The sequence below is a fragment of the Buteo buteo genome, chromosome 26, assembly GCF_964188355.1.
Source record: "Buteo buteo chromosome 26, bButBut1.hap1.1, whole genome shotgun sequence".
NCBI classification, from domain to species: Eukaryota; Metazoa; Chordata; class Aves; order Accipitriformes; family Accipitridae; genus Buteo; species Buteo buteo.
In genome coordinates, this window is record NC_134196.1 from 14,788,106 (window position 1) to 14,860,194 (window position 72,089).

At 39.3% G+C, this 72,089-nt stretch overlaps 2 protein-coding genes across 5 annotated transcripts in view; both read right to left on the reverse strand.

The window, feature by feature from the left end:
• Window positions 1-312: 312 nt before the first annotated feature.
• MYRFL (myelin regulatory factor like) lies at window positions 313-45,910 on the reverse strand. The gene is given in 27 exon segments (XM_075057920.1): window positions 313-399; window positions 493-567; window positions 2,589-2,697; window positions 4,766-4,840; window positions 5,053-5,140; window positions 7,143-7,217; window positions 11,859-12,023; window positions 12,147-12,193; window positions 12,307-12,378; window positions 13,186-13,271; window positions 14,413-14,476; window positions 15,072-15,235; window positions 18,675-18,784; window positions 19,265-19,373; window positions 19,775-19,975; window positions 23,276-23,366; window positions 23,936-24,046; window positions 25,304-25,380; window positions 26,504-26,699; window positions 29,885-30,032; window positions 30,452-30,483; window positions 30,485-30,539; window positions 31,792-31,883; window positions 33,367-33,625; window positions 33,720-33,787; window positions 39,114-39,204; window positions 45,865-45,910. Coding segments are annotated over 27 exon segments (2,793 nt in total).
• Window positions 45,911-48,477: 2,567 nt separating this feature from the next.
• The window catches only part of RAB3IP (RAB3A interacting protein), a 34,363-nt gene continuing 10,751 nt past the window's right edge, over window positions 48,478-72,089 (reverse strand). The window contains exons 4-11 of one of the 4 annotated variants that reach the window (XM_075057941.1): window positions 66,338-66,433; window positions 63,708-63,785; window positions 63,133-63,336; window positions 57,797-57,925; window positions 55,379-55,491; window positions 51,863-51,962; window positions 51,685-51,754; window positions 48,481-48,920 (exon numbers count right to left, since the gene is read on the reverse strand). In XM_075057941.1, the coding sequence (XP_074914042.1) occupies window positions 48,838-48,920; window positions 51,685-51,754; window positions 51,863-51,962; window positions 55,379-55,491; window positions 57,797-57,925; window positions 63,133-63,336; window positions 63,708-63,785; window positions 66,338-66,433 (873 nt within the window). In that variant the 3' untranslated portion in view covers window positions 48,481-48,837. Of the gene's footprint in view, window positions 48,921-51,684; window positions 51,755-51,862; window positions 51,963-55,378; window positions 55,492-57,796; window positions 57,926-63,132; window positions 63,337-63,707; window positions 63,786-66,337; window positions 66,434-72,089 lie in introns of all 4 variants that reach the window. The other 3 variants (XM_075057944.1, XM_075057942.1, XM_075057945.1) reach the window with 3 other exon arrangements.

A 72,089-nucleotide genomic window follows, 5' to 3' on the forward strand; every position in this document is an offset into this window, starting at 1 on the left:
CGTTTGTTCTTGTCTGCTATATGTACAATATCATATAACTTCACTATGATCAATGGAATTATTTATTTACACATCATATACTCCATTGCCTCACATCCTTTTAGAAACAGTTCCTGGAAATGCAGAGCTATGGTTGTTGTCAAACACTTCATTTTTCTCCTTTTCTTTTTAATTTAAAAGTGAAACAAAAAAGAAAGTGCCATACAACTCAGCAAGAGGGCTAAAAAAATATCCAGGGCCATTCACAAGTCTCTTTTTCACATCGAGAGCTTCCTTGTCTTTTCCCCAAAGAACAGAATGATCAGCGACATTTTAGTTACACTGCCGATAAAAATAGAAGTAGTAATCGGTAAAAAACATCCCAGCAAAATAAGGATCTGTCGAGCAGCCTGCAAAACCCTGCAGAAGAAAAATAAAGGAGATTCATATCGGATCTTCCCTCAGTTCAAACGCTATTTGTCTTTTGCTGTGTTGCCATTTGAAGAGGCTTACCGGTACAGCTACACGGAAATAGTACGCGCTGTCGTACAGTTTAGCTACGGGGAGAGTCCAAATATGCTGACGTCCCTAGATGATAAATGAGAGGGAGAGATTAGACAACCTTATTTCACGTTAAATGGGAGAGAAGGATAGGCTCTGGAAACATTTCACTGACAAACGCAGCGCGAAGTAATTACGGTAACAAGACTTGATAGCTCTAGTCAGGGTATTTAAAGACTCGAAACCCTGCGAACGTGGGTTTGCTCCGATCGGCTCCGCTCAGGCACCTGCCTCCAGCGACACTCAGCTGGCTCTGGGTAACCACAGTCCCTCTCGTTTTCCAAGCAAATCCCACAATATAGAGGGATTGTTCCTGACGTGCCAGGTGGCCCGAGAGCTTTAAGGTGTAATAGTAGCAAATGGCAATTCTGCTGATTTTGAAACGGCAACTTCAGTAGCCCTCAGAAGGCAGTGAAAGGTCCTCTCTCTATTCCAAAGATAGAGGTAGCATCTCCACTCAGTATTTCAAAAACAGATGCAGGCAAGATTTCATGCTATTTTTGATCGCGGTGTCCCGCCACGTACAAAGGAAATTAATATACGTTGCATCTGAAATGTTTATGCTACATTGAATAAAATAAAATTCAATCTTCACCTCTTTTTAGCCTAATGATCCATGGTAACTTTTATTTCATCAGTTTCTAGTGTCTCAACTCCTTCATCTTTCCCTCCCCCCTTCGCTTTCTGACACGTTCTCTCTGTTGGAGATGATACGTTCGCGTGATACAACTTATGGGAGACCGCTGAGTCCAAATGATTGCTGTCCTGCCCTTTGGTAGGGAATAAGCCTTCCAGTCCCTGGGAAAATCCTCTTGGGAAAAAAACCCCTCTTCAACGAGGCAGCATTTCTATTCCAAGTCACATCAAACCTGAATGCTCCCTGCTGCTGGAGGCTAGTTAGCTTTAGTCTTTTGATGTGGATTTCGGGTTGACGCAGGAAATCTCTTTGACCAGTTTTGGCAGTAAGCTTCAAGGATATTTCTGCATTGTGAAACTCTCTTAATTTCAGTTCTGTTGGATTATGGTAGACAGGTCAAAACTTGGGCAATTTTGGCTTTCTGATGGCTTTACAGCAGTAGCAGAGAAGCCCGTAACTTTTTGCAAAGACATTTGAAAAGTTGATCAGAAAGTCATGTTAAGGGTCGGGGCAGCTCAAATTTGACAAAGCACCAAAAAAAAGTAATTTCAACTCAATTAAGAACATATCACGTATGGCAGTATACATCAGAAATCTAAAGACGACTCTGAAATGACTTCCAACTTCAGGGAGGTTTCTCCTACAATGTGTTCAGAAACACTACTATCCTTGCTTCTGCCTTTCCTACCGTTTCAGCCAGAATAAGCATTTTCAAGCAATGTGGACAAATCAAGGCCCTGAAAGAGTCTTATATTTCCAGAGAATCTGAAAGGAGTTTAAGGCCTTCATCAGTTTACTGGAGATAATCAAAAGTTCGCAAGATCCAGTCTCCAAATATTTTTTTACTGGGAAAAGCTAACGTGTTTTACCAGCATTTATTCCCACTGAGGCAATCCAGAGAATGACATGTAAACACCTCTTGCTTTTACAATGAAGAATTTTCCCTAGAGAGATTTATTGGTAAACTCCTGTTCACACAGAAATAAAGGGGAATACTACCATTGTTTCCAGTGAATTCAAGACTTAAAAACTGGAATTCATTACCCATAAGACAATAATGGAAACAGTAGAGTAGATGAGAGTTTGGAGGACTCTGTCTCCTAAGGCCCTGGGTGAGAAGTACCCCCATTTCTTAAGTATCTCTGGAGATACAAGTTACAGTGGTGAGTTAGGCTGAAGCAGACTCAAAACTGTCCTTGCAGAGTGTCACTGGATTTTTATAAAAGTCAGCAGAAAATTGACTCCTACAAAAGGGTTGCATCTCATTGTGGTCATGCCAAAGCCAGCTACGACCAGCAGACTCAAAGTACCGTTTGGATTTCTACTACCCATAATCAAGATCAGAATTTTGCAGCCATTAATTTTATAAAAATGATCCCCACAAGCCAGAGTATTGCTGCAAAAATCTTACCTGTGTGGTTTCTAGGAAATCCTTCCTACTGTTTTGGCTTGAAGAATAATAGGAGCAATAATTTCCCAATGTGACTTTGCAGAGAAATATAATTAATGGTTCTGTGGTGCTTCAAGAAACAGAGAAAAATAAGGATCTATCCCATTGCTCTTAAATAGAATAATCATATATATAAATACAATATACATATGGGGGAAAAAATCCAAAGAATTGAATTGTGGAGAAATAAAGCAGAGGAGCTTACTTCACTGGCTGATACGAAGGAGATAAACCTAAGCCACCAACCTCTGATCTGGTCCCATTCCCTCCCATGAATGGAGGATGTTTTGCATTGGGAAATCTGGGTGATCTTTACAGTTGTTAAGATAAATCTAGAACTGTACACTATACTTCCTCAAACCTTAAGAACATTCATATTAGAAGCTATTGTATATCACTTTTTATACAAAGTAATGGTCACGACACGCTTGAGTTGCATGGCTTACATCAAGGATTGGCATAATATACCTGTGCCAGAGGGTACCTGGGCATCTAACACAACCTCAGTTTTATGGAATACCACCCCATAATAAGCCTTAAAACAGGGACCTATATAAGTAACTCCCATTTGCCACTGTACACATGCAAATATATCATTAAAAAGAAGTACAAATATCCCAGACTTTCTCTTGGAAAGCAGCGGTAAACAGAATTTCATTCAGAATTCTTCAACAGCAAGGACGTTGTGGTCATATCTTCTCCAAACTATCCCTAGAGAGAGTTTCCAGCACTTCCTAGCCTACCAGATGGCTTTTCTGAGAAGAGCATAAACAAACAAAAATGCCTTGGAGATCCAAAGGAACTTGGATATGGCAATGGCTAGCAGAAAAAATGAAAGCAGAAGGTGGGGAAAAGGTGACACGAACATTTCTAGTTTATGCTGTGGGGAACAATGAAACACCCCCCAACAAAATGTGCTTTCACAACATTAACAAGGTGTTATAAGAAACAGCAATTTTCATGCATGTAATTCATATATGGCAGATTCTCTGTCCTAGACAGGCTATTAGTGATGCGTGTTGGTTGAATTTGATTTTATTCAGCAGGCATAAAGGTTTTCCAAATTTTTGAAGTATTTACAGTATCTTGCAGTATTTGGACACAGCAGTAATCCAAATATGTTTGGGCTTTGTTAAATATTTTGATTTTTTTAATTTTGTGGTTTGTTATGTGAAAGTATATAGAAAAGGCATATATTGAAAATCCCCCTCCCCTCAAATCACAAACCAATATCCAAAATAAATTCAGTAACTGCTTCAGTGAAACTCTGAGTATGATATATTAATCCCTACATGGGAGGGCTGTATTATTAGATTATAATGGTGTACACCTAAAAGACAAATTTGCAGTGGCTGTAGAAACAAGCAGGCACTTCAGGAGTACTGTTATATTTCCTCTTATCTGAAAAAGGCAGATGTTTACGAGGATAACATTCAAGATGAAAAGACTGGACCCAAAGACCATCCATAACTTCACCAAGTCCTTTCTTGGAGAGACTGGAGTCATGAAGTGTCATCAAGCAGAGTGTTTGGCAGCTCTCCTGGCTATCATCGGACTTTCTCCGGGAAGAACCCCAAAAGAAAGGACTTGTTATTTCTGGGAGAACAGAGTAGAGCTAGGCTTTTATTTGAGGAGAAAATATCTGCTGAGAGCAGTAAGTCTGCTGCAAGTCACAATTTTATGCACTACCAGAAGTTCCTGTACAAGAATTCCCTTTTACAGGGCTTGGCACAACAGACCAAAAAAAGGTGTTCTCTGGAGTTATTTATGTATGTTCCTAATAACACTTCTCTACACCAAAAAAAAGAAAAAAAATCAAATCCCTAGGCCAAAGGCCACAATCCTGCTAATATATGCATACATGTCTGCTCAAATGATTATTAGACTGAACCTTAAGACCACTGGATTTTAATATCTGCATCAATGGGTGAAATCGTTATTGGGTGGAGAGCGGTATTGGGCCTACACTACAGCAAAGGATCTACCCAAAGGTCTACACTAAGAACTTAGTTGTGCATAGATTTGTCCCACTCCTCTGAATAGGGACAAATTTGTGTCACAATAGAAATCAGGCAAAAATTACGATCCAAAAAACAAACCACTGTTATTATGTATGTATTATCTTTAATTGTACTTACTTTATTTCCAGTGAGATTTCTACATCCATGGGTGTGTATTTGTTAACAGGAATAATATAGCTGTAATTTCCAGACCTGAAAAAGGCAGTATTAATACACACAGGATTTCAAGATAGACGGTATCTTTGCAAAAACATGGAAATTGCATTTAAATTTTAAAAGAAAAAAATTACGAAAATTTAGAAAAAAGCTTCTGCAAGCTAAAGTAAACGATTGTGAGGAGGAGCCAGCCAAATCAATGGTATTTTATTCCACCATAACAAAGCATAATGAAACAATTTACCTACCTGCACTGTAGATTTTTACTGCAATAGCGATTGTCAATGCTTTGCTGAGTTTCCAAAATCTGTATAGAACTGATTGTTGTATCAATCCCTAAAAACATGAAGAATACTGTTTTATTCTTGATTATGTCAGAAATTTTAGAGAAGAGCATAATAAAATTGCAGTTAATACAGTGGCATCTACTCCCTTGCTTGCCATTACAGGAGCTGCTGCAGGTCTAAATTAGTGCTCAGTAAAAAGCCTCTGGTTGATTACCTTCATTCTGCCATTACAGGGGAAATAAGATCCTTGGTTGATTTACAAGGACAAATATCCTGGGCACCTAACGTTGTAACATTTTCTTTGGGGCAGACATTGAAGGCTATTTTGACGGCAGTCCAAGTAGAATACAAATGTGCCAATGTTCATTTTAATATACTGGAAGCCATGCTCATGAAAGTAAACGTTAATTTGAAAAACATTATCTTTGCTGAGAGAAATAATTTGGAATGCAGCAAAAATTGTTTCTAATCCTATGTGCGGGAGAATGACCTAACTCTAATGAGTATTACAATTTCTTCATAAAACGTTGCCTTGAACTTGCGGGAACTTGAGAGTTTTGTATTATTCTACACAGAGGATGACGAGTATAGCCACGATGGTGTGGCTCTTCCCCGAGGCAGATTAACCCCGCGGAGAGTTAGGCGGCAAGAACCTGTGTGCCAACACAGCACCACAGCTCCTGCTTTCACAGCTGGCCTAGGAACCACCACATCCCAAAAAGCTTATTTCTCCTGGATACCTCCGGAGCATCCCATCAGCGGCAGGTCCTAAACCAGCCCACTCCAGTCTGAACTGCGTCGCGCTGTGAACGCTGGTTTTGTGTTTCTGCTCTACAGCAGCAGTTCCCTGCTTTGCAGAGAAACTGCATGATTGTAGGCTGACCTGCGCTCTGATTATAAAACATCTGCCTGGCAGTATATACTTAACTTTCAGCATACAAATATCCACACATATGCTCAAGTGGCAGAGGGAAATTGAGCATGCTCATCTCAAAGAACTAGCACAGAAGAACATTTCCCTGTGACACAGCATCTCGTTAAAACGTGCATCATAGTAATGCCACAGAGGCCCTTTTCTGAGGTGTGTAGCCATGTGGAAAAAAAAAAAAAAAATCCAAAGGGGAATGATTTTTCCCAGATCATCCCACTGGGGCATACCCAGGCAACAAGCAGAGCCTGTGTTCTATTCCTCACGTGGCCCTGGGTAGCAAACTGCTCTAAGCGCGTGCCAGCGTACGGGTGTTTTATCATCCCAATGTTGCCTAATCTTTAATCAAATCTTTATAAAAAAAACCAAACCTTAAAACAGAGCATCCACATAAACAGAAAAGAGAAGGCATAATCCTGCTCGTACTGAATGAATGCCAGAGCTATGCCATTATAACATATGTAATCAGCAGATACTCATCTTCACGGGAAAGAATCAATATTTTCAGCCCAGACTGGCTCTGACAGCAGTGCGCAGTCACTAAAAGGGCAGCCTGAAATCAACCCAAAAGTCTTGTGTCGAAGAACTTCATTTCATCTCCACTGATGCAGGCAGCGTCAGCATCCTAAGGCAGAGATGGCCCCTTTCAGCAGCTGATGTTTTTAATCCACTAGGTCAACGGAGCCAAACCCCAAACTCTTCCTTAACACTGTATCGTGCATTGCCTGCACACAAATACTGCACTTACACTACACTCACATCCTTACGTATTTTGCTGTATAAGGGTTTGCCGTGTTGAGCACCTCCCAAGATTTTAGTCCCTGTCAAGGAAAATATCACTTGTCGTTTTATTGCATCTGAAGCCAAGTCTAAGAACTCTCTAGAGAGGGCAGCCAGAATGTCTATAAAAACCTAATGAAGACATAAGAATAAATTGGAATGACAAGAAAATTATAGCAAATCACAGGTATTTAATAGATTCCTAAGTGCTAATTCTCTATAAAGACCAGTTATAAATGAAACTTCTCTAAATTCCAGCAGCAGAATTCCAAGCCTAAAAGTAACTCTTCGAAGTTACACAAGTATACAATCCAACAGTATTTTAAAAAAATATGGGACTTACAGTCATTTCCAAGATCAGGTCTTCCATTAGATTTTTTGACTGGATCTCGTTCAGGTAACATGTCACTTGGGTTTCCTGTGAAAGGATGTACGTACAAATGTCCCCAGGTTAGCCTTGCACACTTGTAACAGCAAAATATGAATACAATACCAGAAGATGTTTTCTTAATTCTCTCTTGGATAAAGGCATGCATAACCACAAGAGAAACCTTTAAAATACAAAGCACCTCTTTTCAGAAGCAGATATATACAGTCAAAAGAAATTTGGAGGTGACAAGAAACAAGCTTTTGAAATTCTACAGGATATCTAAAACATTTCAAAAAATAACCTAAAAGAAAAGATTTCATCCCGCACACAGAATATCACCAATTGTTATAACAGAGAGCCAAAGTGAACATCAAGATCCAGTCAGGCACTTCAGCACAAATCTGATCATAAAGCCACATCTCTCTCATCAGTGAGAAAATAGTCTTAGTAAGAATAAGCATCTGCCACGCAAACCGAGGCCAGGGGAGTAACCTCGCTCTTTGAATGTGAGACGCAAGACACTGAGGACAGACCCAAGTGAGACACGGTACTTCACAGAGAGAAGGGTGAGTCACCAAATTAAAGAGAGTAATACACAGCTCTAACAACATCATCGCCACGTTCACAGATTGTCACCTCTGTAATTCCAGACATTGAACCAGGCTGGGAAATATAAGCCGATTTCTTAATTTTTTTAATCCTATTAATTTTCATAGCACTTCTCTAGAAAAATGAACTTTAAAAGATCTTTTGAATAATCATCACATAGTACAACCTGGGGGGAGGCAGAAGGCCCTTCAAGCCCAGGGGAAATGGTTTAAAGCTATTCCTGTGCTTTTACACTAATTGCCAGCCAAGACTCTGTCCAGAGATATGCTACCAATAAGCTGGCACGGAGAAATGTTGATCTTGCCTAAACTAACATGCTTCATCAAATACCATTTAATCTGTGGAGGCAAAAAAAAAAAAAAACAAACACACCACAACCCAGAAACACATATTTCTAGAATACCAAGGTGCTCCATTCCTGCATTTTCCCAAGGAAACATTCTGATTTCAAAATGACTGTTTAGAACAGAAGTTACTGTTTCATTATATAAAAATTAATTTTACAAAAGAAAGGATCAAAATGCATTATTTCACTGAGATTGAAACAAGACAGCTGCATTGACCTTACCGTTTCCTTATTCATTCCAGATTTTGATTTTCATTTCAGTATTGGGAAATAAGAAAATCCAGACTTTTCTCACGCTAGTAGGTGACCAAGAGCATGGAACAACATGAACAACTGGAATCCAAGGGCCCAGAAGCAATGCAATACAAAATCATCCTTGGGATTTCCATCATTTTTGTGTTTTGTTCTGAATCTGTGATACTGCTGCCAGCTATTCCTTGAATCTATTTTCTATTTAATTGCTCACCATACAGATCTACCAGTTCTGCCAACTCAGGTAGTAACTCTTGCACTTAGTAGTCATCTGCTGTCCCATTTTTTATACTGTTCGACACGCCTAGACAAAATGGCCACTGAACCCATGCGATCAGTTATACAAGCACAGTAGGTCTTGAGGCAGATCTAAAAAAAAACCTATTTGTTCTCTCATACTCCCTTTTAATTTACAAACTAGTTGTCACATCTTCCTTCCGGTTTCTTCTGTTTTCCCTTAATAGTCCAGATACGTTAGCAATGCATTAAACGTTCCCTGCCATTTTGCATTTTCATTAACAGAGAACTATTCTGTAAGAAAATCTGTATCCCCTGGTAAAGGCAAAAGATTGCTCACTGAAAGAAAAATGTTCTCCCTGTAGATAAAATAGTTCAGCTGTGCAAGTGTTGGCAGGAATATTTATTAAATACTCTGAATTACCAAACATTCAATACTGTGATGCTTTTGCAGATGATGGAAGAAAGCACTAAGTGGTTATCAGAATTTTGTATAAAAACTAGGATGAAGACAGATTTACTTCACTAAGATTTCAACTATTTAAACTAAGTCAGTAACCAGTACAGAAATTCATTTTTACTTGGTTTTTTTACTTGTCATAAAATTACGATTTCATTGTCCTTTAAGCTGATGCAATCCAAATGAAATGTAGAAAACTGAACCCTGATGTTTTTTTTATTTGGAGCTCAAGTTGCCAACTGGGAACACCAAGAACCCCCAAAAAACACCGTAGAAGCCTTCAATACATTGTGGTAAACTTCCACTCTGTCACATACAGTACCTCTTTCTCAAAGGCCACCCTTTCTCAAAGTACCACCCTTTCTCAAAGGCCCGTGTGGGGTGTGAAGATCCAATGCAATAACAAATATAAAAGCACGAGCATGACCAGAATATAATGAGGACAACTATTATCTCCAGATAAGATTCAGATAAACTCATCCAATAAATGTGGTATCCTTTTTTTTTTCCCCCCTCAAGCACTTTCTAGTTTTAATTCACATGAGTTGTAATATTCTATAAGCAGTGTGGAAAAAACCTGCTGATGATTTATTCTGGTGGTGGTACCTTGCTATGAATCCATTAATTACCATCCGAAGGCAATAAACGCAAATGCATTAAGTTGACCAATATCCAGCAACTTTGACCAAAATCCTCACCAAGCTTTTATTGCGAGGGGAGAGCCAGCAGCGAGAAACAACACGCAGATAAAGGCCAGTCCCTGGTTATCAGTGATGCTTAATGCAAAGGGGCGAGCAATGAGCACTAATGGCATGGAAGCAGAGAGAAGAAAAAGCCCAGATGCTGAAGGGTATTCACGCTGCTCAGTTGAACGTCTAAATCCTTCAGAGAAACCAGTTCTTAAGATAAATGAACTATGAGGAAAAAAGGCCACATCAAACTAGACTACATAAAGACATGCTGAATTTTTGTTTAATAAACTTTGTCTTGCTTACGAATGCTTTTTTTTCTACTTGAACACTCCTAACAGGCTTCTCCTCAACAAATCTGAGGTGCAAGGGATTAGGAGTTACAATGGATGCACTCAGCAGTAGCCTGCACCCGCAGAATTCGGGTACCGCGTAGCGGAACAGTAAAAGGTCTGTTAAAGATGAACTCCTAAATTAGCATTTAATTCAACTTTGATTTCAAATAGTTTCATCTTTCCGTGAATCAGGCTAGTCAGCTGATTCTAAAATATTCACTGTTTATCTTAATTATTCCCCATATTTAACTCTTAGCTTTTTGTTCTGAAAACATTTTCCTTCTCATTTATCTTGGCTACAGCTACATTAAGCAGCTTGTTGGTTTTCCTTCTGTTTGGATTTCGTATTGACATTGTTACCTTCCATCTGGGGATACATTCAGCTTCATTAAACTTGTGCAGATCTGAAATCTTTCAGTAGCTTGTGTACTGTGCTGATTTTTCACTCTTGGATCCACATTTAATGCTATTTGGAGCATAAGACCTTGAGAAGGTAATGCTTTGTGTTTATTCTTATCTTCCCTTTCCACCTAATATCAAAAGCAGCCAGCTGGGGATAGAAGGTTTTCATATTTCATTTTCACCCGTCTACAGCTCCCTCATTTGTAAATGAGATTAACGTCTTTTTAATTAATCAACACTCTTTCAGGCTTCAGAGCAATACAAATCACTTAGGTACGACCTCTTGAAAGCGCTGTATTGAGCTGTATCTGCCACGGGGCTTACTGCAGCACTAATCACAAGAATCGCAAGGACCGCTTACCCGCAGCTTGTCTGGGGACAACAGCACGTTCCAGTATAAAGAAAGGCCAGTGGGTGAATCCCACTGGAACAGCTGATGTGATAGATAAGAGTGTCACAGCGATCGGCAATGCTGGCCCTGGCAGACATTTGTGTTTCAGAGGCTGAACTGCATCCGTCCCCAATTTCACCTCAACTTGCTAACTGTGGTTGGTGCAAGAATTGTTCCCAAAGCCAAGAAAGGAAGAGTATGACTGCTGGGTTTAGTAATATTAACGCTTGCTTCCAGACATTGCCAATGTTAAGGTCTGGGAAAGAGGAATACAGGTTCCAACAACTTGTGCATACCTTTATATTTAAACTCTTTCTTATAAATATCATAAAAGTTGTAAACAATACACCTACTCATATATTACACACATAACATCTGGCAGACAATAGCTGAAAGAGAATTCATTCCAGTAAAAGTAATTTATTTCACAGAGCTCTGCCTTCAAATAACATTACTCTACTCAAAAACCCTGCCTGAGTGAGCAGAGTTTTAATTCTCAGTTTTATGTTTTGTGGCAGTTGAATTTCTGGCTCTGCCCACAGAAAAGATGTAGTATCACCACCTGTGACACCATTAAGTGCTTTGTGTTTTGGGGTTTTTTTTTTTACATCTGTTAATTCACCCTCCACTACCCGCAATCAACTCCTGTCCAACTACAGACAAAGGTTAATTAAAGGGATTAGTGACTTTCTGGTTCACATGAAATCATTTACCATGAATGGCCAGGCAGAACAGTGACACCTGACAAAACATCTTAGGACCCAAAATTCTTAAAGGTAACCAGGCCAGATTTTCCAAAAACATATTGACTGCAGTGATGATTAGTTATATCAGGATTTTTTAAGTCCTCTGGACTAGGCTTTTCTGTAGGAAGCTAACTACCTTTCAAGATTCTCGCCCCTTCCCCCACACTCTTCATATAGTCTTTACTTAAATGGTAAATAACAGAAATTAATGCTTCAACTTACGTTTCTCCTTTGCATTGGTTTTCTCATAACTTAGAGATCTGACTTTTGGTTCATGAATTGGACAACAATAGACCTTGTCACAAGGCAAAATGTCACAGAAATTCACTTCAGGGATCCTGCTGATAGGTTGCGTGCTCTGAGAAATTGTGCTTTCCCCCTGCAATGCTAAAGGCAAAAAAAAAAAAAATAGACACAATTCTCACTAGTGCTGTGTGTCTATTGGCATTTTATAATAGCACAGAAACTGAAAGCCTGTTACGTGTACGCAGACCAACAGAGATACCGTACCTGCTGTAGTGGCAGAGGGAGAGAGTAGAACAGAACTTGAGGTACTGCTGATGAAGAAAAACAATTTAGTAAGAAATGGACATCAGAGTTGTGGACCAAAACAGGTTGGTCCACAATCTATTACTAATTCTAATTCACTAACGCAAATTTAACTACTTGCCTGTAAATCGGATGATTTTCAAAACGTCTGTCATGAATGCTAAGTAAATATAGGGTTGATATTGTCAAAGCACTGTAGAAAGAGAATTATTCTGTAGATTTACATCCATCTTCTTATGTAACATAATATGAATAACACCTTGACAGCACCTTGTCCAAATGCAGTAATATAAGAGTTATCTGATCACTTTCCCTTTAGTGGGAAAAATTCCAACTGAATTTAATGGGGTTTAGATCAGATACTTGTATACAGTATTGTATTTGTATACCTGTATATATGTATATATACATATACTTGTATTCAACACAAAATATGTTCAGTTTTCCATTGTAAATAGAATCACAACACCTGTTCAAAGTACTCAGTTCACAGAGAGATTGTAATCTGTGGGTTTTGGGACTGGAAACAGAAAATGGCAATCTCTCCAGAGCATACTTTCCTTTCCACAAGTCCAATGACACAAGTAAAACTTTCAGAGTCACAGGACTGCCCACCACACTGGGAACAAGTCCAGCTTCGTTTCACCCAACAGAATCACTCTGTACATCAGAAATTGTACTTCGGCACAGAATGATTGCATAAAACATGCAGGGTCTCACGAGTCCAGCTTTGCCCCTGTAGCACGAGCCACTGAGATACATTCAAGGTGCACCATACACTGTGACATGGACAGAGATTACCTGTGCGTGCACCACATCAGTATCTCACTTTTCTAAAATGATTTCAACTTTACAATACTACCAGGCATATTCACTGTTAATTTAAATACATTGTGTTCTTTGAGTAGGAAGGGTGAGAAGAAGAAAAAAATTGCAATCTTTCTGGTGAGTAGAAAGGGGAAGGGAGAAACAAGTCAACTTGTTGATAATTAACTGTTACCATAGTGCCATAATAGCAATCAAAGTTATTATGGTCATCCGGAACATCTTCACGGAGCAAGACTCTTTCGTCTTTGACAAACAAACCTAGAAAAAAAAAATACATGTTTGGTTCATTTAAGTGGCACATAACTAAGCTACTACTAGTAGATTAAGAAATACTACACTAGTCTGACTTTAAGTTAACCTTGTTTCTTTCGGAGGAACCACACAAGTCATCCTTATATAGGGGTCAACGTCTAAAGAGAAAAACTTAAGTAATGAAAGGCTCCCTGAAACTGTGAGTGTACTGCACACTGCTGATAGTCTGGGGACACAAACATTACACAGCTCCTTCTCTTTTCTTCCTGCCATTTTTCATACTCTTGAGGTATTTAAAAATCAAATTAAGAACTCAGTAAGCAGTGGCCAGAACTAAAAGAGGAGCAGCTTTCAGTATACGCTCAGGCCATGTTAAACCAGGCCTGGTGGAAATACAGAAAGGCACTTTCCAAACAAGCATGATGATCTTAGATGATGGAGCATTTGATTGTCATCATGGAATAAGAACATCTGACCTATTATTTTCTCTTGCTCTTTGGCACTGGCAAAAGCAAGGTAGGCAAATGAGCATTGGTTCGTCTTGAAGAACAGGACTTAGCAGCTTAGAAAGACTGTCTTGAACAAGGTCAACATATATTTCCCCAACTCATTCAATCCCTGTGAAAAGGGGTCTCCTCTTTCTATACCAGGGTATGGGCAAGAGGAAGTCATTCGGCAATAGCAACGACATCCTATCCAGGTCTTAACCACCTGAAAGACAGCACTACCCAGTACAAAACAGGAGATGCTAACTTCAAACCACGGTCAAAGACTCATCCAAGGAAGAAAGCCAAGGAAGAATTATCACTGTGCCGACTCCCAGATCGCAGTGAGCATTTCTGTGTAAGGCTGCACTGCACCACGGGAGCACACCTACGGGCTCAACAGCTCTGTCCTGTTGGTCTCCTCCTTCACACCATTAGACAGCGTGGATCTACTCGCACACCCACAATGTATAGGCAAGAAGTAGAAGTGCCTCATACATATTTTCTATCTCAGTGCAGCTAGTTTTTAAGCTTCTAGCATGACACTAAATTCTGGCTAAGGAATTTGATTCTATATTTAGAAACACGAAAGCTTTCACCGATATCTCAGCACTTACAAAAACCCTCTCATAGGCACATTTCATATATTTAATTTCACTCACCTTGCTGGATTTCAGCGGGACTGATTTTTTTGATGGCAAAAGACTAGTAGCTCGACTATAACTGCTGTAAGAGACAAGATCTCTTTAACATTCAAATGCTTCGGCAACTAACAAATGAAAAAGAGACATTTTCAATAGGGTGTTAATGTCACTTGCTTTTGCAATTTTAACATTTAAAAAGAGAAAGGCAGAAGTGTCATCAGATTCATTTTCAAGAACAAAGGCCTCCCGTTAACTTATTCAGGTGAATGCTATTAAATGCTACATTTGATTTCAAAGAAAACTTGGGGAAATGGTTTAGAAATAGGAAACACTCATCACTTCCACTGAAGCACTAATGAAGATTCTTTCTTGCAGAAGCAGCTCTGCAGATTTCTCTTAGCAGCAATTTCCAAGCTCCAGGGCTGTAACTGGACATAATCTACCCTTGCTTTATGCAACTGAAGCAATTACAAAAATGACTGCAATTTAACAGCCATTTCAAATATTAATTTTGTCAGTGAGTTAAAAATTATGAGAAATTTGAAATTTTTGCACAACTTAAATGCTGGAAATGAGCTGAACGCCACTGTCGAGCAAAATTGGTTTTCACTTCTACCACAGAGACCGCTTTACCAGTTTCTGTGACAACTATCAGAGAACATCCCAGACAGACGTACCTGACTTTGCTCTCTTCACTGACTGTTGACTTTAAACTGCTCATCCGTTTCAGCCTGGCCAGTTTCCTGTTCCACTGTTCCAATTCTTCTATTCTGACTTCGAGATTGTTGGTTAGTTTACAAAGCTGCTTTACAGCACCAACGTTCTCCATAAAGATCTGATCCTGAGAAGCAAAACAATGACAAAAGTAGATACAGTATATTCATCAATCAGATGTAACAAGCAGTAATGAGTACAGAATTCACCTGTATAAGGATACATTGAATATTTAAAATGCAAACACAAGTTATCTCACTGTAAATGGGATGCACTTACGACTCTAAAACCCTTTTGCTAGATTGTAAAAATTGCTTTTGTTCAATTTGCAGTAAATTGAAAATGAGGACTTGCAGAAAAATTTGAAGAAGCTAAAGGGCTTTGTAGACCAAGAATTTTAACTATATCTTACCTTCATATTGCATTGAATTTTAAACCTTAACACTGTCACAACAGGCATCTACTATTTGATTTGTAGTGCTGCAGCTGAACATAGATTTCAGAATCCCTTAGCAAAATGTACATCCAACCATCTGCCTACGGGATTGACTAACCTGGCTCAGACAAGCTAGAGCTTCCACCCATGTTGTACACATAACATGAATCACACAGGAGTCCCTGAGACAGGGAAAGATCCAAACCAGAGGTCAAGCTGTGATGGTGTAATATTTTGTTCTCCCCTTCAACCCCTCCAGCCTCTTACAGGAGTCCTATAAGTTCCAATACCGTGATCAGCTCTGCAACTACCGCAGTTCAGACACCCTCCATTTACTCCTTCTGACTATTTTACCCAGGAAAAGCCTTGTATTCTTCTACCTCCTGCTTATCACCTAGGTATCAATCTGCTGCCAGAGAAGCCCAAGCATCCAAGCAGTATTTTATCCATTTCTGAGCCAAAAATGGTTACTGATCCACTGCAGGAGCATGGTAACAGCGTACTTTCTCCACTCCGTTTGCAAGAACGGCTTTCTCATCCTAATGTACAACCAGACTGATGCCATTAAACCTTGGATGAAGCTATTACTGCAGTTAGTGTTGCTAAGTGTTCCAGTCTAGGCAAGTCATGCAGAAGTAAGGCAAAAGCAGAGTTTCGCCTTTCACGTTGTAAATGCCACGCACACCTTTCTTTTAAAGGTGACTGCGTTCCACAAAACCAGACAGTATTTTGTATAAACAGAACCTGAGCACAGGTATCGGTGGCAAGTTGCAAACTTCTCTACCGCCAGAAGACCAACAGCCTGTTTAACTAAAAAGTGACTTCAAAATAACCTCCTGCATCTAGAACTGTGAAATCATTTATACGGTCACTTGTCCTCATATCAATGATATGTAGCAGCTGCCCTTTCCATTCTCCTCAAATCATGCATGAATCTCTTCTAGGTGACTTCAACCAGCTGAGAAAATGACTCATCTGGCAAAATGAAGGAACACTTTCTTTGAGAAAAAAAGGACTGACTAGAGTTTTACTGCCCCGCTGATGACAAAGTACTGACCACAGTGTGACTGAGAACAGCAGAAAGAGTCTTGTTCCAAAATAGCAAATTTCCACACAGTTGAGACATTTCTCTAGAAAGTAGCAGAGCCTGGTTCAAATGTGTAATGCAAACAATTAATTTTACAGGGTTCGACAGCTCCAAACAGGCAACTGACAAAGAGAAACAGCCAAACCAGCCAATATCCTGCTGATCTGGAACTAAACGTGGAATGTGAGATAACAAAGTTCAGGGCCCCATCACCTGCCCTACTGAACGCAAAGATATGAAGCACTGTCCATTTACTACTCAAGGTGTGGGGCTGCTCTGGAGCTGGGAACTCCAGACATTGAAAGCAGATGTTCTGCCTGGACATCAGATGTTCCAAATCTCTGAATTCAATATACATCTTAAACTGTTGGACACAGATCTCCCCTGCCCCCGTCACCCCAAAGGTCACAGAACTGACATTCACAACCTCTGCCACAGGTGTTAGGAGGAAGAGGAGAAAGCACGGATTTACCTAACCACATTAAAACGATGTCAAAGTGTTTGCGAAGCGATCCCAGACCTAGCCAAGTAGTCAAGAAAACTCTAAGCAGCAAAAAAAAAGCCATTTTTGTAACAACTCAGTCCTGCTCGGGCCACATCGGCGGCAGAATCAGGCCCCACCGGGTGCTGTAGGCTTTCTCCGTTTGCCAGGTCACATCCCTGGAAAACATCCTGGCAATGCTGTCCGGAGACCCGAGCTACAGAGGAGAAAGGGAACATTATGGGCCCAAATTTGCGTCATACTTCAGCAAAGGGAGAGGTAAATCAAAAGCTCAATCTGGCTACCCCAAAGCAGTTTTGGGGGGGGCTCAGAAATGCAAAGGATGCTGCAGCTGTCACACAGCGTAACGGGAAGGGCTGACGGACAAAACGAACCTCGTGTCACTATCTAACACCACTGCTCTTCTGTGAGCACCTAGAGATCAGCTACAGGCTGGAACCCTGACCAAATACAGCAAATTTTCTAAGTCTCCTTTTCAACAGTATCTCTAGAAAGGGCTCTTTCCACAGCTTTATTCAAGGTGTCTCATTCGTGCTTCCTTTATATGGAATACAGCCTAGCAGATTTAACCTATGAATTAAACTTATTTGTAGCCTATCAAAAGATGACAAGTGAAACGCAGTATTTTTATAGATATTTTCTCCAAGTTTAGTGGTATAAACTTTGTGTTTTCTATAGAATAACGAAAGAATGCATGGTTATAATGAATACAGGATCGCGTTCATGGCATCATCCAGACAGGACAAGGTTCCCAATCTGTAAAACCTCCCTCTTCGCACTCTCAGCTGTAAGTGGGAAGAAGCTGGGACATGGTCCTTGACCTGCAGCGAACCAGCGCACAACAGAGGGGCTGCTCCGAGCAAAGCTCCGGCCGAGCGCTGTCTGCCCTCAGGTGTGACCCTCGGTCCCTTCCCGTCCTATTTCTACAGGGAAAGGAGGGGGAGAGAGCACAGGACAATAGACTGAGGCATCATTTCCAACCTCCGAGCATGGTAATTACTTTGTGTGCCATAAACATTTTGTAGTGTGTGATTTTAAAGCTATAATAAGGATTTCAGATGGCCAAAGAAACCTTCCCACAGAGCGTGCGGAGCTAGCATTTGTATTTGGCATGAAAAAATAGAGTAAAGAAGTTTTTATTTAGCAAATAGAATGCCATCAGTGCTTAATTCAATTCTGTAACAATTAACTTAAACAATTAAACCCAAAAGAATATTTTGGAGTCCCACTTGTTGGACCAATGCTGTGAAATTGCTACCCACCTTCATTCAGCAAAGTTAGGTTTTTTCCTTCTCTCTTTTACTGTATGCTTCTTTGTTATTATAATGAGATTTTAATGTAAATACTTTTTGTCATTAAAGGATTCAGCCATTTACCAACATCTGGCGGTTCAGTTTTTCCTCAATGATTTGCCAAACACTATTTTTGTAAATGCACGTGGAGGTCTACACCTTTCTATAAAGCATAGCGTGTGCTTACAGCTCCACATACAAAAGGAACAATCTAAACACACATTTCCCCTTTCTCTCGCAAGACCATACCTTGTCAACCATGAGGAAGTTTTCTATTTTTTCTCCGTCATTACAGGCAACATCTCCGACTTCTCTAACAGCTTGAGGTAAAAGCTCCTTCACTTCCTGGGCTATTATTCCTGTTCAAAATAACAAACTGAAGTCAGGAAACACACTGGCATACCGTTGACCATAGTTATGTGCATTGAGTTGATCATCCTAAAAGCTACAGGTAGGGCCAAACGTGATCTAGAATTTCTCTGTGGTAAGAAAATCCAGGATTTCAGGGGGTTTTTTTTCCCATCCCACAGAAAACAAACAGAAACCTTTAGAATTCCCACTTCTCTGCAATAAAAACAAAATTGTTTGTGATCGCATACTTCATTCTCCTTAAACCTCTGGAAAAACAACCTCCTATCTTTAAAAATTGAAACAGAAGTTGGAAAATTACCAGAAATACTTAATTTTTGGCATTTTTCTACCACAGGAGATAGACGGCAAAGTGTGCAATTGTAGTATCCCAAGAAACGAGGATGAAAGAGCAGGGTGTTAAAAGGCACTATGGCACAATGAACAACAGTGGAAGTTAATGAAAAATGGGAACCGAGCTGACTGAATACCTGTTTCATGGGTATTTTTTATTCCCATAACAGATGCAAATTCAGGCTTGTAGTCATACTCCACCAGCCTCATTTGTGTTATTCTTCTCAACTGCTCATTCGTATCAACCTAGTTGGACAAACACCAAGATTCACATGTTACACCACCACGAACGTCACGGCATCGAGGACATCGCCGAGAGCGCGACAAGCCTGGCGCGGCCACGTGGGCCATCCGCGCATCCAAAAATACGGACCATCTTCCCGCTCCCCATCGGCAGAGCGCTATTTGTATTTGCGCTGCCAGCGACCCTGCAGTCTGACAACCCCCATTTACGCAGATATCCCAGCTTCCACGGCCAGCCCCTTCCAAAATCCATAGGCTCCGCTGAGCAGAGCGCTGCAGCTGGTTTCTTTAGGCCAGCCTTTCCGCACACCCACGATAAAGCAGCTGCTTCATGTGTCAGAACGATGACCCACACGTGTGCTGTGGTGCAAACATAAATGCCCTAAATACTCCGCAGCCCTCACCTCCCGGATATTCTGTTTTGCTCGGCTGTCAGATGGATGCATGACTCTGCCCATAACTTTTGCATTTCCGCAGACAACCAGTGCTTCGTCTGGTGCATCTGTGTTAATTCCTACTCGACCATGATAGACTATTGTCTCTGGAACATGTCCTCGCTGCCACAGTACATCACTGTCATTCTCAAACTGCCCTGGGTTAGATGCCTGGAAGAAAAAATTACGTTTAAAGGTATAGCATAGCATAGATGTACTATTGCTTATTCCATTAGAAATTCAGGGAAAATGGAAGGCTAAATCTTTAAATTGTATTCAAGAGCTTTTCTAACACACCAACAGGAAAAAAAAAAAAAAAAGAAAAAAAAAGAGTGGAGTCACTTCCAAGCGTTTCTGCTCACACAGCATTGGCCTCATTGCTTTTTCACTTGAATTCTACTTTATTATCACCTTAAGCTAAATTGTCAATGTCCAAAGCTTTCCAAATTCTAACTTCAACGTTATGCCACATAACCATTCTTTATTTACCAGCAAATTTTAGCTGAGGCTGGAAATTGGAAAAGACCAAACAAAGTAGAGATGAAACACATGTGGTTCACCAAATCCTCTGTAATATTCTAAATTAACTCAGATCAGAAATTTCATGTCAAGGAAACAGGGTCTTTCAAAGAACACCAATAAAACAAGGAAGTGTGTATAGTTAGAAAAGGCATTTGATTTCAATAATAAATTTTGTTAATTTTTTTTTTTTTAAACTTTGAATTCAGGCTTTAAAATTTGAGTCTGAACGAAAAGTATGATAACAATAAAAAGTTCACACGCATTTAAAGAAGCCAGGCTTTTACAGGGCCTTACCATCTACAAGGCATGGTGCTCTGCACTTACCAGTGTTTGTCACAATTAGAGCATGATCTGATATGCCTGATAACAAAACTACCAGCCGAGCAGTGGTTATGTTATGTTTGAGTGTATAAAGGGCCAGAACGCGAGCTGCTTTCTCTCACAGTGCATTTGGAAAGCTTTGCCACTTTAAGGTAACCAGTGGCTGGCTCACTGTACACCCTGCCACTGAAGCCCTCTCAGACATCTGGAAAATGACTTTTCTTTTTTTCTTTTTCAGCTTTCCTGTTGATGTTTTCACCACTTCAAATCACAGCCTCTTGATCCTTCTGCTTTTCTGCCTTCTTTTTTCTTTGTCTGGAATAGTGGCCAGGTTTGCAAAATCTCATTCCCTGGGTTCCTATTAAAAAACTATCTCAGACACATTGAAGGAGCTCTCCTCATCGAAATTTCAAAAGAATCTAAGTTTAAAAATGGTAGAAAAATGTAAATTTCTAAATCATACATAAAAATACATATCTTATAAGGTAACAATGATCCCAAGGATGAGTCAAATGTGAAAATTCAACAGCTTTCCCAAATTAGTAAAGACATGATATTTGTAACACTGCTAGACGCAGAAAAATTCAGATGACAGCAGTATTGTGGAAATTAACAGACAAAAAAGGAAAAGAGCTAAATACGCAGGAATAACACAAACATAATGCTTCAGTGTCCTGAAATAAAAGAACCCACAGCAACAGCCAGGATGATAAAACTTCTCGGCAGGGCAGAAAACTGCTGAAATCCAAACATTGCTTTCAAAGCCCTTTCGCAGCTCCACCCAGCAAGGAGCTCTCGGCCACGCTGCCCTCCAAAAACCTAACCGTACCCGCGGGAAGAGGGCTTGTGGCACAAGGGGACACAAAGTTATGGCCCGGATGAAAAAGGACCCAGGACTGAAACCATCTGAAAGCCCTCATCTTCCTCGGGAAACCCCTGTGCGACACCACACATACTGGGGACTGGCACTTTTGCTCTCTCCAAACCCAAATGCTAAGCCAGGCTGTAATCATAAGCCTAGGCAGATGACGTGCTGCCAAAAAGGACCCAAGCAATCGCCTACTGTCGTGGTTTAACCCCAGCCGGCAACTAAGGACCATGCAGATGCTCGCTTGCTCCCCCGCACCTGGTGAGATGGGGAGAGAATTGGGGGGGGAAAAAAAAAACCAAACAAAAAACTTCTGGGTTGATATAAAGACAGTTTAACAGGACAGAAAAGGAAGGAGGAAAAAAAAAAAGGAAAATAGTAATAATAATAAAAAAAAATAAAAACATACAAAACAAGTGATGCACAATGCAGTTGCTCACTTCTCGCCGACCGATGCCCAGTTAGTTCCCAAGCAGTGATCCACCCCCAGCCCCACTCCCCCCAGTTTATATACTGGACATGACGTCACACGGTATGGAATACCCCTGTGGCCAGTTGGGGTCAGCTGCCCTGGCTGTGTCCCCTCCCAACTCCTTGTGCCCCTCCAGCCGTCTTGCTGGCTGGGCATGAGAAGCTGAAAAATCCTTGACTTGGTATAAACCCTACTGAGCAACATCTGAAAATATCAGTGTGTTATCAACATTCTCCTCCTACTGAACCCAAAACATAACACTGTACCAGCCACTGGGAAGAAAATGAGCTTCGTTTTGGCTGGAAGCCTACTCCTCATGATAAGCCAAGGACTAGGAAGACCCCAGGCAAACAAGAAGCAATTCCTCGATTGTCCCACGCGAGAAAGTTCACTCGACCGCATCTCCCGGAGTCCCTCCCCATCCTGGGCAGCCCCACCGCACGGCACCTAGCCATCCCCTATCTCCCTAAGCCCTCACCATAATCTTCGCCCTAGAAATAACCATAACCCGAGACCATGCCCAGTTCAAACGTTACCCAACGGTGATCGGTCACACGCAGAAGGGGCCAGGACTGAAGGAAAGCTTTCGGCAGCCCCCACGCGACCCCGCTGACGCTGCGGCTCTGCGCCTTCCCTCTCTCCTAACCCTCACCCCCAGAGCTCCTCTTCCAACAGAGCTCTCTTCTGAGACTAACTCTCACTGTAGGCTAAAGCTGAGGACTAAAAGGAAAAAATTATGTCAATCAGGGGACTGAAAAGTAATGGTTGTGAGGAAGAGAGACCAATCCTTCCTTTTTCTCTTTTGAAATCTATATTACATCCACCAAATTAAGAGCTGGGACACTCTGGAAACACACCAGAAAGGGGCAGCTAGGGGTTTTAAATCCTCCTAGAGCTGCTTGACCTTCTTTCCTTGCATTTTTTTCCTTCTCATCCTCCTTTGAAAATGAAGCATCTAGCCAACGAAAGCATTTACCAAATTCCTGGCAAGTGCAGGAAATTGTTTCACCTCAAAGAAAAAACAATCTGGAAAAATCAGTGTATTTTGTATTGGAATTCACAACAAGCTTTCTTTTTAAATTCTGCTATAGCTCTGCTTTTAATGTCTTAAAATCCTGATAATTAAAAGATAACAACATACTCATACAATATGCAACTGTAATTTTTTTCGCAATCTTTTTGAGTCAATGGTAATTTGTGTGCCCAAGAATCACTCTCCCCACAGTCTCCTGTGAATATCAAAACAGTAAAAACTTTTAACATGAAAGCAATATAAATTTCTACCTACCCTCACAATGATCTTTTCAGAGACATTTGCAGACAGCAAGTAGAATTGGTCCTGAGAGACAGCATACAGTCCGACTACCAGCATGAAGTATCTGATTTGAAATCGATTTAATCAAGACAATAATTGAAGTAATGTCTTCTCACAGAAAAAAATAAAATGTTTTAAGTACAGCTGCTATTAGTGATGCATCAAAAGATAGCCAGAACATTATTTTAGATGTATTTATGTTACAATATGAAAGCAAAAGTACTTCATTCTCAAGCAACATGTTCTTTCAATCCCCACAATCACTGAAAATGAACAAAGATTACAGTAATTTTGAGAAATTTAAGTAAGAAAGACTCAAGATGAAGAGCATTCCTTCCTCAGAAGGAAATTATCATGATTTGGGGTTTTGGCTTCCTAATTTCGTCAGCCGTCATTCTGGCTATGATTTCCTGAAGTTATCTCTACCCATGAGGATGAGGTCTTTTCTTTTATTCTCGTATCATTCTGTGACTCTAGAAGAGAGGCCTTTTTAGGAGATACCAAATATCACAGAATTTGAAATAAAATCACAGATTTGACAACACTGAGATTTTTCACAAACATCAGCTCCATTCTAAAGTAGATTTTCTCTTTTCCACTTCATACATGCAGGCCAACTAGCTACAGCAATACCTCTGGTCAGGATTAGGTCTCCCCTTTTTTCTCATATTATTTGCTGTTGTTTCACTGAAATGCAACCTTCCCAGTGTTACTTTAGTTATCTGGTCCCCTGGCAGATCAACTCTAAAATAGAAAAGGAAACAAGATCAGGGAAATAAGCATTTGGAGATCTTCCCAGCTCAAGCCAGATTTCCTCAAACTCATTAAAGCAGTTCTGAGAAAAACTGACAAATGAAAAAAAACAGGGGGACCCCAGCAAAAGCACAGTAACCCTGGTTTATAAAAACGCGTTAAAAAGATAGTGACTACGTCAAAGAGATAAACAGGATAAAGCACCAGCAGTGGGAAACTGTTCTTAGTAATAGGACTCTTGTTTTTCTTAGTCTGTTTGTACAGTCTTGAACATAATAAAACCGCATGTGTTCTATGGGATGGGTATTTGTTGCTTGCCAAGGTTGACATTGCTTATTATTGGATCTGAATTTCCACATTAAAATAAATAAATGTTACTGCTTGTCCTTTTTTTCACCTGCACCTAATTTGTATGTCTAGAAGTATAAAACATACAGCTGTGTCTCAAATACATAGTGGCATTACTCCTGTAAGTGATAAACAACATGAATAAAGGGTTTGCATGGAAAAAAAACAGTCTGCCGAACGGTCACCCATGAAACAATTTACACACACCCAGAATCTATTTGTTGGTATGCAAAAGGAAGAAAAATGACATGATAGAGATAATTTAGTGAAAATGAGCTCTCCTCCCAAGCTCAAAGTTCATTTTTGCAGATTATATATTGCAGCCTTTATCCCAGCACTGTCCTGTCGGAGTTGATGCTGTCTTATCTTTTCCTGTTTTAAGGCTTATTTAATTATTTATAGAGAACAGAACAGCTCCAACAGAAGACACTCATGCCAGAAGAACAAACATTGATTCTGCCAGTGACTAAAGACACAGAAGAATGGCAGAGAGCTGTGGGGAGAAGCCGCACAGATGTTTCTAGCAGAGGCACTCCCCCTGAAAAGCACTGCAAATACATCCCATGCCCGTGTAGAACAGGAACATTACTGCCATTTTTCAAGATGGGAAATGCATCCGCCATACAGCTCTGAACACCATACAGCAGTGCTGCTAGCTGAATATAAATATTTTGGACAGGCATTCTTCACACACTTGTAAAGCTGCTGAAAATTTTCCTTAATGAAGGGAGACCGGGCACTTATTACTATGGTGATTCTATGTGCGCACCCAGAATGGAATTTGGATACAGATCAGAAAACTGGCTTAGAATTACTGTAAGTTTCCAAGAAACTACTACTACACATTTCAAACCAATCACATACTGAAATCAAATGGAATAATTTTCTCAAAATTCTTACTTAACAGGATGGAAAGTTTTTTTGCTTCGATCTGACTGAGACTGTTCAATAGCAATTATTTGATTTGGAGCTTCCACCTATGAAGAAAAAAAAAATTCAAAAGTGACAGGAATATTAAATTTTAAAACACATAAAAACTGAAAGAGAAGTTAACAGGCAAATTGTCTGAAAGAGTGAAATGTCTCTCATTTCTCATGGAACTACACAGAAAGTAACACAGGAATTGACTTCTGATCAATTGACACCTGACAGCTAGTCTGAAGCCCCAAATCATTCTGAGGACATAATTTGAAAGAGAAAAAAAGAAAGAAAAAGTCATGCATTAATTTGCAAAAGAAAAATTGCTTTCTGAATCTAGACCGTTCTTGGCGCATTTTATCCCAAAGCATAAATGCAGATATTTAATGTGAGAACTGAACCTGTGCAAGGTAGTTCCATAAGTTATTTTAATCTAAACTTCTGTACCTTTCTGGAATGGTACTAAGCAGCACTTTGCTTCAGATGGGAACAGATGACAGTAATATTCACTAATTTCTTCCGCATTAGAATACATTAAGCAAATCTGGTAGTAGCTGCCTTGTAAAACAGCTACATGGATTTTTTTAAATGACTGAATTTTGGTAGTAAGTAAAAAAATGTGGTAAAATCTTTCAGAAAGATTAAAATTTCTTACTACTTCTGTATATGCAAGCTTGTGGACCCATATTGGCTGGGAAGAATTTGGTTCTTAAAATGAAAATGGAAACCCTGGCAAGAAGAAATGGGGAAATTTTGTTGGTTTTCTACATGTGAACTGTTCAGGAAAACCAGATTTTATTTTTTTTTCTTTGCTTTGTGAATTGGGTTTTTTTTGAGAACTCTTTTTGACCAATGGGTAGACTGGCCACCTACACACCAGCTGACACCCCTGCACTGCCCACAGAGGGAACAAAATTTCAGTCAAAGAGAGGGAATTCAGTGAAACCACAGCAAACAGGCAAACATGTCATCTTTCGGCATGTATCAGCCCAAGCATCCACAAAACATCACTTTTTTGCAAAAGAGTTCCACACAGAAGTCACTAGTAACTTAAAAGTGTTCTCTTTTGTCTTGGTCAAAAATGACTAAGAAAAGAGTTCATTTCAATTATTTACCTTATTCTATGGATAATCACATACTAACTTATTAAAAGTAATAATCACAAAGAGGAGAAATACTTGCCTTTATTCCAAAAGCTTTCAAGTAAAACTTTTCTATTGGTTTCCCCCCCAGCTGAGTTTTGACATATTTTGGATGTCCAGTGATTCTAATATGGACTGTGATTTGGAAGTGATTCTTCTTCTGGCACACAAAGGCATCATCTGTTGTTGAAAAATTAAATCCTTTATCTGTGACAATGTGATATCCTACAGCAGGTCTACAAAAACAAGAAGAAAGAATAGCAACTTTGAGGCATATTTGAGTGACATCTTGAGTTCCTATTTTTTTACGTGGTCTGAAAATCCATCTGATTTTTAATGACAAAATGGGAGCTGAAATACATCTTTACAATCACCCGTTCTACCAGTATTTTCTTCTCAGCCTCTCAGAGGTGTAAAAATGAAAATGCATATAAAATGTACTCTAATTCTAGACTGACACTTGAAATGTTTGGAAACCAGAGGTGGAGAAGCTTACATAATCCTCACTTACAAATCTGGTACAAAGGGACTCTGTGCACCTAAAAGCACAATAAAACCTTTTAGTGTGTTCAAGCGTTCATTATAACGTTGCTATAAAAAAACAGAGCTGAACGAGTGCTGCAGACAACAACGTGCTAATGAGCCAGCAAGACTCCCTGGTTTGCTCCTGAATTCCCACACCAAGTGCTTCTGCAGAAGCTGCTGGGATTCAAACACGGCTTTACTCAAGCTAGAAGAAAAGCTATCGACACCGACCCTCTGGCCAGATGACTACAAAACTCTCCTCTATAATGTTGTCCATCCTACCCCAACTAAGGAAACCCTATTCTGTCTATTCAAAGGGCTAATTTGTCACCCAAAGAGAAAGAGTATTCTGTCCTTACGATTCATAGCAAACAAGGAAAGGTATCAAAAGAACTTTCTAAAAGAGCCAGTGAACTCACCATCCCAACAATGTTTTTAGTCCTCTGATTTAAGTGATACATAATTCTGAAACAACAGGACTACATGGCAAGGTTCTCTTATATGGGCGTTGGCTTTTCTTGCTAATGAAAGTTTGATAATGATCTCGTCTGATGCTACCGAGAACCTCTCATTAACACAATTACTAAAGATGGCTTTTCAGAACTCATCCATTTGTTTGCACACTATTAGTTGGAAAAAATCAAAATGTACAGACTTCACAAGAAATGTACAGACTTTATTATCTTTTTATAAATTACGAACAAAAGGCCCCTTTCAGACAATCACTGATTATCTAGGACAGAGAATAAAGAGAAAACTACTTTGTAACTACTCCAAAACTACTAAGTCATATGTTAATTAATATTAAAAATTATAATGAAGTACCTACCATCTCCTCAAACCATCATTATTAAAGAAGCAAAACTTCTTCAGTTTCTTCCTACAAAGGTAATTCTTTTTATGTGTGTAGTTCATAGTAGGAAGAAGAGTCATTTTTCAGATTCAAGTGTGAAGCAAGTTCATTAGCTGATATTCTTAAAGCAATTTCAAAGTTCTCGCTTACACGCAGGCAAGCAGATTGAGAAGCAAAAGTACAAATTTCCATTTCTCCAAGTTGAATTGTTTGGAACAACAACTCCCAAAGAGGAATTTCATGTTTAACATTTTCCGAGTATGCCATTTACAGTAATTAAGAGCAAATACATATTTTGATCTGATCTCACAAAGAATGGTCAGTCTCACCAAGCAGTACAGTAAAACTCAGAAGAACTTTCAGGTAGCGAGGGATATGCCTGTCACACAAGCATCCCTCCTAGAAACACACTTCCAATTCCTCTTTCTATTCAGAATTTGAGTCTTGAGACAAAATCTTTGGAACAGAGTCCCACCAATCACAACAGTAATGGGGCAAGCAGCTAAGAAAGTGCCAAGCAAACACAATGCAGGGCATAATTAACAGTAGAGTAACCTTTTCTAATCAGTCTACCTCAGCTAACAGCATTTTGTTGTGAAAATGAAATAATCAAAAGGTTAAAATACTGGATGAATAAAACGGAAAATAATCATTAACCTGAGAAATGCCCCTAAAGTGGGCACAGCAATTTCGAGGTACAGGACCAATCCACCTACACTGAGCAGCGATAAGTACATGACTCTTGAGGTTAACAAAATACAGGATCGCTGCTCAGAAAATCCGTGCTGTAATTACAGCGCACCTTGGAGCAAAGGCGCTGCCGTTGACCTCACTTAAAATTAACACTGACTTCCTCTGCAAAGAACATCTCAATCTCCTTCCACAGTAGTGGCAGCGGCACGTGTATCTGGATGCTTGAATGCTCAGCATCACGTTGTCTTTGTTGACACAAGCCACCAAGAAACGTGAGCCTGGAACTTCACCTTTAAGCGTATGGGAACCACCAAGTAGTTGGGTAGCGGTGGGAAACCAACCTCCCGCCAGCAGCTCACAGCTCCCACGTAGTCATTGACTGGAAGCGTGACGGGAGTTGGAAGCCGCTTCCATCTAGAGTGACAATTCGCGTGACGAACACAGGAGGAGGTTTCTTGGCCCATCCAGCTCCCAAGGGAGTAGAAAGGTGGGGACACCGAGCTGTCCGCTCTCGTGTCGCGTCCGTACCTTGGGAGAAGGGCTGCGTGGGACACAGCACGACACGTACTGACCCATCGCGCTGGGCATTAACAGGGAACGACAGTGTCCAGCAACGACACTGATGCACTCCAAACTCCCACGAGTGCTTTTAGCAGGTTGGGCTCGAGGAAAATTAAAATTCACTATGCTATTTAAGTCCTGTGGAGACAGGGACGAAACCAGCCACTGTAGAAGGGCTTTTGTTAAAAGGGATCTTTCACTGAATACTAGAATGGAGAAAATCAGGGATGTAAAGTGAACTTGGAATGACCTTTGCCAGTGGCAAAAAAACAGTTCTGATTCATACAGGAGAACTCTAAACCTTTGACTGAACAGTTGCACGTCATATATATATATATATATATGTCTATAGTTACTAAGATTTTGGTTATATGAGCCCAGAAGTAATACAGGTATCTTCTATTTCCATTTTTCTTTAATCTTTTAGGCCATTAGAGGGAAAGGTGCCATATGCTCAGTAATTACTTGCCCCAATGTGCTTGACAAAAGAAACAAAAATGAACAAGTATTTTAAGTTAAACTCATTTTCCTTTTGCCCCTAAATCCCTAAAGGGAAATCAGAAAACCTGGCATGAATTTCAACCAGTGTTTAAAGTTCTGCTTCTAATACATCTGCAGATTCATATTCCATTATGCCTGCTATACCTCCTTCTCCAGTCTTATTTTCAGCAAGAACAAGGGGTGCCAAATGTACCATTTATTCCTATAGAACTACAGTACCAGGAAAAAAAAGAAAAAAAAAAAGGACCCAGGAAACCACTTTTCCCAAGTGCAAACATCAGTACTTACAGTTTTTCATAATTAGAGTTAAATAAGCTGTTCCACTGAGAAATTTGATACGGTTGCCATGCTAGAGCTTGACAGCATTTTTCCAAAGCTACATTCTGTCCATCACTGTCATATTCTTGCACTTCAGCTGCAAAGTCCTTAACAGTTGCTGTAGAGAGAGAGTGACAATTCAGTTATTACTTTTGTGACTAGCCAAAAATCCTGCATAAACATTTTTATAAATATATATACATATATACATACATATAAAGCACAAACACATTGCATATATATTTAAATCAGACTGTCCTTTGCAGTTATTCCAAAAGATGGTGTTATATTCCCTTGCCCTAGAAAATAAATTTTTCAGCTTTCCTTATTTGCAAATTATTACACAAGTAGCAGTTCCTACTTTTATTCTCTCCAGAAGGATGGATAGTTTCCTTTGGGGGCAGGCAGGGGAAAGGAAAGCTGAGCCAACCATTTTACTGTAAATCTGCAACACTGCAAGAAACAATTAAGCAAAATAACTACATAAGTTTCCCAGTCTCTCTACTACAGGTTTAAACTGAATATACTCTAACTCACTGCAACAGGGACTTCATTCCAGAGCAGGAGGCAGTTTTCCAATAGCAAACGCATTCATCGCTACATCTGGTTGACTGGTTAATGCTTTCTGAGATATTATACATTTTATGAAGACAGAGGAGAATGTGATAAGAGCCAGATAAATGGAGTACAGTAAGGACAGGAGAAAATATGTCGTTGAGCATATCAGCTAAGATCCATCCACAGCCAGTGGCAGCACAGTAACACAGAGCCCACAGAATCATTTCAGGCCCCAGCTTCATTTGCAGTTCCCCACTTGTGACACACAGCAGAGCGAAAATATAAGAAAAAAACCACAGTAAAGAAACTCAGACCTCATTTCTAAACGATCCCCATGCCATTTTAACCAAGGGCTGTGTTCTTTTTCCAATAGCACGTGTGTCAGTGCAATTTTACTAACAGCGAGCCCCAAGGAAAGCATATTTCAAAGCTGTCTTTACATATTAAAAACAGCAATAGCAATTTTAGACACATCCTCTCTTTCCAGCAGTGGCAGACTTAGAGGACTAGTCACAATCAAGCAACACTGATCAAATAGAAGATACCAAAGGAAAAGTAACCTACTAAATCCAGTTGCTACTCATTAAAAGTGTTCTAAAAGATTCATTTAATGCTGAAAAATAACTTACTCTGAAGAAATAACAAGCAACTCTCCAATTTTCCGCTAACAGACAAGGGTGAAACTCCTCAGATAAACTGTTCATTACAAACTGCTCATTCATGGAGAGCCTCACACTTCACAGAAGCTGATCCATTTCTGTACATGCCTGATAAGCTTTTTTGATTCAATTGGTATAAGCTTAGCATTTTTATCTTGATAAAACAATGAACCAAATTAATTTGGGGAAGGGGTGGGGAAGAACACACAGCTTTTACCAAGCTTGCGCATGGACACACTTTGTAGAAAAAATACGGAGTTGAGATGATAAAGGGAAACTGCAATCTGTTTGCTCATCCACCCCATTAATTCCCTGTTCAGCTGACCCAAGATGGTTTCTTTGCCCAGTCAATCTAGTGCCAAGCAAAGTCAGCAGAGCATGGTATCATCTGTGTACTGCAGGCTCACGCACGGAGAAGGGCAGAATATTTTGTCCAGAGAGTCCTCAGGAAACACGAGCCTCTAACGCTTCTTCTCTCTTCTCCAAATACAAATACCTCCCGGTTTTCAAAAACAGCGAAAAGGTAAATTCCTCCAAACCTGGTAGCAGAGCCCAGACTGTTAATACTGCTGCATTTTCAGAGCCAGCAGGAGCTGTGCTCTTAAAATTTACTTGTCTATGGCATGAAACATTAAATTTCATTTTCACACAGTTGCTTACCTTGCCTGGAGTCCTGAGACTGGACTAGAGAATCAGGGGCATCTCCCAGTAATTGTGAGAGCTTCCTTTTTTTGCCTGACACTGCAGAAATACTTTTTTAAAAACACACATTGCATTACTTATTTATAAGTTTAAATACAGGTGTTACAGAATCATAACAAGAGAACACCCAGGTATCTCATTCTACCTGCACTGTCACCCAAACTCTGATCTGCCAGGGGGAGGTGATTGTTGTTGGCTTTTTAAAACTGAATTATGCAATTTTTCCTTCTAAAACATAGATTAGTTTATTTTTTTATTTCATATGAATAGAGAAGTTGATCTCTTCTTAAAAATGTACACAGTGCATAAGGGGCAGGGTTTATTGTTTCCTGACATTTGCATTAAAATCACAGTTTTATCTTGAAAAAGTGTGCTGCACCAAGCCTGAACTCACTTTCCTTCTTATATAGAAAACACCAGTAGCAGTTAAACCAGTGTGTTAATGAAGAGATCTCAAGGGGCAACTGCTGGGTAACATTTTCCCCTTTCCCAGAAAGTGAGATTTCAAAACATGCGAAGGGAAAAAACTTTATTCCAAAGTTTTGATATTATAAAATGTAAACTAGAATATCCTGACAGATGGTCACTCCTTCTGGATGGGAGAAAAAAACCAAGCCAAACTCCAGGTCTCAGTCAGGCTGTCGGCACTCAGAATAAGGTGCAGGCAGGAGCAGCAGAAAAGCCTGCTCATCACATTAACTGTTGCTCTTTTTCTGTGTTTTTTTCAAAAGTTCCACATTTGGTCAAGAAGTATTTTGTATCTTAAATTCCAATAACCAAAGCATTCACTCAGAAAATAGTATGACTTCGACTAAAGGGCACCTTCTACTGGAAAACAAACAAAGAACACAAATAGCTCCACTGAGAAACCCAGGCCCAGCTTCCTTCACCCACGTCCAACACGTCACTGAGCTCTGTAGAGAAGAGGAGACGGGGATGGAGCATCTGCAAGCCCAGGACTCACACTGACAAATTCACGTTTCTCTCCAGAAATCCAGAGTTCCCCCTCTGGCATGCATCAGTCAATTCAGTCTTACCAGGTATCGTGGTTGGATAATTGCACTACCCAGTGTATTTTAAACAATTAAGCATCCACAACATGCTGGTGGGTGAATATGGCAGGTGGCGTGTGAATATCATTTCACTTCCTTACATAAATATGACAATTATATTTTTTTTCTCTAGTGCCACTTGTCAGAACACTTACAAGATCTTTATGGACAAATCCCTGCAGTAGGTATTGCAAAACGCCAGAACACTTTTATAATCCAGTTATGGAGCAGTTATGTTGGTCTCTCTTTTGACTTGTGAAGTTTTCAAAATTGAAATCCATTCCTACCTCCAATTTGAACTTCAGTCAAGAAGTTTAAAGAACCCTCAACCACAAGCGTCTCAAAAATGTCTAAACACTGCCATCCTGTGGAAAACCCTACACCCACGGGGATCTGACACCGGTCCTAAACCCTGTCTTCTACCAGCTCAACTTCTTTTTCATAGCTGTCTCGCCCTTTGCGTAAACGCCTTATCATTTACCCAGAAATCTGAGATGCATTTGGCTGAAAGGATGAATAATTAAACCCCAAACAGGTGGAGGTTGTAGAATTATTCCAAGGAGTCACAGCACTTTCTGTCTTCAGGCAGCAGCCCGGGGGGATGGCGCAGGGATGCCCACCGGCGCCGGGATCGGAATAAGTCTCCGTGAACCTGCAGGGAAGCTTGCTGGGTACCCCAGCAGACGGGCAGGGGAGCGGAGGCTGCAGCCCACCGGACCACGTAGCATCACACCACGGGGCTGCAAGAAGTAAACAGAGAAGAAATTAAGGACAAGGAAAAGGAGCTGGAGACCTTCCTACGGGCTTGGGAAAGGCCAAATTCACGCGACTTACTCTGGAGCTGTGGTGGAGAACACGGTTCCGATCCAGAGTCCGGTGGGGAGTCTGGCAACTGGCTTTGCCTAGGGATGAAAAAGAAATTTTAATTTCTACTGGGAGGAAGCATGGAGGACAACCACAAGGCAATGTTGAAAGCAGCCGGAGGGGCACCATCAGGCTACCGACACGGGTCTTCAGGAAACACTGCCCACCACGGTTGCTGCCCCTTCTCACAGGAGCAACATCACTTACACTTCACCAGACCATCTCCTACGGCTCTCCGCCTCCCCCCCATGCAGGGAGGCCCCATCCCCACCAGCTCATGCCCAAATGTCCCCCCACAACCTGCTGACTCCCGTCCTCCTTCCTCCTTCAGTTGCCTCTGGGCACCCCAGTGACTCAGTTGGGTACACAGAGCCCGCAATGGCTCTAAACCCCTTCTCTTGAGACTGCAGGTCAAAGATCTGTAGCATCTTCCTCCACCAGCCGATTTCTCAAGACCTGAGCGTGTCCAAAGCGCTCGCGGTCCCCGTCAGATGCCAGCAGGTCCCATTTTAGCACCTTGCTCACCACGAGAGGCAGCCCCAGCGCAGGGGGGAACTGCGTTTGCCCGGTATGAAACAAGAGCTTTTACAAGCTCACCAAAAAGATCCAGAAGCTTAACGTGGGGTTTCCACGGGTGACAAGCTACCTTCCCTCTTTTCTGTCCTACACAATCTTACAGTTCCATTTGGAATAACACAGTGGAGGACCAAGGATTAATATCTTCTGTATCTAAATCACAACAGAATTGAAAATAAAGAGTACCAATAGGTCCATCCCAACAGCCTCCTTCAAGAAAAGCTTCGAAAAGAAAACAACCGCTCATTCCTCACAGAAGACAAGCCGTTCAGTCGTGTTTTAACCCAAACACCATTGCTGACTGATTATTTATAGCACCTGAGTGCTCAGTTTAAACTGAACCTTGAAAAGGCAGGGGGGGGAAGAAGAATGTTTCCCTCAGCATTTCATTGTTTATGTTCTCTTTTTCTCAATACGTGAGTCAGTGATCAAAAGTCTGCGTTAATTGGTAACAAATTAAAGTACAAATTTCTTGGGTCTAGGCTCTCTTGCCCACATCCTACAGATTGGAAAGCCACCTCCAGAGCAGCTCAGGGCTGTCGGCACTCAGCAGGGCACAGGAGGAACACCCTCAGCACCCTGGGGTGAAGGGAGGTCCCAGCACCTTCCAACCCCCCCATGGGAGTATCACGGGTGTCCTGGTTTCGGCTGGGATAGAGTTAATTTTCTTTCTAGTAGCCAATACAGTGTTATGTTTTGGGTTCAGTAGGAGGAGAATGTTGATAACACACTGATATTTTCAGATGTTGCTCAGTAGGGTTTAGACCAAGTCAAGGGTTTTTCAGCTTCTCATGCCCAGCCAGCAAGACGGCTGGAGGGGCACAAGGAGTTGGGAGGGGACACAGCCAGGACAGCTGACCCCAACTGGCCACAGGGGTATTCCATACCGTGTGACGTCATGTCCAGTATATAAACTGGGGGGGGGCTTGGCTGGTGGGGAGCACTGCTCGGGAACTAACTGGGCATCGGTCAGCGAGTGGTGAGCAATTGCATTGTGCATCACTGGTTTTGTATAGTCCAATCCTTTTATTATTATTGTCATTTTATTATTGTTATCATTATCCTTATTAGTTTCTTCCTTTCTGTTCTATTAAACTGTTCTTATCTCAACCCACGAGTTTCACTTTTTTTTTCCCCAATTCTCCCCCCATCCCACTGGTGATGGAGGCCGTGTGGAGCTTAGTTGCTGGCTGGGGTTAAACCACGACACAGGGAGCAGGTGCAGAGGCACAGGGACTATGAGATGGAAAGGCAGTTACACTCTCGCAGCCATGACAAGAGCCAGGGACTAGAGGCAAGACAGAGGAATCCTGGCTGGGAACGAAGAAATGCCACGTGCTCCACAGCCACCTCCTTGGCAAACCCCACAGCCAAGCAGGAAAGATTTATGCTTTAACACCCCTGCTTGGAGAGGTCATGGTGGAAAGCCAAATAACCAAAGCGTGCTCTGTGATTTTTAAGTGTTCACTCTTTTTTGTTACTGAAACTAGTAAATCTTGGAAAACATGACCTCTTATGATTCCTTTCTAAAGAACTTCAGGCACGCTGCTCTGTACAAGAACATGCCAGCCCATATTTTACTGTGCAGCTTTCTCCCGATTTTCAGGCAGGAATTGAGTTTCCTTGTGTGCAGGTGACTCTAAGAGCTTTGCTTGTCTCCAACAGCTCAGCCCATTCACATGCCTGAGGTTTGAAAGAAGGTTCTTGATTATTTACTCTTTGGTCCCTACACTTCATTATATTGCACTATATCTCCCTGTGATACTGTGCGTTGCTTTTACAGTGTTTCTATCAGACAGCGTGTAAAGGATTACTCAGAGCGAGACCTGGAACTACCCCGTAGTTCAAGCTACGCCAAGTCCTTCGTGCGTAGGTCACAGCAACAAGCAGATGTTCCCACACCACGTAGCAAAACCGCTTCATTCCTTCTGCACTGAACACAGGAGCATCCCAAGTCAACGGCAGACCGCTGTGGAGAGGCTGTGCTTGTCTCCTGTCAGCTCAGGTCTGTCACATCTCCTATTTTATTTCAGGTTTTTCAGTCCTTCGTGATGGCGCTTTCAAAGCGGCTTAAGGGAGAGAAAATCCCGTGCCATCTTGCTGCCATTTAAAGGACCTACAGAGGGTTCCTCTATTACATTAGGAAGAGACGGAGGTTCAAGAAATGGACTCTTAACCCTTTCAGGTATTCCTGTGAATTGTAGCCTCAAACACTGCCCTGAAGCACTACCTGAACATGGTTATACTCCAGAACACGGTTTAGTGGGCATGGATGATGGTTGGACACAATGATCTTGAAGGTCTTTTCCAACCTAAATGATTCTGTGATTCTATGACACACGTCAGGCTAAAAATGCTAGAGCAGAGGAAGGATGACAGACATTTAGTGGGGCACACCTCCTCTATTAAGACCCAATGTTCTGGCAGAAGTTGAATAAAACAAAATTGCTTAAATGGACACCCTCATATTCCGAAAACACACGTGTTACCACATACACAGCAAATATTTTCAAGCATCAATGGAAAATTTCCATCACCGGATTTTCATTCTACTGTTTTCTACTTCAGGTTTTGTATTTCTGAGTTTAGATGCCATGAGAGAGAAGAGTTTCATTTTTGGTCACGGCCTATTACTTTTGACATGTTCTTGTGTATTTCATAATGGTATTGCTATTGGTTTTCTAACATGCCATATCCACAACCCTGCATTTTGGCTTAGCTTCAACTACATGATTACTCTCAAAAAATAAATGTTAAAATTCCACATCAGAATAATCTTTGATTTCCTTCAAAACAAATTTTCTGATGCTTTTAAATATCATGTCTACTGCTCTAAATATTGTTTTCAACTTTGAATAGAGAGTAGGTAGACACTTGAAATTTTTTTTTCTGTGGGATACTTAATCCGTAGCTACTGAATTCTAAATATGCCTTGTAAAATTTAAAAAGATACATCCGTAAAAGTCTAAAACTTCCCTTCTACACATTTGGTTCATGTTCCTAGTTTCAAATGCTGTCTTGGGTACTCAATTTCTGCTTTAAGTGAGAGTATTTCAGTAAAATACAGAGACAAACACTCTATAGGACAAATAAAGTATTCATGAAGTACAGAGGTAGTAGGGATATGTCTCCAAGTTAGAACTTTACTGAAACTGGTATTGTGCTTTTTAAGGAAAAAATACTCTGTAGGTTAAGTGATCCTGTGTTACAGACATAGCATATCAATTAAATGCCTCCTTAGGAAAGGATATGCAACCCTTTTTCTCCTTCCACCGCTCAAGAGTAAGCTATCACTGTAGGAAAAGACAAGGAAATCACACGGTGCTTCACATGCTGTGTAAGAGGAGAATAAATATGCCAATGGCCTGCCTGAAGCAAGACAACTTTTAATGGACACTTCCAGATGCACCCAAGACCTTGGTGGTAACAGCACTCTGCATTCATTGCACTCTGCATTCACTATTGCACATGCCGTTATACTGATCTGCATTTGATATATATATCTGGAGGCTTTTAATATTTTTCTCCTTTGACGCATTTTGGCAAGATCCTTTATGAGGTTCTATTCTGTTTATGCACAAATAGTCTGCAATACAGACAAATACTTCATAATTTGACTTTTAGAGATCTAATGATTCAGTAAATGTTCTTCTTAATCCCACTATTAATGAAGTATTACTGTAGTATCAGTGTAAAATCCTGCTGAGCCTGCAAACCTGTAGTAGTTTTACGTATTATTTCCTTGCATGTAAATACTTAGTAGCACTGCAACTACAATATCTAACATACCGAAGCTACATAATACCATACATATACACATTTATATTTCTGCTATGTTTTGTGTATAAAAGCAAAAGAATAATATTTTAAAGTTGTCGTACAGAAGTTTAATAATCTGTTTACCCGATACGTGTTTACTTATTAAAAAAACAAAGGTTATATATATTTATATATAACGACCTCTTCCTTCTTTACTTTTATAGTGTGGGCAGAGAGAGAATCAATTCATTATTCATGATTTAGAGCAGGTAGAAGCCTATTTAGCTCACCGTAAGTAAATATGTGTGCTGCTGAGTGTGTCTGGAATGAAAAAATCCCATGTTTAATTATTTGTAAGACATCCCCTCTTGCTCTGCTTCTTGGCTAGTGGAAGTGTCAGCCCATTAATAATATTTTGCATTGAACAACAGTCATCTGACAGTTGTCTAGATGAAAGATTTGGTTTTGAAGTCTTTGATAGATCTATGCTGCATAACTTTCCACCCTTGACCACGACCCTTTGCATTATGCATCCTTTGTATCTCTTAGAGTTAGTCTAAGAAGAGATTAATGGATAGTCTCTCTGTTCTGAATGAAGCGTTAGAATGAAAACAGTAGCCCTGCTTCCCTCAGACTGGGAGGTTTACGTTATTCTCTCAAATTACTATACATTAGTGTCACTTATATCACTTATTCTGTACATAAACACTAAACTAGCACTTACAGGAATGTTAAAATAACAGCTTTGCATTTAATGCCCCAATTAGCATAACAGTTGTGAATTATCCCAGACTTCATTATCATTCATTCTGTTGAACAAGATGACTGTATTTCCATTACTGCCTGTAATTCATTTTTCCACATCATCTTATACAGCTTCAAGTAAGTAACAATATCAAGAGAGCCACAATCCTCTTGAAACTCAGATTTCAGGTCTGATTGTTGCATTCCAATTTTATCATGGCACTACTGAAAACAACGTAAGAGATGTTGCTATGGAGGGAAAGTACCTGTTACGGTGATACTTACAAAGTTCCAAACTCTGCGTCACTACTGATGAATTCTTCCAACATACTTGTATCCACCATGGGATTCTCCAAGGCTCCATGGACGTCTTGCCCTAAAATTAAGAATGTCAGAAAGACAGAAATTAGGAGAGCGGAACTGGGGGGGAATCGTCAGTACTTCAGCTAAGTAACATCGCCCACTCTCCTGCACAAAGGAAAACCAAATCCGTCCTGTCTTGTGTATAACGGGTGGGTTACGCTTCTCATTTAGTCACCCTGGGAGAAAAGGTGATGGGAAATACAGAATAAATGAGGGTGTGCAGGGGAAGGCGAAGACGACAGCAGCACCAGGCAAACACCAGTTCATCCTCGGCATTAAGGCTTCGCTGAATTGCCACAGCATGAGGATGAAGGGCCCCAGTCTGCAACTGGAAAAAGGGGTTTTGAAGATAACTTCACACCTTTTTACACTGGGATCAAAGGAGGCAACTGGGTCAAAGCTCAGACATTGTCTCACACAGATCCACTTTCTGCATTAGCACTGCAAGTGAGTTTGTGACAGACTCCGTTTAAAAATCCACCATCCTGAGCTTGAAGAAAGCACAAATAAAGCTTGAGAAATGTTTGACTGGTGGCTTCCTTTTATCCTCCCTGAAAAAACAGCCCACTAACATGTTAAACGTATTAATGAATAGAAAGGTTCAGTACTTTGTCCTTTGTTGCTTGGTAACTGAGGGCTATAAACAGATCTTATGATTATAAATTCTCCAGAATTCATGACAACTTTCTTAGAAAGTCAGCCAGAACTCACTAAAAAAAAAAAAAAAAAAAAAAAACACAACACAAAACCACAAAAAAAAACCAAACCACAAACAGAACTCCTCTGTAGGCTCCCCACCTCTCCAGCACGCCTTCCATAAATACAGGTGTGGCAAAAGCAAACAAGATAAGGACACTGAAGTTCCTGCTCCCCCCAGCAAGGCGCAGGAGCCGTGTGTGGCTGTCGCACTGCTACACAAGATAAAATGGACGAGCCTGTACACCCAGAGCTGCGCGGCTCAGCCCCGAGCAGCTGACACCCGCCATTTCCCCTAAAAATCCATTTCCACCACCACGCATAGGAATTCCCTCGTGCGTCTGTCTCAATACGTAAATTCACATTGCTAAGAAACATCTCCCGAATTGCTTTGCGATCACAGGTTAATCTAGGCAGCGTTTGCTTATCGCTGCTGCTGACTTAATTTTGGCTGCCTTTCACCGTGAGATAGCAACTCGCAGGTGTGCTACCGATATATCCTTGCATCCCAAGATCCCAACGTTGTACACAAGCCTGTCCTCCGCGTATCAGAAAAGAACAGATTCAATAGGTGCAGCATATTTACTTGCCTCAGCAAAATTGTAACATGGAAAGTCTTGAAGTAGCAGCAAAACAATTTGTAAAACCATCTTGAGACTACAAAAGAGACTGGCTTTCCTTAGCAACCTCTCTCAAGCTTGCTGGATTCTCATCTTTCTGTTCTTCAGGTCTGAATTTAGGATATCCCCCCTCGAATCTCAAACACTTCCCCTTTTGCTAATGTAGTCCACAGGAAAACAATTCCATCGCCTTCTCCTCCTTTTACCGTCCTGTTCAAATTGCCTAGCCCTCATGCAGAATGATATAATTTTGTTATTAACATGAGGCCAGAGGTCAGATACAAAGTGTTTTCTTGTACCACTAACCCAAGAATTCCTTATTTTGGCCAAGTTCAGAGACCCTTTTGAAGTACAGCTATGAATCAAACAAGGACATGGCCTTTAACAGGGGCATCCCATAGTCCAGAGATGAGCTCTGTTGCCAAGTGATGACAACAGCAACACGTATCATCCCCTCTTAATCTCTCCACTTTGCATAAGCAGTTAAATGGGTAGGAGGAGAAGGAAGGAATAAGCGATTCTGTGCTGGGAGAAGAGGGAAGCACACTGGGAAGAAGGTAGGCAAATGAAAGTTCATAGAGGTGCAAAGAAGAGCCAGTGCATTGAGCTGCCCTGTAGAACTTTATTCTGTCTTTCTGAATGTACTTTCCAGGCCGGTGGCATCACGCCCTCGCGCTGGCATCTGTTTCAGCAGAGGAGGAGCTGTTGGATCGCACGCAGATTTATTTAAAATGGTAGCATCCATTTCACAGGCATTTGATCCCAGTAAGCACTTAAGAGATATGGGTAGCACGCAAGCCAGCCGCTCGCCTGGACGTTGGGCAGCTGCAAAAGCAGAGAACCGTGCGTACGCGGTGGGACGAGCCTTGCCCAGAGACCCCTGCGAGCACATCGCGAGCCCCAATTTTCAGCTGGCGCTGGGGGTCTCCGCTCCCAGCCCACACTCGGCACCGCGACGTGCCCAGACATCTCCGGGAAGAGTCTGCACTGGGGGACACATCGGCATATGATGTTATTTTTCCCATTTCTCTGTAAGCTTGGTATTCTGTTTTTCTCTCTCCTTCAATCTGAAGTCTAAAACCTATCAGTCCTGGCCCTGCCCTCTGTTTCCCTGTCCGTTCTCACCTACCCTGTCCCTGTCCCCAGCCCCGGGTCCCCAAGGACGAGTCCAAACTCCAGCCTCTTCATCTGACGGCTGCTTGCTTCATCTCTCTGGCAGACATCCCTGCCTTTCCTCCAGCCATGAGGCTCGTCATGCACTTTATACGCCCGTAGCCATCAGCCTCCATCCCTGACTTGCCCAACCCAGTTAATTCTCCCACCATTTCCACGTAGCGCCTTACGTATGATCGCATTTAAATCAGCTGCCCCCTTTCCAATAGTATCTAAACGCAGAGTGAAGGAGGGGGGACAGAGAACCAGAAATTTCCTTGCAGGATGTTTTATGTCTTTAATAGCGCAGCCATTTCAGAGAGCCAGACGCTGTTCTGAATTTGGCTTGAACCACAGCCATCGCTTTCCAAAGGAGTACCCAAATAACCAGGCTATCAGGGTGCTCTTTCTGCAAACATAAATTCAGTCCACAGTCAAAGAAAGTACTCTGTCAAAACTTCTAGTATTGACTAAAAATCAATGCTAAACTGGTAATTTCCTGACATTAAAAGAGAATGCCAGGAGGTTCCCAGCCAAGTCCAGCTATTTGTAGTAAGATTCACATTAAAACATCAGCTGCTCTGTACTGGGAACAATACTTAAATACAGCTTGAGGAGTAAAAAATGGCACACAGACTGCGGTCAGCACTTGGCAATTCCCGCTTGCTGAAAGGACAAATTCATAACGTTTGCTACAAACTCTTGCAACTTCAGGGGAACGTTTCTACTTGAGAATTATTAACTGATTTTCATCTCAAGATCCTTCACCACTAAAACAGCCCTCAGCGCTTTACAAGCTCCGCTATACAGGCTCAGTGGAAAGTCCAGCTGAACGTCATCGACTCACGCTAAGATAAGTATTGCTTATGTGGGTTATAGAGTTCCTTAACTTCTTTCATGCTAAGGGACTCCAAGTACTGGTCACTATTCAAAGTGTTCAAGATAGCCCAGTTTGGTTTGACTGGAACAGACCTGGAGTCGTTGATAAAAGCTGCCGGGCTGGCAGAGCTACGGCCACGGACCTCGGGCACAGGGCAGCGAGAAACAGGGATGGGTTAAGGACAAACCACTGTAGCTGGTAGAACTGCGCCCAGCCAGGACACATCACAGTCTAAGTTATTCAACGTCAGGAAGACTCGTAACTCCAAGTGGTAAGGAGCGAGCCTGTGCCAAGATAGATGGTTTTTCCCCAAAGTAACTTTTGCCAGAGAAACTTGCCATTAATATTTTGAATTTCCCATTTCATCTTTTATTCCTGTTTCAATCTCTCATCCTTAAAATGGTATGAGACAGCTTTGGGTTTTAAGCATTTTGCGTTTAATGGCATGTTTGTTCTGTGGCTTAATTTATTTAGCAAGAGCTCTAAACTATACTCCGTGTTATCCATGCAGGAGCATGAGCATACAGAGAGGTGGCGATTCCACTTCTTTAGATCACAGAGAGCACTGAGACCAAAGACACACACTTCAGACACCTCAGTGTACCTCCCAACAACAAGAAAAACGACAAGACTCAGTTTAATGTTGTAACTAGGTTGGCCCTCATTCAAGTTCCTCAACCCACTGATAACGTCAGCAAGAATAGACTGCTCTGCTACACACGGACATCAGGAGCTCTGACCTTCCCTTGACAAATAGGAAATTTCTGATCCTAAAATACAGATCTTTTCATTAAAAATACTAATTCCAACAGAAATCATAGAAAAAAACTTGCATCAGAGATGACATCTCTAGCGTGGGAGTGAAATGAGACACAAAAAAAGACAAGAACTTCCCCGAATGGTCACAACACAAGAATAAAGCCATTTACTTGAATGAGAAAAAGCCAAGGTCAATTCCCAGTCAGAGTCATATCTAATCTAAAAGGTCTATTAACTATTGAAAGGAGCGATTAGCAGGAAAACAAACATTATCTCATTTTCCTTGAAAAAAACTCCTTTTTCAGACTGTGCCCTCTCAATATTGCAAATGTGAGTTTATCTCACTAATGAGCGTCAAAACAAATCTGCACTGTAAGGAACTAAAGCAATGTGGAAAATGAGATCCTTTTTGCTCATGAATTTCAAATAATCTTACAAAACAGCTCTACAAATGTGCTCAGCTGCCAGCTGATGCATTTGGAAACCGAAACTGAACGACCAACGAAGCGGAGAGACTTTCTCAGTGGCTCCACTTGATATTGCAGGACTCAGCTTTTTTTGTAGCCTTGAAAGACAATGTTCTAACGCTGCTATGACTAATCTCAGAGGCCACCAAGTTAGCACCAGCAGTTTATTGCTCTTGCCTCACAAGGTGGCATTATAAAGCCAACCCCCAAGTCGCAGCGCTAAGCTGGAGAGAGACCATCAGTTAAAGCTGGCCTTACATTCAGTGAAGTTAACCCCAGCTTGAAGAGTGCAAACCCTGCCTTTAAATCACTTTTTCAGGTTTACCTATGGTTTAACAGCAAGAGGAGCCTAGCTACTGCCTGCTGAATCAAATAATGATTAGCTCTCGTAGCCTTGACACGTATCTAATCTCAGCATCCAGATAATGAAATTCAGCCATCTCACAGCATCCCCGCACGCTGCGCGGCATTTGCAGACCTTTATCGTATTCTAGCACTGCACAGCAGAACCACACGACGTTACCCAAGGAACGTAACCTCCCAAGATGGTTCATTTGTCCTGCAATTAAATGGAATCGACAGAGCTTCTCCCCCTCATGCTGGCCCAGACAGATGTTCTGCCAAACTACCCTCTAAAAAGAGTTAAATTAATAAATCTAGAATTACAATTACTAATTTTAGTTAAAGACCTCATACAGGTAAAATCTCCGAGATACCTTCTACCATCAAAGTATCATTGTCACAAAAGCCAACAGAACTGAACCTATACTCCCTAGAAAAGTCCTGTTTTCCAAGTCAGTTCCTGAAAAAATTTCCAATTGTGAGATTTTATTATATAATTCATCTCCAACACTATTTGGAGTATTTAACAGCTATGCAATGCAGTACTTGAACAAATAGCTTGATAAAACCAAACATGTTGCTGAAAGCAAAGCCAAGAAAGTTAGCTTTTGATCCCCATGATTTAAAGTGAACTTAAGAAACATGGTATGAATTTCCTAACATCTATAAACAACACATTTGCTGGCTAGCAGCCCTAGATTGTTGTTCACTGATTTAAATGTCTTGGCTTAAATACATTTTCTTGATCGATGCTGGAGATTCTTTAATTTCCTAGCTTGAAATTAAAAGTTGGGAGTTGCCACCTCTCACCAAGGTCAACAGAAAAAAAAAAAAAAATCACTTTAGCACAATGGAAATTAAATGCAGGGAAACAAAAGTTGTCCACATTATCCAAAACAGAAAAGGTAGTTTTCCAAGTTACCTTGAGATCAGTATCACGTGAATACCTGCACAGGTAATGGAAGGAAAACAAATACAGAGGGAGAAGCTTGGAACAGAACAGTTAACATTAAAAAAAAAAAAAGTGTAAACTGGAGGAAGGGGAAAAAAAGACTTAGAAAAAATAAAAAGCTACATAAGCCTTTGAACAGCCATTTTGAATCATGTTATGGCAAGGCTTGAGAAATGCAGTTTTATCATGCAATCTATTAAGAAAGTAAATTGTGTGGTAAGAGAAAGGCAGGAGACTAATGGGACCTGCTTGAATATAAAATGTCTTTGGGAAAAAGGCAGGACAGATCCCAGCCAAAAATCACAAAAATCCGAGTTTAACTTCTCAGAAAGAGCTCAAAGATCCTGCCACAATTACCATTTTCCCAATTATAATCAGGCCGTTTCAGAATGATATCAGTGGAAAGAAAACCCTCTTTAACCTGACATGGTAGAGCAGAGCAGGGAAGGAACTCTCTAAACTCGTGAAAATCGCTAAGATTTCAGAAGTGATAAATTGCAAGGAGACCTCAGCCACTTCCCGTTTTTTCTTCCCAGGAATTACCACGACGGTACTGCAGGCTCTGCTGGGTCCACCCTCCCTTGGGTCTGCCGGCCGAAGCAGAAGGAAAAAGGCACTGCAGCACATCTGTACCGTTTGTACCATGTCATTCTGGCACGGCCTTACGCCATAGATTTGTGTAAATAGAGCTTTGGGTTTCAGGGCTCTTTTTCTTCCTCCTTTCTTCAATTAACCCCAAACAACAACTGTATTTTTTGCTGCCACCAAAAATTGCTAAGACCTTCTCTTACAACTAGACTCTTACCTTCAAAGAACTGCTGCAGGGCCTCATGTTCTCCCAGCACATCCATGGAAAGCCAGAAGAGTTTTGCTTTCTTACTGCTTGAAGAGTACCACTGAGAAAAATGCACTGTCTCTCTTCCAGAGGATTACGAACGTGCCGAGGAACACACCATGCTTTTGTCCGAGGTTTCAGTGACTTTGTCCCAGCTGATTTCTTTCCTCCATAACTAGAGCCAGGGCTATACTTAAACTCTGCTACACATAAAGGAGAATCTGACAAGGCTTTTGAGGCAAGATGAAGGTGACGTGCATTCTTCCATTCAGTACGTCTAATGTTCTTGTTTTAAGGACCTTTGGTCCCAGCACTAACCATAATTACACATGCGCAAAAAATGCAGCAATAAAAATTACTTATCTTGTCTCTGTACTTACACAGGTGATGTAATTAATACCACTGATGAAAGCAATAGTAATCAAAAATGCAAAAGCAAAGCCATCACCGGTCTCACCATAAACAACTGAGCATCAGACTATCCAACTGCTCTAAAACAAAATTGTATCTCACAGCAATTTGATTATAGGGAAGCAGAACTTCCACATTATTATTAACAAAACTAAATGACAGATTAACCTGTTTGTCTAAGGTAACATTGAAAAACATATGGGAAAGCTGAACACTGAAGAAAGGTCTTTTAAGGCCGGCAGCAAACCCTATTTCACTTTCTTTAATTTGATCTTTGTACAATGAAAATTGCCCCTGTTCTGTCACCCCTCAGCAAACAGGAGAAAAATATTCAGATGTTTTGAGCAGGCATCTGTCAGAGGCATCTGGTTATGAACAAAAGCCTCAATGAAGTCAAGAAGTCTGGAATAAGGCCATTTTCTGAAGTAGTTATATTCACCAGACAAGTAACTGTTGTGCAATTTTTACAAGCCCCAGGCACTCACAGTGACACAGGCTTCTCATGATAGGCAGCTTATACTAAAAATATAGAAGAGAATTTCAGGGAAGGGACTTGAAGACAGAAGCAAGCCCATCAGTACTTACAAGATGTTGATGTAATCGAGCCAAACAGTCATTACCACCGAGATACTACAAAGATGTACACAGTGTCCCTAGTACAAGAAAATCACCTCAGCATAATAAACTTTAGATACCATTTATGTCTTGACACTATCATGTATACAAAAGACCCTTCTCTCTGCTTGAATGAGCAACACTTGTAAAGGATTATTAAGTCAGAATAGCAGCAGCTACCAGCTATCATTTACCTACTGCTAGCTAATCCTGGAAACAGTTTGATCTCATTATGTAAACTAAGGATTAACAATCACTTAGGAAGCATTTATGAGCCTAACATAAAACATCATACCAACAAATACAGTTTGTTTTCTAAGAGTGAATAAAACCAGACTTCCTTAGCATTATTGAAAGAACAAACAACACTTTTAACAATTTAAGGTAGAATTCTTCCAGGTTTCTACAACAAGAAGTAGTGATTGATAAAAATATTTCATCAGTACTGAAATAGCCCAGGCTGGACATACTTCATTACTAGTAAAATATTCAGGTTCAATTGTTTATTTTAATCTTAACATTGAAATGCCCAGTCAAAGCCAACATCTGCGAAGTGTTTTCAGGCACATACATGCAAGGAACGCAAGTATAGTATGAAATTTCACTGCTCATTCCATTTACTTTTGTAAAAACAGAACAGTCCAGTAAGTGATGAATAGTGTTGGGTTTGTTCGGCATCAAACACAAGACATCTGTATCCACTGAGATGCTTCTTGTTAAAGAACCAACTATATAAACTTGCCTTTACTTCTGTTTGTCAGTTTACCTGCCAATGTTTCAATCTTACCTGTAACTAATAAAGAGCTGTTGTGATCAAGACCTAGTGTTTTTCCAAAAGGGCTTCTATATACCAAGTCTAGTACACCCACAACTATGTTCCTTGTAACCTAATCAACTGTCTGCTTTCAGATTAGACTAGTCCCAGGGAAAAAAGGACCACTTGAAGTGCCAAAGTAGCAGTTCAACAGAAAAAGCATCTTCCTTAAGAAGCCATGATCGTTTTTTGGTTTCTCTTTGTAGCAAGTATTGTGTGTTAAGAAACTGGTAACATTATATGGAAATTATCATCAGCAAGTTAAAGCAACCACGTAATGGATATTTTCAAGTTTCAAGGACAGCTGTGGGAAATTGATGTATAAGACACTGGAAACTGGAAATCCCAAAAGAGCAGGAAGAAAAAAAAAATTCATTTAAAGGAATGAAAAAATTCTCATGAAAGAAAATTAGAGGGGAAGAGAAAGTTTTTAGCAGTCAGATAGGGGTCAGGACAGATTTCTAATCAAAGAGTGACCAAGGTAATTTTATTGTTCCTTAATGTTTGAAAAGCACCCTACTTTAGAGGGAAAATATCCAGATTTATTATGCTGTTGACTCTTCATGTTTCTCTTCTCACATTATTTTAAAAATGAAAAATATAGAAAAGCAGCACTTCAAAGAATCGCAAGTTCTCCTAGTTGTCTGTTAACTGTATTGGCGTACATGTATAGAGATACATACGTGTATCTAAACACTACAATGAAGAAAATGTCAGGCATTTATTCGTTCTTCATAAAATCAACTGGTTTACACTTTGGCATGACCTATCAGGGAGGTTCACATCATTCTGCATCACAAAGAACAGAAGACAGACACTGCTTCAGACTAACACTTTAATCAGAAGGTTTGTTTTTAAATGTAAATTACAATCACTAATACACCTGCAAGTGCTTACCACATTTGTACAACTAAGTATTATATGTACGCATATACAGCATAGGTCAGTGTAAAACAATCACAGTACTTCTTAGTGCAATCTGTAAAAGGAGAACGATCTTGGACCCACTTTGTGGAAATAAATATCAAGTGACAAAAAAAAGATTCAGCCATTTTAGTTATGTATATTCAATGAAGTTCATGCATGCGCAAGAGTAAAAAGATTTAGAGCTCTTCCTTGTAATAGCCAAGTTTTGCTAGTGACATCTCTCTTCTCAGCTGCATAACTTCCCAGAACATCTGATCCACTAAAAGAGACAGAAATATCATTAAACATACTGAATTCATATTTTATTTCAACTGATGTATACAGGCTGCTTCACTGTACATCAGCTTAGGGGAATGTCTAGTAAAACCAGAATTAAGAGTGAGGGCTATTGGTGCTGGTTTGTGACAAAATTTTTTAAAAGTATTTAAATTAAAAATTCTAAATGATGGTCCTATAAAAAATTCCCCAAATTTTAATGATTTCTTTTTAAACTGGAGAACAAAAATACACTCCTACTTCTCGTTAGCTTCAATTAATTGCAGTGTCTCATTTTAAATGCCCTGCCCCTTGACTCATTTTCTGCAAAATTAAAGAACTACAAAAAGAAAAAAAGCAGAACTTGTTGGATAAGAATTGTTCCATCACAGAATCTGTAATTTTGTTACAATTTTTCCATTTGTAGTCTTCCTTCCTTCCTCTTTTTTCTACCAGTAATCTGCCAGCAACAATAAACTGGGGAGGAAAAAGACCTTTTTTAATTTCATCTGTATTTTGCTAAACTTGATGAGCTTAGTGCATACCTTAAGCTTCTAGATGCCACAGCAATATAAATCAAAATTATTGAGTATATAATTATTCAAGTCAAAAATTATTTCCATGCAGTCAAGATCATGATGTAGAATGACTATAAAGATTATTAACCTGAGCAACAAGTACAAGGTCTTCCCTATCATATTGCAAAAACCACTTTTGCAAAAGTGACCTCTCTCTCAAAAATTATATGGTGCATGAGTAGAAATACATGCAACGCATTACGCAGACAATTATCATAAATGCCTACATTCTTGTAAAGGTATTGTTGAAATATTTATATAAAGTTACAAATGCAAATTCTATGTTTTTAATGGCAAAGATGACAATTGAGCTGGAACACCAAACTCCATTTTTTTTCAAAACTTCTTGTGAAGAATGAACAATTCTAATAATGCTGAAAATATTTCATTATTTGATGGAAAAAAATATTAACTTAATTTCTTTATCTCAGTAGCAAAGTAAACAATTTTTAGTTGAAACTATATAGGACCTTTTGGTCAAAGTAAAAGCCTTTTAACTATAAACAAAATTAAAACTTTAACACATTTTCAAGATCTTCTGCAATGCTAGTAAATGAGTAAAAGTGACCAACACTTCAAGGTTTTATTAAGCATAATTTAATGTACAAAATAGTGAATTTCAGGTGAATTTCATGAAAATAATTCCCTTTGACAAGGAAAGTTAACAGCATTATTTTTTGTAAGGAACAGTCTGTCTCTGTCACCTCAGGATTACTTCAGGTTAGAAATGAAAACACAAGATTTGAGTGTAGCTAAAATACTGGGCTCTTGAAATGGGGAAACATCATAAGAGATAACTGTAAGTGAGGTAGACCAAAGTGGGTTTAATTCTAGCCAAATTCTGGGTGAAGCAAATCCCCACAGACTTGAAGACTGGAAGAATGAAAAGCACAGACATCCATAAACATTACAATGCTGTTTTACTCTACTTGCAAAAATACAACTGAATTAAAAAAAGAAATTTACAAGTGAAAACAATTTTTTTAATTAACTATTGACACAGGGCTAGTGACACTTTTCCCCCCCATCTGTGCTTACAAATCCAGGAGCCTAAGTGATACAGTCTGTTTCAAAACAAAACAAAACACAACAACAACAACAACAACAACAACAACAAAACTTGGACTGAAGGCTGTTGGGCAATATTCTTTGACCTGGACAGGCAATACAATTAAACCAATTGTATACAGTTTAAACACAACCAAATCATCATAATTTTCTTTTATAGTGATAAACAGGTAAAATAGTCCTGCACATGAAGACCAATAACTAAAACTCCAACATGCAACCTATTTTTAAATTCCAGAATTAAGTAACTAGGTGTACAGCGTGTACATTTTCATAACCATCATCTTTTATATGGACATATTGAAACTGAATAGCACAGTTAAGCAAACTTCCAAATTACTGTGCAGACAGAGTTAAAATAGTCAGTTGTTGGATATGCTGACAGGAACAAAGCCACCAGGCAACAATGGTGGGGGAAAAAAACCCACAGCCTGAAGCAATGGCAGTAAGGAAAAAAAAAAACAAAAAAAAAACCCCACACCATTTCCCTTTTGGGGTGGAGGGTAATCAAGCCTTACATTTATAACCAGAGCCCTAATCAAGAGTCTTTGCCATGCCACAGCAATGACCCAGACCTCATGTCTCAGCTGCACTCAGATGAATGACTACAGTATGGTTTCATGTTTATTTTTTTACAATTTAACCCCAAATACTGTCATCCTTGCCATTTCTCCCTGCAAGATAGTCTGACAAGAACAGCTGTCTGAATTCTCAATGTGAAGACAAACCAAAACACCAAGTGAAAGAAGAAAAAACGGTGCAGATCTAACCAAACTGAAGTTTTTTTGGTCTAAAATATCTCCCTATTCCATTAGAGAGACTTGATTTTTTTGAATACTGTGTGACAAAACTGTGACTGACGCCTCTCATTACAGAGTTTTATCATAACATTTCTTACTGAATAACATAAATGTCTAAAAATCACTGCTTTTTAATTTGTTAAAAAAAATAATTTTATTGGAGGGTAGAATATCACCAAATTCTCGTAATTACAACAATGACTACCAACAGATAGCCTTTCTGTAATGTCACATCACTGCTATTGTGCACAGATAGCACATTTTAGGTACATGCACTAAGTAAATTTCTATTTATATATGCCAAATACAATTCCCTACTCACCATCTTGCTGCTTCAACAGTCCTTGCTGGATGTATCGAATATATGTAAAGAAGTTACACACAGAAGTGATCTGAACCCATATAAAAATAATGGTGGTTAGTATCATTTTGTATAATAGTACAGAAAAAAACAACTGAATAGCTACTACCCAAAATGAAATCACAGTAAATCTACTTACCCTGTAACGACAGAAAGGAGAAATGTAGTAATAGCTGCTTGAATCTCCTAATTTGATTCTATGCTTGCATGACTTACTTTGTCCACTGAGAGCACATTTCCTACAAAATAGAAAGTCTGCATGAATTAATGAACAAATCTGACATTAACATCTAGACACCTGCATGTGTTTAAGGTGTTAATGTAATTGCTTCATATTGGCACAGATACCCAAGTCTCTGCCTTCATTTTACAAGTTGCAATTATTACATTATGTTGTCAATTATTTTAGTTCCACAAGGACTAATTTTCTTTCAATACCAGTGCATCATGATGCATTTCTGATTTTTAAAACTTTCTTCAGCTCTGGTCATGTACTTCCATATTCACTAATTCAAGTTGGCTTGACAACTGTGGAACAGTGGGATTTCTTTAACTCTTCACATGTGAAATAAACTTCGCTTAAATCACCAGTTGATGCCAACATTTAAACAGATTTTTTAAAAATTCTGCTTGATGTTGCATTTTATCATAAAAAAAATTAACAGCCCTACAGAATAGCAGTCAATTCTCTGAAGCCTCTCACAGATGTGTTCTAAGACCAGCTTTGCATTTATGCCCAATATATTCAGAGTATAAAATAACTTGGGACAAAAGAAAAGAGGCTGCTTGGCAATACTTCTTTCCATTACTATTACAAAAAGCGATGGTAAAATAATCAAATTTGCTTATTCTGGAGTATTGCAAGTAAGCTGTATTCAAGAACAAGGAAAGGTCAGTAGTCACCACGAATTCTTCCCAAAAAACAATTCAGGAAAATGCAAAAAATTTTCAACATTTCCTCCAACATTCTTTAGTAAAGGTGGTTTGGATCTCTTGAAGAAACTGCTATTAATACAATCATAATAAATGTAAATAAAATGGGAATTTGATTTACTTGGAATTTCTATATTGTAGCATCTCAGATGAACTGGGTTGTCATGGCATCCATGGTTTCACTGATTTTAAGAGCTGCTGGCTCTTCTCCCTTCCATTTCTACCTCACAAAATTAGGGAGTGTAAGAACAAGCAGCCTTTCAAAAGTGAAACAAAAATTACTAAGCTTATGTGGTTCTAAACAGTGGCTCAGAGGCCCTTTTAAATAGCCTGCAGCTGGTCCACAGAACCATGTTAAGACAGGACAAAATGGAAGAGTGTATATGATTTTCCATAGCAGTTTATGAGGACTGACAGCAGTCCATTGATCCAAGAAATGCTACAGTAGCTGAAGCAAGCTGATTGTAATTTCAGTCAAGCTTTTGTGAGAAGACAGACAGACTTTCAATGCTAGGAAAATAAAGCCCTTTTTTTCCTTCTGGCTATAGAATTACCTTCTATATGTTATATTCCATCACACCAGGTTAAATGCTGGCATGACAGTTACTACTAATGACTCAGTTCTGCGCTGTACGGCACACATGCAGCTCAGCGCTTTGCTCCCCATAGGGACAATTATTTGAATCCTGTGGGGAAACCCAGCTGTCTTTCGTTAAGGCAGCACTTACTACACACCATCACAGGCACCATTCAATAACTTCTGTATATCAAGAACCTTTCTTCACTGTTACCACAGCTCTCAGCCCTCCGCTCCTTATTTTGCTGTTGGGCTACTACCCACTATTTGATGCATCTGTTCCCCCACGCCCCCAGGCAACTGTACAATAAAATAATTCCTTTAAAAACATTACTCTAGTTTTTTGTTATTATTTATTTACAGTTTGTCTATATTACCTATTTAAGAACATGGTTTCAATAAAAATAGTGCTTTACACTACATAAAAATAAAAAATGTGAAACTGCTACTCTGATTCAGTGAAAACTGGAACACCTGTTTCCCTTTCAGTGCCAGTAATCATATACAAGACAAAGCACATTTGCTGCCAAATTACACTTAAATACTGCATATTCCTTACCTATTACTTATCTACAGGCAGTACCACAAAAGTTTTTGTTGCTACCTGACAGCAGGAAAAGGAAGAAAGGAGTACACCTGGCTTTTTGATACACCTGAAGTACTAAGTTACAATTTGTGCATTGTCATCTCAAAACATTAATCTATATCTAGCCAACTATTTAAGGATTACGTGAGTTCTAATTAAAAATTCATCTTACACTGGAGAAAATAGGTTAAAAATCTCATTAAACTTCTGAATGATGCAATTAAGTCTCCTGTTTTTGAGTAAATATTTCATCATGTCAAGACATAGGGAAGTTGCTTGAACCACAATGATTTTAAACCAACTTGCCAATCGCTCTTTAATGACGTGTATTGTCATAGCTTCTGGCTGCCCAGATTCTCTATTGCCCTCATGGAACACAGCTCACAGTGGTGTATCTTGGACTTGAAATCACCACCCCTTGAGTAGCTCCATTATTGGTGGTGGGTCCTTGTGATGAGGGACTGTTACAGCTCAAAGAGCGTGTTTTCTAGTGACAGGAGTAAGCTGAAGAATATATGAATGCCTGAATTTTGTAGGCTAGAAAGGATCAAAGACTAAGTCATAAACCACAATTTTCATTTTATACAGCTTCTTTAAAGAGAAAGAAAAAAAACTTTAAAATATGTTAAACCTATTATCTCTTCTACTCAAAAACAGAGGAAAAACAATAACTAAAAAACAATAGCAATGAGAAAGAAAAAAAAATTCCTAAGGGCCAGACAAAAGCATTTTGATACAAATTTTCCATCAGAAAATTGAGCTCTGTCAAAACAAATATTACAAGGAGAATCATCAGCTTGTCCAAAAGATCTCAAGCAGAAAAGGCAAGGCTTTCTCAAGACTTGGAAGGCTCCAGATTGGCACTGACCTTCTTTGCTTAACCCTGACATACACTAAAGCACACTACAAATCCCTTCCTTCTCCTCCACATCCATCAAAGCCCCCAGTGCCTCAGGCAAGCCCCTCCCTGTCATCCAAGCATACTTCCTGCTTTAGGTTCAAACTCACCTTCACCTTCATTCCCGCTTCATTTCATTCCTCCTGCTCAAATTCAGAGGATTTACTCTATATATCACCTCTCAAATCTTTCAGCTACCTTTGTCAGTGTGCTACGCATGTCCTAAATTTCTTATGCCACAAATACTCCAGAGGTCTGATATTCAACCTGTACTACTTCAGTACCTATTTCTTTCACGATGCTTTCCAGGTGAGAGCCCCTAGATCAAAAGCATCTGTTTTAACTATCAGGATGGTCTTCTCCAAAGAAGTAAATATGATGCATTGACCACAAAAGTAACAAGTGAAGTAAACAGCTCTCCTAAAAAGGGAATTTGTCTTAGAGGTTTGTTCTGCATTAGTCTTTTTTAAAAGTTTTTTATTAGTTGCTTACTTTCCCCATAAAATTTTGTAACTAGCAATCTTGAAGTCTTAGATTTTAAGAAATAAAGTTTAAGAAACACAAATTTGACTGAAGCGATCCATTGATAACTCTTGGATTGAGAAAACTACTATCTCAAATGAGTCAAGATTCCCCCCCTCTGTCTGTTAGCTTAACATACTTTGGTCCCCCACATTCAACTGCAGAAGCTTTCACAAATCGAACAGGTTGCAAGCCAACAGGTTCAATGCTCAGAGTGTTGTTTTCAACAGCTTCCAGAACAGCTGAGGCCAACTGCAAGAGAAATTTAGAAAGCATTTAAAAACAGCTCCGTGTTATCCATTGCCTCAAAGCAGTGACATATTTCTTCTTCTGTAAAGTTAAGAACACCGAAAAAAATCAACTCAAACAGAAATTCAATTACAAATGAGATTTTGCTTTCATCGTGAGCAAGAGGTCCCATTTCCAGGCTCCGGTTTAAATTCTGCCCTCCGAATAACCCTGCCCTCCCTGAGGCAAGATAACTGCCTTTACAGCTGGGAATGTAGTCAAGCATGTTTAAAATGCTAACTGTATTTTCAGTCATTCCTCATAAGCCCAAATAGCACATGCATTTGTACATGCAGTGTTGTGTCAGAGACTGGATATGGCACAAACTTTGTTTCTTTAAAAAAATTGGTCCAGTTTTATTGTGTTCTATGGAAACACAAAATGATGCAGCATGCTTCCTTATCTTGCAAAAAACAATTAAATATCATGTCACTGGTTTTCAGCCAAAGATAGCTTTAGAAAGGTGTTCAAACAAGTAAGACTGAACAATATCTAGAAAAGCCAACATAATACAAAGAAAAGTCAGTTGCAACTTTCAAACACTAGTCTAGTTAAAACATCATCGTCATGAAACAAAGTGCAACTTTGCTCAGGCTTTTTATATTAATTATTTATAAACACACAATCATAAGACACTAGAAATATGCTCATTTTGCTTCATTGGACCCAACACTTGCCCAAGACTACTGTTTAAGTACGGACAAGTAATAGCCATTACTTGATTTAAAAGAAGGTGCACTTTATGTTATTAGTGAAGTAATGCTGTGCCAAGGTTCCTTCCTACTGAGTAATAAAGATATTTTTCTATTGTACTTCGAATGTTTTAAAAACAGAATGTTACTATTAAAATTGTTCATATGAAATACTCTCTCTGCCATCTCCCAAAAGCAAAACACTACACACTTAACATGAGAGCCTACTGAGAGTTAATGTAATACTTCAACGATTCAGATAACTGCATTTCCAATTATTCAAAAACACAATACATGTGTAGTTTATTGTTTGGTTTAACTGCACATTAGTTTATCAATATTCAAGTGAAAACAGAAGTTGGTCACTATGCACTGCATCTGGAAACAATAACTGATATAACTGACAAGTGGTAGAAGCCTCATTCTTTCCTTAAGAGGAAATACAAATCTACAGTAATTATATCACCACTGAAGCAGAAAAAAACAAAATGAAGATGCTGGGAAAGACAACAGGATGGCCTACTTACACATACTGCAGAAGCAATTTAATTCCCATAGTAACCAAGTAAACTTTTTAGTGGGAGAGGTTCATATGATGCTGTACAACAACCATAATGAACTGGTATACAATTAACTAAAAGATCGTGCATACTTATGGCCAGCAAGTAACAGTAGATGAAAAGCGTGGGGAAAGAACACAACACCACGTTAAAACAACAGATAAACATTGTGAAGAAAATACAGTATTTTCCATGCAAGGGTTTAATTTTATTGGGGGGGGGGGGGGGAGGAAGAAATCAAGATTGAGGGCCTTAAAATTTGTTATTCTTATTTTAATAAAGATCTAAGAATATGGTCACTTTCCCCTAGAGACTGATATCACAACTACAGCCTGTAAATGCTGCTTAAGAACAAAAACTACGTAAAGCGGTTGGAGCTGGAATCGGTTCCACTTTACTCCCAGGATGGGTAAAACTCCAGTCTTTCCTCTGTATAGGAGAGTGTGTGGGAATAACACAAGGGAAAAAAGTGTCCTAATTCATTTCATCTAAAACCACATTCCCAAACTGCCTCTGTTGAATCATATCAAGTAGCAAAGTCTAATTCTTGTAACTCAAACCTCTCTTCAAGAAAACACTCAGACTGTCCTTGCAGCCTGCTCTGATTGATACGAGAGAAAACTGGTCCACAAAATCAAATATAATGGTCTCTGCTGCCCCCTATATAAACACAAGACAGTGACAGGGCACTATTTCTACAAAACATTATCTCTGAAATAACAGGAAAAACCCCATCATCCATTCCTACAAACATCAGATTCTGCCAGATTGGAGTAACATCTGAAGGAATAGACCTTAAAAGGCCACATCTGGAACAGCGTAAATGAAATAGTAAAGAAAAAATGATCACTTCAATACTCCAGACTAAACTTCAGCACTTCACTGTAAACCATCATGCTCTAATGAAACAAAAATGGTTAAACTTCATATGAAAACATTTTTAATACAGTCTATTGGCTTCATGTAACATATTTAAGGGAAAAGCGTCAGTGACCACATTTAGACCACTTCCATTACCTCACTTTTTGAGAAGGTTAAACATGGAAAAATATCTTCCCGATAAATTTTGTCCAAGAAAGGACATGTTCTGTCCATAGTAGGCTCATCCTTCCAAGATCTGAATTCATTGTACAAAGATAGGTCAGCCTAGAACACACACAAAGATTCACATATTTTAGTACTGCAATTACCACACTAGTGTCTATCATTTGCAAATATCCACAAGTAAATAATGAGCATTAAAACTAAATGCTTTCCATTGCACTATGAAAGAATGCTATTGTGCCCCAGCTATGAACACCTTCTTAAATCCACCTTCCTAAGACTGTAAATATAAGCAAATCAAAACATATCATTTTCAAGACACAGAGGTAATGCATTCACTGGTCACCACAACACCAGGGACAAGCTAATTACCTCTCCCCCATTTCCTAAGCTTCCAGGATAGCTTTGAAAAACTTAAGTGATTGTTTAACAGAAAAAAGCAAAAAAATAAATTTTCTTCTTAATGTACCTTCATTACAGTATTTTCATCCATCTCCATTTCTGCAAGTTACAGAAAAGCAGAGAAATCTAAAGAAAACAACTGCAATCCTAGACATCTTATACATTCACCCTGCATCTGAACATAACACACTGCTACCCAAATGCTAAAAGAACATTTAACACACTAATATATTAACACAGGAAAACAGGAATTCAATATACAAAACAAACTATACTTTTATTCTTCATTTTTCACCTTTGTGCCCAAACTCTCTCCTACGCCATGCTACAACAGGAAGGCAAGGATACTCCCTGGGCATGATTTATGAGCCTGCTCCCCCACAGCTCCTCTCGTCAATGGAGAAATACTAAAACAAGCTATTAAATCACACTAAGAGTAAGCATGGTCTGAGTTAGGAAGAGATGGTTTTATCTGCTTTGAAAACACCTTGTTTTGTCATCTCCATGTTGAGATTAGTTTAGCAGTGGGAAGGCACCTATTCAGTCTGGCGTTCAGGAGACTGGTACTAGGTCACTATTAAAATCCAGGTTTGCGTTATGGGACAGCCTGTCCCATGGGCTGGCAACCCCCTAACAGCTGGAGCACACTGAGGTACTCCCAGAGCACATCATCTAGTTTAGGGCTACTGTTCACAGGCACCAACGCTGCTCCAAGACGTGAACCAAGCAGAGTGGGGACGACTGCTTCCGATGCATATTCCTAATCCAATGTAAAAGACTAATGCTAGTCTGCAACACCATCCTCAGACTAGTTCTGACATTCTGTTGACACAGACTTCAGCACCTTTCCCCTCCAACTGGTTAAATCCCTTTCTTGCGCTATAGCAGATCTATACTCCTAAAACCCAAACCTAAAGCTATAGGAAGGGATGTATGCTGCAGGCCAAAGATAAGCCAGGATGTAATTTAAAAATTTTGTAATAATAAAAACAAATAATGTAGATGAGATAATGACAGAGGTAAAATAATGTATGCCAAAAGTGGAAAATAATTTCTTTTTAATCCTACTACAAAGATCAGTACACTGCTGTCCTGGGTTTGGCTGGGATAGAGTTAGTTGTCACAAGAAGCTGGGAGGGGGCACAGCCAGGATAGCTGACCCAAACTAGCTAAGGGGATATTCAATACCATATGACATCATGCTCAGTACATAACTGAGGGTGCCAGCATGGATCACGGCTCAGGAATGGGCTGAGCATCGGGTTCCAGGTACTGAGCAATTGCATTGTGCATCACTCACTTTATACATTCTTTTATTGGTATTATTGGTATTATTACTTCTTCTCTCCTTGTGCTGCCCTATTAAACTGTCCTTATCTCAACCCACAAGGTTTTACCTTTTTCTTCTGATTCTCCTCCCCATCCCACTGGGGCGGAGTGAGCGAGTGAGTGGCCACATGGTGCTTTGTCGCCAGCTGGTCTTAAACCAGGACAAGTGCTTTGAACCAACCTCTTTCAGTCTTTTGTTCTTTCCCCATGCATTACCCCTCCTCTGAGCTCCCAGCATTTGCCATTCTTTTACATATATATTTTGGGGAGTTCTTCTGTCATTTTTGTTGTGTTGGTTTTGTTTGTTTGTTTTTCTTGAAAAAGAACCTACAAAAATTAGACTAGCAAATTTGTTTTCCATTAGAGCTACTTGCCTTACACTCAGGTACAATCAGGAACAACCATCTTAATTAAGCTAGTCCATAAATGTTCTGGTTGCTAAGCCACCAACCTCATTGTACAAATGAAATTCAATAGGTGTAACTTGCTCCCTAAAGGAACATTTCCCATACCTTAAAACCCATCTCAGGTCTGGCTTTAAAATGAAAACAATCAAGACATAGCAGCAGGAAAAAAGCCATTTTTGATTTGTACTACACTGTTCTAAAAATTAAGATGCATTTCTTGTTAACTTGGTTATTTTCTAGATTTAACTCAATTTCCCTCAAATCTGCAATTTATAAAGGAAGCTGCCTTGAAAAAACAGCTCAGTGAATATAGCTTGATGCTCTTCCTTTCCAATCTACACTGTTACATGTGTATCTCCTCCCTGCCTTTACTTGCACTTTCACTAGATCAAAGTTTTGATTACCTGCAATTAAATATACAGCCAATTGTATTAATAATTCTAGTTAATTTTTTAATGTTTTCATTTTACAGTAAAATACACCAGAGAAACATTTCTGCTCTTTGAGCAACACTGATGCATTTATCAGCATTTACGCTGAGTGGATGCTACCTGCCTACCTAAGATCCAGGCAGCTATTCAGCTAAATCCTGTTAATACCTAAATTAATTAGACATGTCTACTTATCCTAGAGATTACTCCCACATGCTAGGAAATATTTCTCTGGGATGTTGGCACCTTTCTGCCATTTAGGGCAGACAGATACTCTAACTCTGTCTACATTCCACAAAGAAACCCAAGAGTTGACATGTATTCACAGCCAGCTCCATCCAACATCTCAGAATGCAAAGCTCCAGGTGGTAGACTCTCCGTAAAAGTCCAAGCTATGCTCCCCACACCACAAGGCCTCTATATACCCCTGAGCAAGGGTACTCTCTCCCCCCCTTTTGAAGCCAAGTCACTCAAAATCAGAAGAACAACATGCAAAGGGTAACCTAACTCAGTGGCAAGAACAATTATCAAGAAGGGGGCAGAAATAGGATTTCAGACCCAGCTCCCAGAAATGTAAAAACATTTACCTTAGACCAACAATAAAGAAAAGCAGTAAACAAAACCACAAAGCATTGGATAACAAAAGCAGTAGGGAAGGCATGTCTCCCCTGCTTAAAAGTATGTCCTAACTACCATGCCAGAGACAGTCTTGCTTTCTTCACCCCATGTTGCACTCCATTAAATAAACAGTCCTACTCAGAAGAGATAGAAAGACTCAAGTCCCAGTGAGTAAAAAAAATCCATGTGTTTCTTACTGATTCCCTGGGCTGTCACTGGAAGAAATAGTCACCATTTCCGAGCAGCCTCAATCAGCCTCAAATGTCTCCTTATGCAGCCAACAAAAAGGAGGAGAATGTACTAAAAAAATGTCAGGCAGATCGGACCTTCTGCAGCCTGTCCTTCACATTCACCACTCCCTCTCCACAAGAAATTGAGGCAAAACTGATTTTTCCCCTCACTCTTGCCTGACATTGAGAATTTCATTGAGTCATGACCTCAGTGTGATGCTTACAAAGCAACTGGATTCCATCCCAGCTCTCCCCTTTCCTGAAGGGCAACAAGGATTCAGTTTTTATAAGGAAAATATCCTGGGTACCACTGAAAGTGGGCTGGCAGGATGTAAAGCTTTTTTTTTTTTTTTTTTGAAGCCTAAGTACGAAACAGAAGCTGGAAAATGCCTTTATTTTCTAGATTTATAGTAAAAAGATGTATAGTATAAATACACTTAATAATGACTGGCAAAACAAAGTACAAAAATGGCCACTGTGAATCACATTAAAGATCCAGTTAGCCTGTTACCCCTCTGACAATGGCCAGCAGTCACAGAGCTGGCTGCAGAGCAGCATAAGATGACAGACAGTGACGTATCTTCATTTTACAGCCTCCCAACTTCTAGCAATCTGTAGTTAAAGAAGCTCCCTAAGCCAAATGTCATATCTATCTTCTATATACCTTGACAGGCTTTTGTCACTTTGCATGACTACATTTTGAACACATTTATATTTTTAATCTTGCTAACTTGTGACAATGAGTTGTAAAGCTTCATTATGTACTGACTGAAAATGATTTTCCTTTTAGCTTCCAGAGTTTTCTTACGACAAGAAATCGTTAATATTTGTTCACCACTCATCTTCCCTCTGTCACCTGTGACTGCATAGATTTTTGTTCTACCTCAGGTGTCTGTCTCTACAAATACTTCCATAGGTTTGACCATCTATGTCACACTTCATCTCAGAAAGGAGATAATGAAAATGTCTCATATTTTGAAGATATCATAGCTGCATGCATAGACACACACATTTACTATGTGTTTACACAGCAGTATAATGCTTTTTCTTTTGCTATTTATTCCTTTCCTAACAACTCCTAAGGCTCTGTGGGTCTTGGACCATCACTGAACACTGAAATGGTGCTTTCAGAGAATTATCCACAAGTACGCTACTTCTTTTTTTTCCCCAGCACAATGTAGCTATTTCTAAGTCCAAAACTGCATGTCTGCTAGAGTTGCAATTTTTCCCTAGATGCCTTATTTCCCATTTTTTGTTTTTTAATTTCATTTGCTATTCTACTAACCACTCAGTATCATAAGACCCTTCTCCACTCCCTGGTGACTTTTTGCTACTATCATTCCAAGGACTCAAGCACCAACTTGTCGCTTCATTATTTCCCCATTTTTCAATTACATGATTAGATTCAAAAAAAAAAAAAAAAAAAAAAAAAATCACAGGCTGCTCTGGAACTCTCCTGTTTTCTAATACATCATTGATTCTGTCTTTTTCCCAGTCTCTTTCACCCATTATTGATCTATAAAATGACTCTTCCTCTTTTATATGACAGTTTATGAAATGTTTATGAACATTTATGAACTTTCAGTGATGGATTTGTAAAAAGCCACCAGGACTTATTCAGTTATACTATATTTTTCTTTTTTTTTTTTTGGTTTTGGTTTTTAAATTCCCATCTTCAAATCTTATCTCACCTTCCCTTAATGACGTAAAGGTAAACAAGACTTGGGAAAATCACCACCTATTCATATGTAAGAAAAATTTTCTTTCATTAATGAAAAATATCTGTAAAATAGTATTATATGAAGATTTAATATATACTAGATTTACTGTGAGTAAAACAAAACAATAAAGCCAACTTATCAGCAAAAAGAGGACAATCCTTGTACTGTTACCTCTTTACAGTCTTTTACAATTGGCTGCATCATGGTAAGGTCCTGATGACTACCACCCATAGCGCTGCTTGTACTCTTGTTTCTTGCATGGCCTTTCTTAAAAGGAGTTTTTCCACCAGACTGAAACTCCTTAGTTGGAGATGTTGGTGAAGTAGACAGTACTAGTGTTTTCAATGCTGCTACTTCAGCCTGGAGGACGTCAATCTTGGGGGGTGGGGGGAAATAAAGTCATTAACAAACAAAAATATTGTGTTAGGCTATGAATACGTTAAATCATTTAACAAAATTTCCAGTTATCTCAGTCCAAATCAAGACTTCATCTTCCAACACTACTAACACACAGATGCCCGTGCAATTGCATACTGTAGTAACACTGGCGTCCTATGCACCTTGCTTACTATGTGATACGATACCGAAACACCAGCCATGTCCATAGGTGCTAGCTAAGAATACATCAAGGCAACACAACTTAGTATGTATTTTAATAACGTATACAAATAATGCTCTATTTACATCTTTGATTCATGCTTTAGATTTATAACCATGTGAAAAAAAGCAAGCTGGAAAAAACTCACCTTTCCTTGTGCTTCTTTTAACTGTTTTTCTGCTGCAGCTTGTTTGACATTAGCTTCTTTAACCATTTTGTGTGCCTCCTATAAAAAAAACATTTAGTTAGTGTAAATACTTCACACAAATTTACAATATCCAGTTTAAAAAAAACACTAAGGACATACTTTTGCTTCACAAAAACTACCTGTGAATAGTAAGTTATGCAACAGTCTGAAATTAAATAGTTACATACCAAAAAATACCTACAAATCTATCATTTGGATTCATCACTGGCCTACCAAGTTTCTTCTCCTTTTCCTGAGCCCAGATTCAGAAATTCAGCAAGTCCACCCACCCCGCTCCAGCAGGAACAATACCTGTCATGAACTCCAGGCTCCAGTCACGCTTCGGTTGCTGACAAGTCAAGTTCCTTGACCCCCAAGAGAAAGACTCAACCAGTAGCAACAAAAGCAACATGGGCACAGTAGCACATTCAAAAGAACTTCTCCCTTCTTCTAGCCAGAATAACCAGTTTTAGTCAACTGTAAATTTCTGCATGAAGGAACCAGTCAAACAACTATGAAGACTAAATTCTTACCATCAATAAAACAAAGCAACAGCTGAAAAATAGTTTGTGGATTAATAAACACTTTGTAAGTAGAACAGAAAAAGCACTAAAGATCAATCCAAGTAAAGAAACAAGGCTAAGCCAATAAAGAAGAAAGCATAAAAGGACTGGGGAATTTTTTAAACATCTTTTTACCTCATACCTCTAAGCCTTTTGTCTGCATAATGTATTTGTTTAGGCTCTGATCCAGCAATTTGCGCCTATGATCAAATTACAGTTCTCACTTGGTACTTACTGAAGGCAACAAAGATTGAAAGATCAGGGCCACCAACTAAATTACTTGGGATAGGATCCTTCTCATATCTGTAAAGCGCCTAGCACATATCTGGACGCTATATAAATAAAACAAAAAAGTTCATACATCATCATACCAAAAGATCTGGCTCCCACTGGCATACAACACAGCTGTATAATATGGGTTTGTAAAATTCTCTTAAGTAACAACAGACACATGCAGGAATGGGAACATACACATTTATACAATGTGTACAAATACATTTAACATTGACCATGCAGTTTCTGCTTAGTGATGCACCTCTGAAAGCAAAGCATGTTACAGTGCTATTACAGTGTAATAATGTAATATATACACCCAGCTGTGCAAAACAAGTCTCAATCCTCCACTGGGATGCATTAATGTAAACTTTAGCATATCCACTTATATGGTCACTGAGATTAGTGGGATTCAGAATAGAACATGAATTCAAGGGCTGTAGAACCCAGTACAAAAATCAAGAAATTCAACACTGTTTTGTTAGGGCCTCTTAGTGAAATCAAATCACAACAGAAAGTTCAAATGACATGCCCACAACAATTCTGAAAAATTAAAACTCAAACAATTATCACTAATACACTGTATTTCAAATATAGCTTTAACAAATTGATACATTGTTCTAAGTTATGAAGTGTCATTAATATAAAATTTCACTGATAATTTTTATTCCTCTACAGTTAAAATACCTGCCCAACATTCTCCTCCCCGCCCCCAACATACACAAGTATTTATGCTAAAAAGTACCTTTCCAGTCTCCCATTTATTCTCTACACACAGGAACTGCTTAACATTTTAAGTAACTTTGCCCTGCCGGGATGATGAAATAACATGCGTTGCCAACCCACAGAGCAGTCTGTAATTCAATTTTTGAATGTCAGTACTTTCAAGGTTTTAATAGCACTTTTATACCAATACAACATCACAGGTTTAAATACTGCTTCTAAAACATACCTAATGTTGTATCTTTATGCATATACTGAAAACGAATACTTATGATTTGGTAAACATACAAATCATCTCCAGATTATGAAATTTATTCTGACAGTTATAGGTATCACAATTTAGCCTCTAGGTTTTCCTATATATATTCCTATGATTAAAATGAGAACTAATCCTGCTTCAAGAATGGATTTAAGATTTTTTTTCTGTGTAATACAAGCTCACAATCTTTGCTGGCTCTACTGCCTTTTTCTCAAATGAAAAGGTCCCACTTAAAGTTCAGGCTTCTCACTTGCTAACCAGGTTCCACTCTGGTGCATCACTTGGTATTAATGTTTCTTTTCAAGTTTGTGGGAGTAGAATGCTGCCAGACCCAAAATTCAAAAGCTGAAAGTATGGTTAAGTTATGTACTTACTACCTCCATTGATCTGGAACTACGTTACTTTTTTATTTAGTCACCATGGCAACCCCAAATTTAGCTCTTATCTAGATAGCCTTGTTGTCAGACAGAGAAGCTGTCTCAAAATAGTTATGCCAAAAAATAAGCCTAAATAGTTTTAAGCTTTCTGATACATTTTCCTTATTTTCTTCTTTTTGTCTCTAGGCAGATTGACAAGCTAAACAAGGTCTCTTTCATCTAAGTGAGAAATCTACTGCTTGCTCTTAAGCCTCTACTTCAACACACCCAGATCTTCAGGACAGAAATCCCTTTATAAGCTTATTGCAGAAAAATTCAGCATACAATATACTGATTCTATATAAAACATCTGGCTCAGCTTCCTTTAAGTATATCACATCGAAGACTCCAACAAACCTCAAACAGACTAGCTGTAAGTTCTTCCAATTCCTGTCCAAGTTGATCTCGCACTTTAGAAAGCCTTTCACATTCTTCATCTTTTAACTTCAGCTCCTATGGAAAATTGAAAGTTATTTATTCTGACTTAGAGTAGTGATTTGGCCTTTTAAAGCTAATACCACAGAGAGAGGGGAGAAAAAGAAAAAAAAAATCAGAGGAACATAAAACCTTTGCTAAACAAAGCCTTTCAAAAAATTAACCTTAACACTAGAAGCAATTAAATTAATGCTGCACATACATAGCTATTTCTTCCTGCTATACAGAAATAAACCAGGTCAATCTAAAATGTCTCTAAGCTAGACATCAGCATTTCCAAAATACTCTGAAGGAAAAAAGACTTTTTTCCTGAAAGTGTAGAAAACTAAAGCCACTTAAAATATAGCTCAAATTAATTATTGGGACAGACAGAATACCAGTTCTGTTTACCCATTCCTTAACAGACACTTAAAGAAAGTAATCCTTTCAAAAAAAAAAAAAAAAAAGGCACTTTGTCTCAAGACAATCCGCAATTCTAAAAGAATCTTACAACATATTTTACTACAAATATTCTCCTGTGGATCTCCTTACAACTAACACAATTCCAAAATCATACAGTAATTATATCCTTGCTCTTGTTTATGCAGATATATAAATCAAATTAAAGCAACTTAATGAAATTCAAAATGTTATTTGTCTACAGCACTAAAAATTGAGTGAAGAAGGCCTGACCATACCACTTTTACAGTAAGATTTTTACAGATTTGACAGTATAAAGGTTATACATGCCCAATCTCATCTGTACTGTCCCAAGTCTGAGGGAGAAGTGGGGTAATTTACAGAGAAGTACAAAAAGTTCGACAAGGAATTTGAAAAAGCTCCTCTTCCCTTCCCCAGCCATTAAACTTTGGAATCTCTTGCAAGAAACAAAGGATGGAGAGGAAAAAATAAGGGAAAGAAAAGCAGCAGACAGCCCATTCTGACCTTTCAAGCATTTTGGGGGGGGGGGGGGGGGGGCCATAACTCCCCTCCCACCCCCACTAGTTCTTCCTCCTCTCCTTTTCTCCCTGCCAAGCTAGCTATTACACTATCATTGCTCCTGAAATGAGGGAACCAAGCCTGCCACTGACATTTAAAGACTCCAAATACAATCTAGCAATGATTTGCTTTGAAAAACTCCAGAAACCAGTAAACAGCTGCCTTCAGAAAACTCTGGGAGGCCAGTCACTGGAGAGTCATAAAAAGGCCCAAATGGCACCTTCCCTTGTGTTTCTGGGAGGTGGTTAGTATTTCTCCCAAAGTGTACATGACTGAGTAATGTACGCAACGACGTGGAAATGATCTTGCCTTGCTGCATGCTGATATTAGGTCTTGCTCTCAATTTCTGCAGTGAAACTGGCAATACATTCTCCTCTAAGGTGAAGGGTCCTGTTTGTCTTCAGCTCCTAAATTTCACAAGTGTTTAAGGCTGTTCTAAACTCTTTCAATATCAGAGGCATTATTTGTCCCTTCTTCTGTATGGTTTTAACTTCAGACATTTTGATTTATTTTTAGTCCAGTTTGTTTGATTTTTTTTTTTTTTTGCTTTCCATATGCAACCTTTTAACTATTTTTAAAATAAAGGCTTAAATGATGGGGTTTTTTTCCCCAACATGGTATTTCTCAAATAGTACTCAACTCTTACTTCCTAGCTACTATTCTGCACACAGTGGCATCTCTCTCTCTCAAAAAAAAAAAAAAAAAAAAAACAAGCAGGAAAATCACTACAGATAGAAGAAAGAAAAGGAAAAAGTAATACGAAAAGCCAAAGAGCAAAAAAAAATACTGGAAAAAAGAAGGGGTTAAAAAAGAAAAGGGAAACAAACTTTAATTTTGTATTGGTTTAAAGTACTTCCCATATTGGTTCTTAATAAGGAAATGAAAGATTCTGATGCAAAATGTTTAAAGCTCAAGTTTCATGTGTTCCTATAAATGCAGAGAATACATCAACACATTTCCTTTGGTTTACTTCACTGATTTGCAAGGAAAATGCTACATAAACATCAATAAATCTTAAAAGGATGTTATATTAATATTCAGGTCAAGAGTTATCAAACTCACAATGAAGGTAGAACTACCCCTTCTTCACTTTTGGGGCTTGGTGAACCCCCTTGGTTCACTTTTGGGCTACCACTATCAATACACTATTTTAAGTAAAATGGTTACAGTTTTGCCTGCAACTGGAAAGATTAGGGGGGTTTAGATTAAAATTTAGGTAGACAAGTAAAGCTGCGTAATGAAAACAAAAAGGAGACAACACCAGGCAGTCTACTATGCACGGCTGCTTAGCTAGATTTGTCAAACACTGGGCAAGCTTCCATGACACGATTCAGGAGGAGCATAATATAACACAATATTTTGCCAAGCAAGTTTAATAGCTCGGATTTTTTAAGCAGGGTAGAAATAAAAAGTGCCCAAAGCAAAAAGCTTAGCAGTTATTAGAAACATTACTACTGCCTATGTCTTAAAGGCATTACTGGAGACTTCCCAGCCATTCACAATACAGCAGCAGAAAAGACAACTGCGTGTGCTAGACTAACCATCCATGCTGCAGTCCTTCCCACATTACTGTTCTGAAAAACTAACTACATGAAAAAGATAAGCTAGTGTAAAGCACAACACACAGTTACCAAAGTAGACAATAAGAAAAATTTAACTTGCGTGGAAAAAAAAAAATCTTAAAAATGGAAAAAAAAAATCCTGTATCAGAGTTGTATTCTTGCTTATTTCACTTTGATCTTCACAGACAAGACTACAAGGTGGGTCTTTAGAAAGAACCAGTGAGATAAGGAATGCAAATTACTGCTTCAAAACCATTCATATTTTAAATTCTAGAAAGCAAATCATCCCATATCTAGTTCAGCAATTTAACCAAGTCAGAACTAGATGTGGAAGACCATGGAAAGACCAGATATTTTCTACAGATATCACCTAAAATTGGAACTGTGATATATTGCTGAATTCTGAAGTTGTCAAAAAACTTTATATTTATATTAGTATATATTTCTATATGACTGGTCTTCACTCAGCACCCAAGTTAAACAAGCTACATAAAAATCAGTCCATTGCAACCACATTTACAAGGGTGTTTAAATGTGAGAGAAGGTCCAGAAAATCTTTTCAAAGGTAAGAGCATTTCACAAACTATTGAATCATCATCTTACGGTGTGGGTGAAAACACTTCCGTTGTGCTTGTATGTAGTCTTCCACGTGCCTGAGAAACTTTCTATGCCTACGATATACTACTACAACAGCATCAGTCAGAGGTGTGGAAACTGAAAACTTTCATCACTCAAGTAGAGCAAGGAACCACTGAAACACCTTCAGGAACCAACCCATCTTTAACAATCACAAGCCAGTGGCCTTACAATTCAACTGCAACTTAGTTGTAGAAAAGCTTGAAAGCATGCTCTTCAGTGGAGTTGTGAGATAGTATATTATTCTGGAGCATCCTCATTTTTTTTGTTTGTTAACTTATAAGCAAATGACAACAGAAATTTAAAAATGCTGAATGTTCTGTATTTTAATACTAGAATTCCTGGATAGTTATTGTGAATCTATTCATTAATTCATGCAGAGTTTTAAAATGTTATGTTTACTGTGGAAAAATAGATTTAACTGCCAGCATTAGCCTGCGCAGAAGCACTATAATAATGGCAATAGCCTCTGTTACATTGGATGCTTTGACAATACAGGCAGAATAATGGGGAAAAAAAAAAATCTACTTCAAATCCTGTATCAACACACAAGATCTGAAGACAAGAGATCAAATTGTAACACTCAGGTTGTTTCTGAGATGAAGAATGCATACAGAAATTGAAGCCTTTGAAAGAAAAATCTAGATCTGAGGATCCAGTTCTTAAACTACGTTGAAGTCTACAATACCACATTCTGTACTGTCACCTCCTTCCCAAGAATCACTGTATCAGCATGGAAAAAACCCTCAGTTTTACTCTACTAGGGAAATATCAGTAATTCAGATTTCTACTACAAAAAGTCAAACTGGTTTTCCTTGTTACCGACAAGCTTACAGATCTTACTCTAAAGCCCGTGGGAAGCATGGAATTCATTCTCCAAGCGAATACAGTATTTGCAACCCTCATCTCTGGTAGACTGCTCTTTCCTCATCAAAGAAGGGGGCTAACCATCAGTGACAGCTCATAATTTCAACACTTCAAGAGAAAACATATCAACAAAAAACCCCAAGTTTCCTTCTGCAGTCATGGATGACATCATTATATTGACAGTCTGATTGATGAGGAAGTAACTTCAGGGCCAAATCACACAAAAATTCAAGGAAAACATGACTACAAACTGCCATAGCTCAGAAACTACAAGCAAGCTATCCAAAATACATGCAACATGCTGGTTAAATAAGATGAAAAACAGAAGGTATTCCTTTGCAAGGACTTCACTAAACTTGCACATCAAGAAATACATCAAAATACCATCGCTATTCTCTAAGATGTTATCTACATCTGGTTAATCTACCTTCAGTAACCACGGTGACACAACTCAATCCAAACATGGCAGAAAAAATGCAAATTCATAGAGACATGAGGAGATAAGGTCCCAGGCACTGAATCACTAAGCCTTTTAACACCTTCTGTTTTCACGATGCTGCTTTAAAAGGGTAGCAATACAAGGAGAGAGGTTCAGATCATATAAAGCAAGGGCTCTTCAGCTCCACTTTACAGAATATAGCCAGAAATTACGTCTTCAGTAAAAAAAATAAGCAAAAATGACCTGAATGGTCTCAACAAAGAATGAAAAAACTATGTCATTTTAATTAAGGGGGCATTTTAAGACAAAAGTATGTCCAATCTTACATAGAATACTGCCCTGCTGTTACTTCTGACCCAACCCTCCTCCCAATCTTATGACATGTTCTGCTGCTGTAACCAAACTAGATTGAAGTAGAAAGTGTATTTCCTCTTATCAAGAAACAAATTTTTGAAAGACTTTTTTTAACAATTTTGCCAGCAATGCTGTTCATTTTGAGAAGTGAAGTCTGAGGTCTTAAGAAATACAAAGGTATACACAAAGGAGAAAAAAAATCTTTATTCTGTTCCTGAATAATTTCTTCAAGAACCATACTTAAATGACTAGCAATTACATGCCATACATATATCCTCCAATATAAAAAAATGAGAGCGTATTAAGAAGAAAGTTGCACTCCAAGCAGAGACATTAAAAAAAACCAAACACACAGATAGTGGATCCCCAAGCTTCAAAATTTCTATTTCCTTTCTAGTTCTCTTTCTGATCACAACTGCAACAAATTCAAATCAACCTTTAATGCATATTACAATAGCATACAGTTTGGGTAAGAAATTTGAAACAAATGACAAAAGCAAGATATCAAATTTGTGTTTACTTTGTTCACTCCTGGAAAGTCTGTAGTCTGTAAGGTTTCCAGGCTCAATGAGCTCACAAAATTCAAGTGCAAATTGTAATTCTCGTTTTTCTCACTGTTCCTAATAAACAGCACAGAGACTTACAGAGAATTTAAATACATTACGCATAAAACAACCAGCTATACACAGGCACTACCTGTTAATTTTATCTACAGATTTTTAAACAAGTACACATCGGCGAAAGTGAATATACTTGGAAACGAAAGTTTAAAGACTGCGTGACATACTGAATACTGCAGAGTGGGCACAGCCCTACGTGAACAGCCATGACCTTTGGA